Source organism: Sprattus sprattus (genome assembly GCF_963457725.1).
Source record: "Sprattus sprattus genome assembly, chromosome: 5".
Lineage (NCBI taxonomy): Eukaryota > Metazoa > Chordata > Actinopteri > Clupeiformes > Clupeidae > Sprattus > Sprattus sprattus.
The window spans coordinates 15,482,484-15,545,201 of NC_137924.1; the positions used below are offsets into that span (position 1 = coordinate 15,482,484).

The following is a 62,718-nucleotide window of genomic DNA, read 5'->3' on the forward strand; positions in this document are numbered from 1 at the left end:
ACTGCACTTCACACACTACAGCAATCGCATGAGCTTGTGGGAGAGGACTGTCAACCTGCTGAAGTCCTTACTGGAACCTGCAGCCTGCAGTCGCATGTACATTTATGCAGACAAGGTGGCCTCAGATATCCTGCAGAGGAAAACGTCCATTGTGGAGCTGGCGAGCAATGCTGCACTGTGGCTCGTACGCTTTGACTTTTCCTTTGAGTTCCCCATGCCTTTGATGCCTAACATGATCATGATTGGTGGGATCAAAGATGGAAAGCCGAAACCCCTGCCACAGGTGAGTTTGCTGTTATTTAGATATTCTTAAAAGTAAGTTATTAGATTCAGTTGAGTCATTCATTTAAATGAAAATCTAATTAGGTCGCCAATCTTAATCAAATGTCAAGTCTTGTTGTTAATCACGGTTCGGTGGCAGGGATGGATTACAGAACTGGCCTACCAGGCCTAGGCCCAGGGGCCCATGAGCTCAGGGGGCCCCTAAGCCAGAGCCTCTGCTTGAAATCACTGTTATTAACTTTGCTTGCTGGCAATTGTTTTAGAGGTAGCTTAAATGTATCTCTTATTTGTGGTTAGTTATTGTGCTGTTACAAGTCATTACATTTCTTTAAGTATTTGCGGGATGCGTGCACACGAAAGGGGGAGGTGTGGGGGGGGATGCTTTTACACGTCCATTCCCAGGTGCCCATGGTTTCAAAATCCGTCCATGTTCGGTGGATAAGAGAGCCAGGGTCTGCTGCATCTTTAGCTAAGCCTGATATAAGTTTAACAAAATAAAGAACAAGGGCTTAAATCACAGGTTAAAGGTTAATGGGCATGACATGTGTGGTCACTATTAACAGTTCCTCTGCATGCAAATTAAATACAAATAATGTACTAAAGATAAGAATATAATTGAAACGGTTGATGGTGGTGGAATAACTCTCAATAAACTCCAATCACCAAAAATCTGAAATATAGGGAGCCTACCCATACAAGTCCATATGCCATGCACCCATTTGACTAAAACATACCAGAATTTACTCCACAGTGAACATACAGTATATGATATCTTGGTTCTCAGACTGAACACTCTCAGGCACACAAACATTAGTAGTATTTACTTATTATGGCCGCTGCTGCACCAAGCAGAGGGTCATAAAGTGCCTGTCAAAGTTTCTTCATGTTCTTCTTCTTCTTCCTTACTTTTTTTTTTTTACTAATGTTTGGTCAGTGATATCCTAAACTTAGACTTAACCAATCCACATAAAATTTGGTATGGCTGTAGCCAAACATGGTTTATGAGTTATAAAGTTTGTGTACCTAGGTGACCCTGAATTAGGGTGGCCTCGAAGAACTTTTTGGGCAATAGCTCGAAAACCGTTTTGCCAAAAATGATGAAATACCCAAACCCATTACGACTTATTTGTGGAGTGGTGCCAAGGTGTAGCACTTCGAGCAAGCAAATATTTAGTGATGTAAAGGTTCAAACTTCACAAAATGTCAAACTCTGCATCACTAACACATTCCTTGGACGCACACCCCATTTTGTGAAATTTAATCTGTATGGGGCACATCAACTGACACGTTTCAAAATCTCAGGAAGCTAAAATGTTTAAATTTGGCTACATTTACTCACCTCTCCTGAAGTTTTATTTGGCTCGCTCATCAGATCAGAATGTGGCCCCTGCTCAGGGTCAGAGGTCACATGGTCATCAACTACAAAGTGCACGGAGAAGAGAAGTAAAGCAAAAGAGAAAGAGAGCAGGCAGCAGGATTTTTTTGTGCCTCTTGGCACTTGTCATTCCCATCTTGCAATGGCAGAATAATGTCTCAGCCATACAGTGATGGCCTTCTGTATTTGTCATTTTTGGCTTTCATTATTCAATTCAGCTATAATTGATCTATAGGAGCGTAGTCACCAAGTTTCACATGAAGTTCAAATACTGATGGAGTTGCTTACAATGGCAGACACAAATCCTAAAACTCAGCATTAACTATTATCCAGGTAAAAGTTAACTTTATTGATGTGAAACTGAATTTGATACACAATTCCCCTTTGCTTGGACTTGGAATTCCCATCTTGCATCAACAGAATAAGAGTACCAGCCGCATATACTGTGATGTTCAACACAAAAAAAGAGTATCAATATCTTCCACCTACAGGTAAATAACCATTAATTTCAGATAAGATCACATAGAGTCTAGATCTAAAGTCTGCATGTAAAAGGAATATGCTAATATGCAGGGGACAAAATTATATCTCTGAATACGACTTACATTTTTTTTCAAGTGCTGTTTTACAGCCTTTGCTCTGACATTGTCCAGGCAAATCTTTCCTTTTCTTATTGCACCTTTGTTGTCTGATAATTAATCTGAAAAGACACGAAGTCCAGCCTACTGAAAAGTAAACACACCTCACAGTGAGTAAACTCCTGAGTCACTGTGAGTCTCTCAACTGGAATATATTCCTTCTTGCCGAGCTACAGCTGCACATCATTCAGACTTCTCCATGGCTGCTGCACGGATATCTGTGAGGAGTTCTTTCACCGGGCTGCTGATCAGCCTCTTGTGCCTGGGCTCTGCTCAGGGTGGGAAGCTGTTAGTGATCCCAGCAGATGGCAGCCACTGGACGGGCATGAAGCCCTTGGTGGAGGAACTGGGGAGGAGAGGCAACCAGGTGGTGGTCGTGATTCCAGAGGCCAGTCTTAGCATGGGCCCCTCAGAGCACACCACCACCCTCACCTTTCCTGTACCATACACCAAGGAAAGCATGACAAAGGATCTCATAAAAAACCTGGACTTTTTAATGACCATTGATGTCTCCACCACTCTGGCAAGGTTAAAGACTTACTGGACCAGCATGGCCATGCTGAGTAACTATACCATGATAACCTGTGAAAGCCTGCTGTACAACAAGGAGCTGATGCAGACCTTACGGGATTATGACTTTGATGCTCTCCTCACTGACCCATTTTGGCCAGTAGGAATCATCGCCGGGGCTTATCTGGACATTCCCTCTATCTACATGCAAGCTAATCTCCCTTGTCCCCTTGACATTATAGCCACACGATGTCCCAGCCCTGTTTCTTACGTGCCACTGCGCCAAACACACTACAGCAATCGCATGAGCTTGTGGGAGAGGACTGTCAACCTGCTGAGGTCTTTACTGGAGCCGGCAGGCTGCAGTCGTATGTACATGTATGCAGACAAGGTGGCCTCAGACATCTTGCAGAGGGAAACGTCCATTGCGGCGCTAGCAAGCGATGCAGCACTGTGGCTCATGCGCTTCGACTTTGCCTTTGAATTCCCCATGCCTTTGATGCCTAACATGATCATGGTTGGTGGGATGAAAGCTGGAAAGCCGAAACCCCTGCCACAGGTGAGTTGGATTTGGTCAGGTGATGCAAATGTGACCTGATTATCTGCAATCAAGGCAAAGTACATTTGGGATCTACATGTTAGATACAGCTGCATTATTCAAGCAGTTAATCATTAACTTACTGGAGCCTGCAGCCTGCAGTCTTTTGTACATTCATGCAGACAAGGTGGCCTCTGATGTCCCTCAGATGTAAAAAGAACAGCAACAATCTCCAGTTTTGGAATAATTCTTACATAAATTAGAGTATTGTAGCATAATGTGATGTTCAACACAAAAAAAGTAGTATCAGTATACCTTTCACCTAGAGGTAAATCACCATTAATTTCAGATTAGATCACACAGAGTCTAGATCTAAAGGTATGTAGGTATGTGAAAGGAATACGCTAATATGCATGTGAAAATACTTTTTAAATACAACATTTATTTTTCCCAAGTGCAGTTAAAGAGTTAATCAAAACACTCTGTTTTACAACCTTTGTTCTGACTTTGTCCTGGCCAAACTTTTCCTTTCTTCTTACACCTTTGTTGTCTGATAATTAATCTGAAAAGTCACAAAGTCCAGCCAAATAAAAAGTAAACACACCTCACAGTGTGTAAACTCCTGAGTCACTGTGAGCATCTCAACTGGAATATATTCCTTCTTGCCGAGCTACAGCTGCACATCATTCAGACTTCTCCATGGCTGCTGCACGGATATCTGTGAGGAGTGCTTTCACCGGGCTGCTGATCAGCCTCTTGTGCCTGGGCTCTGCTCAGGGTGGGAAGCTGTTAGTGATCCCAGGCGATGGCAGCCCCTGGACGGGCATGAAGCCCTTGGTGGAGGAACTGGGGAGGAGAGGCAACCAGGTGGTGGTCGTGATGCCAGAGGCCAGTCTTAGCATGGGCCCCTCAGAGCACACCACCACCCTCACCTTTCCCGTACCATACACCAAGGAAAGCATGACAAAGGACCTTGGAAAAGAGCTGGACTTTTTAATGACCACTGATGTCTCCACCACTGTGGCAAGGTTAAAGAACTACTGGACCAGCATGGTCGTACTGAGTAACTATACCATGATAACCTGTGAAAGCCTAATGTACAACAAGGAGCTGGTGCAGACCTTACGGGATTATGACTTTGATGCTCTCCTCACTGACCCGTTTTGGCCGACAGGAATCATCGCCGGGGCTTATCTGGACATTCCCTCCATCTACATGCATGGTTCACTCCCTTGTCCTCTTGACATTATAGCCACACAATGTCCCAGCCCTGTTTCATACGTGCCACTGCGCCAAACACACTACAGCAATCGCATGAGCTTGTGGGAGAGGACTGTTAACCTGCTGAGGTCCTTACTGGAGCCCACGGCCTGCAGTCGTATGTACATTTATGCAGACAAGGTGGCCTCAGATATCCTGCAGAGGAAAACGTCCATTGTGGAGCTGGCGAGCAATGCTTCACTGTGGCTCGTACGCTTTGACTTTTCCTTTGAGTTTCCCATGCCTTTGATGCCTAACATGATCATGATTGGTGGGATCAAAGATGGAAAGCCAAAACCCCTGCCACAGGTGAGTTGGATTTGGTCAGGTGATGCAAATCAGGACTGATTATCGGCAATTGAAGAAAAGTTAAGGACCTCCTTCACGATACAACATACGCTGTCTGTAGACCAGTTTTATAGATACATTTTTTTGTATTTGTTTAGATATTGTTTAGTTATGCTGGCTGGCTTGCCCAACAGATGATGCAGGTATTTGGTGACGCAATTACTTGTGGCTATAGGATGCACTAAATAGAAATGGTGTCTGCATCCCGGATGGAGGCAGGGAGATTATTCCTGAGGAGGGGCTGAAGTCGTTTAGGGCTTTGTTTGTTAGAAGTAGTACTTTGAAATCAATTCCACTTTTGACAGCGAGCCAATGCAGAGAGGCAAGTACATGTGTGATATATATTTTTGAGGTCTAGTGAGTGTACGAGCAGCAGCGTGCTGTTTAAACTGGAGGCTCTTTATTGAGTTGTTGCTGCATCCGGACAGGAGAGCATTGAGGTAATCTAGTCCTGACGTAATAAATGCGTGGATTAGGTTTTCTGCATCTTGGAGGGATAGGACTTTTCTAATTTTGGCAATATTGCGTAAATGAAAAAATTATGTCTTTGAGATCCGTTTTATGTGTGAGTGAGTCAAGTAGGAGGTCTTAGTTGATAGTTACATCAAGGTTTTTGATGCTAGTATTGGGTGTTGGGATGCCATCGAGTGTGGGTAGATGGCTAGATAGTGTCATTCACAGCCTTTGATGCCAACATGATGTTCAAGTCTCTGTAATAGGATAATGATAATCTATAGTGTTGAAAGCGGCACTAAGGTCTAAAATATCTATTATTGAGATGCACCCATGATTGGATGTGATTAGTAGGTAACTCAAGACTTTGACTAAGGCAGTTTCAGTGCTGTGATGGGCTCTAAAGCCAGATTTGAAGTTTTCTTTGATTTTGTTTTGGTGCAGAAAGGAAGTAAGTTACTTAGCTACTATTTTTTCAAGTATTTTTTGTTTTACAAAAAAGGAGGTTAGATATGGGTCTAGTTAGCTAGATTATCAGGATCAAGGTTAGGTTTTTTGATTGATGGTTTGATCACTGCTAGTTGGAATTACTGTGGAATGCATCCTGAAATTAGTGAATTATACATTACATTCAGTATATCTCACTTAATAAGGGTAGAGCATGTTTAAGAAGTTTTGTGGGGATAAGGTCTAGTAGGCCCATCGATGATTTAGATGAGAGGAGCAGGGAATTTAGTTCAGGGAGGTCAATGAGTAAGGATTCAGGGAGTGCACCAGGTTGTGGGGATGTTGGCATAGGAGACTGTGCATTTGTTCTCTTATTGTTAGAATTCAATTGAAAAGGGTCATGAAATTGTTACTGCTAAAGATTATAGGAACAGACTGTTCGATTGCATTGTGGTTTTTTGTTAACCTAGAAATGGTGTTAAATAGAAACGTTGGGTTGTTTTTATTATTTGTAATCAATGAAGAATAGTAAGCCGATTTCGACTCAGAAAGTATTCGTTTATAGCTTTTTTTTATATAGACTAGTTTTCGTGTTGTTTAAGTGCACGAGTCTGATCAGTGTACCATTGGGCCAGTCATTTCTGTTTGTTTTCTTATTCTCTTTTTCAATGGTGCAACAGCGTCAAGGGTTGAGTGGAGCGCACATATGACGCCATCTGTTAGTAGGTCGATGAGGTGGAATGTGCATGCAGTGCCAGGGGTAGGAGCTGTGGCAAGAGCAGTTGGTAGTTTTGAAATTAATTCTGCCGTAGTCCTGTTGGATAGACAACAGCTGTAGAAATGGGTTAATTCCGATGTTGCACGGAGTTCTAATTGCATGTTGAACGTGATTAGGTGGTGATCTGAAAGGTCAGTAGCCTATTTTTGGGTAGAACTATAGGGTGGTGAATTTCTAAGGATGCGTTTTTAAAAGGTCAATGGTGTGGTATGTTAGTGAGTTGGTTAGTTTACATGTTGGGAGAACCCGATAGAGTCTAGTTATTGGAATGCAATTGTAAGATTATTATTTTCAGTGTCCATGTGGATATTAAAATCTCCCAGTATGAGGATTTTATCAGAGGATATTATTGTGGTGCCAAAGCTCTGCAAAAGCATCTAACATATCCCGTTCTGCAGTTCACGTTACAACCGAGCTCACGAGGGCCGAGTACAGCGAGGGCTGTCGTCATCTTCTCTCCACTCACACAACGCTGACTCAGCCAGTCTGACTAGTTAGCAGTCCCAGACAGACCGCAGCGCAAGAGCTGTCTGCAAATTAATCGCGATAAGATATGTTTGTAAATAAATACATCGTTTGAAATCCATATTTATTAGGCCACTGCATAAAAAAGAAAATAACAAAAAGCTCACGTTATAGTTATATGGCAACAAAAACATTTTTGTAAATACGTAATAAATAGTTCGTTTGTAAACTACCTGCTCAGCCTTTCCTATTCATTTTACCTCTTTCAGAATGGCATATTATGCAAATTAGATGATTGCGTCTCTAGCTACTTCTAACTTATTTTGGGAGAGCTAACAGCTACTTCCCTTACACAGGAGTTGGCCACACTGATTGTGCCCACACATTAATTTTGTTATTGTTATTACTGGATTAATGCGTTTGAGAATGAGGCCCATTTGACTTGGAGTTTAGGCTGTGGTGCTACCACGGGTGTGTTAGAAGGCGGAGTTGCGTTGATTAATGTTAATGTAAAGTACAAATAGTTTCGCTTCCAGGCTTGCCAGTAGCCTGTAGCCTACACTTATTGCAAGTATTGTGGTCGCTAATGGGGGTTGGGAAGTCGCTAAACATGTTACATGCCAGGGAGCAGACAGAGGTAGCACGAAAAGCCATGGCCGTGGGAGCCAACCAACTAAGAACAGTTAGCCGAGAGTGAAAGATAATAGGGAGGAAGATAATTCGCAGAGTCGATGTAATCATTATATTGTAATGTGAAAGGTAGTTGTAATCGGCGCACTCACTAGGATACTTAAGTACAGAAGCAGATTAGCAGCGCTCTGGGGCAGAGTGCACAGTAGCTAGGTAGTAGCAACACTAGCAAGTGGCTTCCGGAGTTTCTGTGTGATGTTCAACACAAAAAACGAGAATCAGATTATCTTCCACCTGGAGGTAAATCACCATTCATTTCAGATTAGATCATAGATAGATAGATCACATTGTTTTTTATATATTATTATATAATTAATCTGAAAAGACACAGTCCAGCCTACTGAAAAGTAAACACACTTCTTCACAGTGAGTAAATTCCTGAGTCACTGTGAGCCTCTCAACTGGAATATATTTCTTCTTGCCGAGCTACAGCTGCACATTATTCAGACTTGTCCATGGCTGCTGCATGGATATCTGAGTGGAGTGCTTTCGCCGGGCTGCTGATCAGCCTCTTGTGCCTGGGCTCTGCTCATGGTGGGAAGCTGTTAGTGATCCCAGGAGATTGCAGCCACTGGACGGGCATGAAGCCCTTGGTGGAGGAACTGGGGAGGAGAGGCAACCAGGTGGTGGTCGTGATCCCAGAGGCCAGTATTAGCATGGGCCCCTCAGAGCACACCACCACCCTCACCTTTCCTGTATCATTCACCAAGGAAAGCATGACAAAGGATCTCATGAAAAAACTGGACTTTTTAATGACCATTGACGTCTCCTCCACTCTGGCAAGGTTGAAGACTTACTGGACCAGCATGGCCATGCTGAGTAACTATACCATGATAACCTGTGAAAGCCTGCTGTACAACAAGGAGCTGATGCAGACCTTACGGAATTATAACTTTGATGCTCTCCTCACTGACCCATTTTGGCCTGTAGGAATCATCGCTGGAGCTTATCTGGACATTCCTTCGATCTACATGCAAGCAGTTCTCCCTTGTCCCCTTGACATTATAGCCACACGCTGTCCTAGCCCTGTTTCATACGTGCCGCAGCGCAAAACACACTACAGCAATCGCATGAGCTTGTGGGAGAGGACTGTCAACCTGCTGAGGTCTTTACTGGAGCCCGCAGGCTGCAGTCGTCTGTACATTTATGCAGACAAGGTGGCGTCCGACATCTTGCAGAGGGAGACGTCCATTGTGGAGCTGGCAAGCGATGCGGCACTGTGGCTCATGCGCTTCGACTTTGCCTTTGAGTTCCCCATGCCTTTGATGCCTAACATGATCATGGTTGGTGGGATGAAAGCTGGAAAGCCGAAACCTCTACAACAGGTGAGTTGGATTTGGTCAGGTGATGCAAATGAGGACTGATTATCGGCAATCAAGGAAAAGTACATTTGGGACCCGAAATCAGCCCCAATCCATTAGATAACCTACCCTCCTTCTAACTTAGGAGTGATTTCTCTTGATATCTGATGGGTTAATGTCAACCTTGACATGTGAATGGTCCAGAACGCGTGCATATTTTTACCAGCTAAAAAAAATATTCACCCACTGTTCATTCACCTTCATTGACTCCCTGTGACTGCACACATTCAATTCGTTAACGCTGGTTTATGCAGTGGAGGGTCGACATCTATTTTCCGGAACTGTACGATTCAGACTTACACTTCTGTACACCCTTTCAAACCCCCCTCTTACCTTCCTCACCTCTCCCCCCACAAAAAAACCTTCTTCACACTTACAATGCACTTCTACTACACGTTGGTTGATCAATATTTAGACGGTCACGCTTATTGATCAGATTTACCTCACTTATCATTACTTCAATTAACTAACACATTTTCCTTACTAATATCTGGCACTGTATTTTTAAGATATGTATTTCTGCTAGACCGCAGAATAGTGTGCTTCATGTACATTTTAAAAGCAGCATTATGCAGTAACTGTACTTCAGGGTTAGGGTAAGGATAAGCAGTATAACCTTAAAATAACAGCTTGGGGGCGCTACAATTGGGGCGCTACAATGACTTTTAATATGAAGAATCACCTCCGTGCCATTGCCATACCAGGGTCTGTAGGCATACAACTTCGTTCTGTAGTTTTGCCTGAAGCCGCCTGATGTCTACTGTCTGCCTAACTAGTAAGAAGTTAATTTGCCGTCTTGCTTTGTCTTGTGTTGCACTTGCTTGATGTTTGACCGTGTAAGGACAGTTGTTGACTAACTAGTTTGTACAAGTGTCAAAGTAAGAGGTTTTGCTAGTTTCGGCTGCCAGCATCTCGTTAGCAATTAGCTATTAATCCGTTATGCTACTTTAAATATTACTTTGATTTTTTTTTAAATATCTGTTTATGCAGAACAATTAGGTTGTCTGAAACTGTATACCACACTCTGGTGTACATTCCTAAGCACTATTAAATTCATGTTATTCATAGTCTTTAATTATTAAGGCTTTCTACAAATAAGCAGGTTTCTGTTCAATTCATTGACATTTTTTTCAAATTGTTTCAAAATGTGATTTCAACCAAATGGCTTTACATACAATTGGAATTTACCCATGCTTTTATTGTGACATCAGGGGAAATAATACAATCAGTACAATTCAAGATAAGCTGCCTTTTGCCTGAGCATCATGACTTGCAACAGTGCGTTAAAATGTAATTAGTCATTGTTGATGTTGACATTAGTGGGTGAAAGAGCAAGCCTGACAGTTCAGGAGAGTTTGCTGCTTCTGTAGCTTTGGGAAGTCAAACATCATGCCAGACAAAATAAAGAGCAAACGGCTCAAATCCTCTTCACTTTAATGGAGTTTCAAAGGTTACGCTTTTATACATTATCAGTATTATTGGCTCACCCAAATTATGCTACATCATGTTGATATTTTACAGTTTTATATGATTATGAAGGTTCTGTAGGCAGCTAGTTTGTATATTGTCCTCAAATGAATTTCAATGGTATATGGTCAGTTGAAGGAGATACACGCTGTCAATCCCACTCACCACCTATGTCCTAGTCCTGTTTTATACTTCTGCGTTGCACAAACTACAGCAATCGCCTGAGCTTGTGGGAGAGGACTGTAACCTGCTGAGGTCCTTACTGGAGCCCACAGGCTGCAGTCTTTTGTAAGGTGGCATATTCTTAACATGATGAAATATAGGCCTACCTGCTTCATGTTGATGCTTGTTGTAATGTTGTGAAATGGATTCATATAAGTTATTACATTCGACATACTGGTAGATTTGATCCTTTCGTGTACTCAAAAAAGGCATGCTTCTCGGTCATAGAACCATTGTTACCAGGTTTTTTTTTACAATCATGAAGGAATAGAAGAAATACTTCAAATATTTCATACCATAGATTATGTTAGATTGTTACTCAGTTTGATTCTTTCAACTCTTTCAGAATTGATTAAACTCATTGATTGGCACACAGGAGTTGTAGTCTCCAGAGTCGCAAATAATTAACCCGGGCAGTTATCCACTCAAGTTATGAAGTAGACTTTACACCACGGTGAGGGGAGCGCTTTGCACGATACCTTAGGTTATATAATAGCCTGCCGGTGCAAGCAGATTGAGCTCAGTCACAAGCCTGCACTATATGACTGTCCTATACAGGACAAACAAAGGCCACAAGCTACTCCTACTTACAGGCTTTAGCAAAGCCTCACTTCAACTCTCCGCCAGGTCTGAGTAAGTTAGTATGCAGCTCTGCTTACTCCTCTGAGCAGCATGGCTAAAGGGTTTTGTGTGTCTGCTCTGGGGCTACTAGCATGGTTGGGGCTCTGCTCTCTGGAGGCTGCTGTGGGGAGCAAGGTGCTGGTCATGCCTGTGGACGGCAGTCACTGGCTCAGTATGAAGGTGCTGGTGAAGGAGCTCTCGCAAAGAGGACACAAAATGGTGGTGCTTGTGCCTGAGACCAGCATCCTCATTGGAGATTCTGACAGCTACCAGACAATATCCTTCAAGGTGCCTTACACCAAGGCAGAACTGGATGCCAGCATCGACCAAATTAAGGATAAGGTGTTTCTGAAGAAACCAGGCGTCTCCGATGTGTTCGAAGCCGTGGCGGGGCTAATCAATTTCACCAGCACGCAGGTCAAAGGCTGTGAGGCTCTGCTATACCACCAGCCCCTCATGCAGCAGCTCCGGAACGAAGGCTTTGAGCTCCTACTCACTGACCCTTTCCTGCCTTGTGGCTCCATCATTGCTGAAGCCTTCTCGCTGCCTGCGGTCTACTTCCTGCGTGGCATGCCCGCGGGCCTTGATACAAGTGCAGCCCAGAGTCCCTCACCACCATCGTTTGTCCCCCGCTTTATGACCGGATACACTGATGTCATGAATTTCCCTCAGAGAGTGAATAACATGATTAAGACTATATTGGAGTCATACCTTAGTCGTGTACTGTATGCCAGTTTTGACGAGTTGTCTAGTAGGTATCTGGAAAAAGACATCACCTACGGGGAGATTTTGGGCCATGGGGCTATCTGGCTGCTGCGGTATGATTTTATCTTTGAGTTTCCCAGGCCACTAATGCCCAACATGATCCACATAGGGGGAATTAACTGTGCAAAGAAAAATGCCTTACCTGCGGTGAGTTGTTTTTAACTACAGTGTTAAACAAAGGTAATAACGGACTTTGATGTGAGTTTTTTTGTGTGGTGCAGACCAGTGTGTCTAGGTTCATGAAAAACATCTCTAAACAACTCATAAATGCTCATCTGCGCTCCATATTTAGGGGTGTATGCACATGTTAATTTATACAAATATGTTACGTTTTACAAACGACAATCCCTTTCTATCGATCTGTGTGGTCTCAGGCTAATCTGGCAGCATGTTTTGTCTCCTCTCACATGTGTAATGTTTTATAAACCCAGGACAAATATAAATCTTGCTCAGGTTTTTCTGATTTTATTTGCCCTGTGTTTCTATTGTAATACAAGATTGTTCCCTCTTTCCAGTGTGAACTTTCCCAGGTTTGTCTGATTGTAGGCTATGTCTGTAGAAGGGAGGACAATGAACTGTTAAATGAAAATATCACAGTATATTGTTTTTGAGGTGAATCCGTGAAACCACTTGAACCCTTATGCTAACTCTTAAATAGAAAAGTGAAGTTACTTAGCCTTGGTTTAATTACATTTGAATAGTGTATGAGTTCACTTGTCATGTTCATGACATGTTTGGCTTTAATGTAATGAGTTATGCTGAAACAAAGTATATATTTTAAATGTTTGAAGTCAATGAATCCTCCTCTGCCAGTTAATGCACACCAGTGAAGTGCTGCACTCTAGCATAGTAATAATAATATAATCCCTGGGAGGAGCCAGGGGTCTCTGTGAGATTTCAGTAGTAAACATTCAAGTAAGAGAAACATTCATCTGTTCGGTTGGGTTGTTTGAATCTGTTTTACTCCTACACAACTCTCACAACAGATTAATTGCAGTCTGACTGATTGTTTATAAAGTCAGCTTTACAGTATTATATGAGAATGTTTGACTTTCTTAATTGCCAAGGGGGCCTATTTTCATAAATGCACTTTATACTATTGTAATACTACTGTAGATTGTCTATTATATTGTGCTATATTTAGGACACATTGTGCTATATTCAGAAGCCTCTGTTAAGGAACCCATGATCTGGGGTTCTGTAATGTCCTCTTGTATAATATCTGTTTTGTGCTTTCATTTTAGGAGGTGGAGGAGTTTGTGAATGGGTCTGGTGAACATGGCTTCGTCGTCTTCACCCTGGGCTCCATGGTGTCCCAGATGCCGGAGGACAAGGCCCGAGTGTTCTTTGAGGCATTCAGGCAGATTCCACAGAGGGTGAGGGACCATTTTGGGGACTCGCTCATACTCATTGTTTGGGGTTCATCTGACCCTAACCCTTGTTTGGTAGCCTTAAATAATTCTTCCTTCAAGATTGTGCAAGATATCCATTTCCAAGTAATACCAGGAAATGTGTGTTGTTTTCCTTCTGATTTTGTATCTAGACACAGTTTATCAATAAGAGATGTATGACAATGAAACAGTTCAAAACAAACTGTCCTCTAAAGAGTATACTTGTAAACGTAAATAGCTTGAGAGAATGGTCTTCACATACTCAGTGCTACTCTCTTCATCCCAAGGTTCTGTGGAGATACACTGGACCTGTGCCTGAGAATGCCCCGAAGAACGTCAAACTCATGAAGTGGTTGCCTCAAAATGATCTTTTAGGTTTGTTGTTTGCAGTGCAGTTGAGTTTTTGCGTTTTGTTCAGTTTTTGTTTGAAAATGCAACACGTACTGCAACAGTATTGCCACACGTACTCTTCGGTGTCATACTCTATAGCCATTACTAGTTATACCTGTCAAGCAACCATCTACCACATCTGTGATTCCAGGCCACCCTAAGGTGAAGGCTTTCATCACACATGGAGGATCCCATGGCATCTATGAGGGTATATGCAATGGAGTGCCCATGGTGATGCTCCCATTGTTTGGTGACCAGGCTGACAATGTGCAACGCATGACTGCACGTGGTGTTGCTGAGACCTTGAGTATTGTTGACGTGACCACAGTGAAACTGTTGGAAGCCCTCAACAAAGTCATCAACGAGAAGAGGTAGGACGTGTTTCATTTTCAATGATTTGCTCAAGCATCTTATTTCTCTGTTTTGATAGCGTACACAAGCTGATACTCATGCAAAGTACTGTTTCCTTCGTTTCTCTAGTTACAAGGCAAATATGATGAAGCTTTCAGCTGTGCACAATGACCGTCCAATTGAACCTCTCGACCTGGCCGTCTTCTGGACTGAGTTCGTTATGAGGCACAAAGGAGCAGAGCACTTGCGGCCAGCTGCCCACGAGCTGAACTGGATCCAGTACCACAGCCTTGACGTGATAGCATTGCTAACTATCATTGTGCTCAGTGTTGTTCTGGTGACAGTGAAATGTTGTGTGTTCTGTTTTAAGAAGTGCACAGGAAAGACAAAGCAAAACAAAAACAAAAACAAGAAACAATAGTTAGGGATTATTTTGTTTGTGAGTGAGAGTGAATGGCACTGGCATAGGGGAAAAAAGACAAGTGTGTGAGCAGAACAAAAAACAATCTCAGGTTTCCACAGCCTACCTCCTCATTGTAACCTGATGTATTTGATGAACATAGAGACACAATTTGAAACTGTATGGGACGTTTCAGCTAGGCTAATAGTTGTAGCTGTATTTTCCAGTCAATACATGGAGTTCACAACGGGTTGTTTATTTAAGACTACTACAATCCTTTATACCAGTGGTTCTCAAACTGTGGTACGGCTCCATCTTTGTGGTACTCAGGCAGTTTCCCCATTTTTTATGACTTGAAAATTAATCATTAAATATACAGTATATTTAAAAAAAATCATTAAAACAACTAGATCCCAATCACTTAAGTTTGTTATTTATCTGAGCTTTGCTCATTTTTCTGATCAGGCATTACAGTGAGGTAATAACACTATTGTGGTGGTACTTGGAAAGCCAAATATTTTCTGAGGTGGTACTCACGGTGAAACGTTTGAGAACCACTGCCTTATACAATCTACACAACTTGTGTTGTCAAGTAAAGTCATTCATCTTAACATTTCACTTCACAATGAATTGCGTTTACCTTTGCAGCTTCCACTCCAATGTATTACAATAAAACTGACTACATTACACAGAGCTGCAGCGACGATCAAATAATATCCTTGGTGATGAGGAAAAGAAGCTCAACTTTTGTGTACATTTTGAAAATAAATTCTTTTTTGTCATCCCGGTGTTATCAATTCTCTTTTCCGATCAGATGGGATTTCAGATAAACTATCATCTATGAACAAAGAAACGTGTGCTTGTATCTCCCTCAAAGAGTTTATTTTGCTATATTTGGCTAATCTTGATCAATTACATTATGCCATTGTCACTTCTTTCCATACTGATATTAGTAGGCCAGTGGTCACCTAAACATACTCCAATACCTCGGGGGTGTACAAATAATGTTTGAATGCTGGTACCCTAATCACTAGTAGCTCAGAGCATTTCAAATCATTTTGTTGACCAATTTTTATATTATTTCTAGCTTAGTTTTTTTTTAATTGCTCAGTCATTAAGCGACTTCATCTGGATATTTTCCATCTAGCTATTTGCAACTAATATCGTAGAAAGAGGTTTGGGAGTATGCATGCAAGCACATCTTTGTCCTGTTACTGTCACAGAGACTTCATCTGGAGATGTTGTTTGCCAACTGATTTTGTGCCTCTCTGTCTGAGACTGCATTAAACCAATTGAAAACCCAAAACATATCCAAGTTAAACCAATCAGACTATTCTCTAAAACCTATACATTTTATCTAAGCTCACCCAATCAGAATGTTCTGCTCACTTGTTTGCTTCTGTCCCAAGTCAATGGTGACTTGTGAGAGCAGGTATGTGTCCTTGTCTATGTTTTTAAGACTCTGTTAACAACTTTTTGGGAGGTTTCACCTGTCTTTGACTTGTTGCATCTCTTATCCAGAGACCCCTCCATGAATGCTTGGCTGTCTTTAACAGCCTGCACCTGTAGGCCTTTCTGCATGACACCTGTTTTTGCAAAACTGCTTCTTGTTCACCACACCACTGGTTTTTTTTCTACAACTGTCACTAAATTCATTAGAGTTGGAAAAGAGAAACGGCAGCATCAGGTTCGTTTTTTGACTTGTAAACAATATTGTTGTGCAACACCTCCATCTTGTGGACAAACGTATGTATAGCGTTGTATACATTTCCATCAGTTATTTTATCGTAATTACAATGAAACTAAAATTGACATTTTGATGGCTTCAGATAGCACTGTCACCTGTCTGTTTTGTCTCAAAGGTTTATGCAGTGGCAGCAAGCATCATGGCAGAATACACAGAAAAACTGCTCAGAGAACATGGCTGTGAAGGTGTGGGTAGTGTTTTCCAAGGTCGTGTGGAGGAACTTACAGTCCCAAAGAAAAGTGAATGTATTGGTGTCTGAGTGAATGCAAAACTGCCTCCTTGTATCAGTTCAACTACCTCCACATGTTGTCATTCTACTCACAAGCTGATGACTATTTTTCAATCTGAAAAAATACGCTAGTTATGGCCACGCCCCCACCATATACTTATCCCACTGCCCCTCTTTCTGCACAGAGGATTTTGTGCCACCCTGTATGTGCTTGTGTGGGTGTTTGTGGGTATGTGTACAGTGGTCCTGTCTGGGGGCTACACTATTTTGTGGTTTCGTTTCTCAAAATCTCATCATCCGCTGTCATGAAAAATGAAACTCAATAACCATTTTTTAAGCATTCGTGGACTAAGAGTTTCGTTTCGGATATGTCAATCAGTTGTATTTAACTTCAAAAAGTATTTTTCAATCTGAATTTTTTTTGGAGGTCAGGACCTCGGTGACCTCATATGGCAACGCCCCCACCATATGCATCCCATTGCCACTCTTTCTGCAGAGAGGATTTTGTGCCACCCTGAAATACAACGTGTTTGCATTTCAGGGTGGCAGGATATCTACCTATGTCCTCCACTCTTTGAATCAATGTATGGAGAGAAAGATAAGACCATTAGGCCTATCTGAGGGCTACACTATTTAGGAGTGCGGAAATCTGTGGTTTAGTTCCTTAAATGCAACAGCATCCGCTTTCATGTAAAACGAAACTCAATAACCACTTTTTGAGGATACACGAACAATGAGTTTCATTACGGATTTGTCAATTAGTTGTATTTAGATTCAAAATGAATGTTTGTGAATAAATCGGATAATATAATACATAGGGCCGTCAACCCGGAATTATCGAGGCGAAATGTATTTTGTGTTTGTGGTACACGAACTATGAGTTCACAAACTGAGTTTCGCTTCCTATGATGCAGCTTGTTTTCTTAGGAAATGGAAACCTTGCAGCTAAAGACTGCTGGTGTAGGTGGGGCGCAAACCAATGATATAAATCCAGATCGCCAAGTACGTTCATCCCATTTGATTGCGAGGAACGTGCTGAAGTCCAGGGATTGCTGATATGGTATGTTGTATAGTATGTCATCATCTGTGTTCACTATAGTCACTGTAGTGGGATTTAACTAAAGTTTGCATTTGTCGGTCTAATGTACACCTATGTATAATGTATTCATTTCATTTGCAGGGTCCAATCAATTAGCTGCTGAAAAATGGGTGATCCTGTCAGAAAAGGAAGGGGGAAAAAGTAAGTGGAAGTTTACCTTTGGAATATGTCCAGGTGATCATCTCTGGCTTTAGTGATGTAGTTTTAGGACCAGTTTGGATATAATAGTATACAGTATAAAGGATGTTGGGAGTGATGAAAAGTAATATGTTGAGTAGATCATGCCGTATCATGTTATGACATGTCATACTGGAACATGCAACGTAGGCCTACATCTTGTGTGTGGTAGATGTCAATAAAAAGGTTCCTAACACTTATTAGTTAGGATATTCATCTTCTGAAGGTCAGTAATTCAATAAAAATGTTGAACTACTCATTACTAAACTACGTAAAAATAAATGTAATAACTAGTTTCTATACACTGCTAAATTGAGACACTTGTGGAAATTATGTGACCCCTTCCAACTGATATGAACAGTTTTGAGAACATGCAGATGGTAACCTGTGTGTTATGCATTTTTGATATTACAAATATGATACATTTTATGTCTTGTATAAAAAAACATTGAAAATATCTTTACTTTTATCGATACTTTTTCCTCCATTTGCTTGTATTTCCTGCAGTGAAATGTAACAAGTCTGGTTAGAATGTTGTTTTTGTTGTTGCTGATCAGGAAATCCATTTGATAGGATGTGTTTTGGTTAATCTTCAACTACTTATAAAACAAAGTCTCTTCAAGAATATTCTGAGTTCTGAGATTTGTTGAGTAGTAACGCATTTATTTAAGATCAACAAAGGGAGGCTGTCCATGGAAAGTTACTATAGTCTTAACTCTCCCAATAGTTTACCTCCTATTTTCTTATGTCACATTGAGCATTGCCTCCATTCCATCATTAAGGAACAGGGTGCCCTTGGCAACCTGCCACTTCACTTCTGTCGTTAGGTGTTTGTTTGATAAATAAATAGTGGTTGATAAGCAGTAAACCAGTGATGAGTAAATTTACCTGTGATAGCACAGGCCAAAAAAAATATTAGGACAAACAACAAACCGATACTGCCTGGGCACTTCACAAAGATATTTTCAAATCAAACAATGCTAACCTACGGAGCCTCTTAAATCCCATAAGGTGATATTTTTGTATCTTGTGTGCATCTTGTGTGCCCTGCAGCGTGTGCATGAGTGCGGAGCTAGGTGATGCCTGAGGAGCCTGTTTATATTCAGAGATTATCTGTCTCGTGTACTTTCAGGACATAATAACAGTTTTAACAAATATGACAAAAAGTTACTTTATATGGGTTCCCTACCACACCTTTAAATGTAAAACATTACTCAACAGACTTCATCAACTTTACTATTTGCATCCTATCACAAAAAATCCTTATCACCAACAAAAAGTAATTCTAACTAGACCTGTTACATCTGACAGCAGGAAACACAATCAAATTAAGTCTGGTGAATTCCTGAGACCGCAGGAATTTTCATGTGACTGGATGTTCTGCACAGTCACAAAGAGATATGAAATGTAAGATTAGAGATTCATCCCTGCAGGAAAATGTGATTGTGCCGCAACAGCACTCAGCCATTGTTCAAAAGGAGTCGATGGTCTCCCTTCATTGTGTGCATTTGCACCTTATTGAGATCTAGGAAGAACTCGACCACTATACATGTATGTAACTCTGAGGAACATCTGTTATCTTTGCCTTTTCGCCACAGCAATCAATTTAATGTAACAGTACATTTAATAAGCGGTTCAGACATTTTTTCAACTAGAAATACAAAAATAAGATATGTAGTTGATGTTTTTCATTATTAAGTATGGTATGTCTTCTTCTGTTGATATGCAGAGCTCTTATTCACTCATAATTTGTTTTGTTTTCAGAAACACATTTGGTGCAACATCTCCACCTTTTATAGACTACTTGAAAGATATCCTCAGGAGATATCCAGATGGAGGACAAATATTAAAGGTATGGTCTGAATTGTTTTGCATAAGGCAGTATTGATGATGAATGGCAGTATTGATGATGAATGGCAGTGTAATCTGTAAAGCCGTTCTCTGACTGGTCTGCCTGGTCTTTGAACAGGAGCTGATACAGAATGCAGATGATGCTGGAGCTTCAGAGGTGGTGTTCATTCATGATGAGAGGGCCTATGAGAAAGACAGCCTGTGGAGTGAAGACCTTGGAAAGTACCAAGGTAACCAAACTCAATTCTGTGTGGTGTGTTACTGAGTTACTTATTATACTGTGTGTCTGTCAGATGCTACTTTTCCCTAAAACCTTTCCAAATCTTTATCAACTCAGACAAGACTTATTTGAAAAAAAATGTCTCTTAAAAATCCAACTCAAATGTATAACCTACTCCCATTGGCTTCTACAAACATCACCTCTAACCATAATGTATCCAAGTTGCCCCTTATTCACACGATCCTCTGTGTCCCTCTGTGGTCTATCTGTGCTATAGTTTGGGCTTCTGCGAGAGGAAGCACCTCACCAACTATTTGAATACTGGGGATATACTTTCACTTGTTTACTGTACCCTTCATTAAAGGCACTCTAGACTGAAGACTTGGTTGTCATGGCCTTTCCATATTCTGCCCATGTAGTCATCATTTATGCAAACTCCCCTTCACTGAACATGACATTTTTCCGCTTCCTGATGCCTACATCAGATGTAAATAGTGAATCACCAAAGGCAGGTGGCAAAAGGCAAAAGAATATACTGCGTCCTTCCTTTGTGAATATTCTAGCCCTTTGTTGTTGTTGTACCATATACACGTATGTCCCCCCTGGAGAGTCCTGGGAAGAACTAGGTGTTGCTGCTTTGGGCTCTCTGCCTTTGAGGTAAAGTGTCCTGTAATGATGGGCCAGGCGTCAGTTGTAGATTTTTAAGGGCTTATCGTTGCAAAGACATTAGAATGACTGGAACATGTCAGTTGGGGGGGCCAGTGGGGTGACCAGTAATTTTAGCATGATGGCCCCTTTGTCAGGCCGAGCAAACCCTTTAAGTCTAGTTTTGAGAAATGTTTAAGCTTAGCTATAGAATCTTCCATTTTCGCAGTCAAGGTCCAATATAAGTGTAGAAGTAGAGCAACAGCAGAACAAGCATAAACCCGACTGTTGGGCTCTCGGTGGGCTTCATTGAGGCAGAGGAACTGTTTGCCTTCCCTCTGTGTTTTTTCACTGTGGTTTTATGTCAGATTAGCAAGAGTAAATAGGTTCTACTCATGTACTCAACCCAGTTTGTGAGGGATTGTGCAATCTGAGACAAGGCACAGCTCGTCGCTGCCTCACCGTCTCCCTGTCTCATGTCTGTTTAAACAGGAAATGCGCAAATTCAATGATTTTGATTATAAAAATGCTCAAAATGATAATGTTCAAATAATAATTAAAATATTGATTTAAATCTTTTGCTGCAATCTATTATCAACATTAATAGCAACCAGCATTCCTGGGCAGTGGTTCGAGTTGGTAGCTCTCCACAGAAAACCATGTCCTCTTGTAGAATTGCTCCAACAATAATGCACAAAAACCAGCAGTAATGCAGCGTTATTGACGTTTGTTGACTTGGCTAACTGTATTGAAAAGAACTGGCTACCTTCCATCCTTTCCAGGACCTGGTTCTGTATGTCTGAGGCCATCTTCGAAATCCGCCGACTTACAGTGTGGTTTGAAAGTGGTACTGTCAAGAGTTTTTTGCAGCATCTTCCCCAATCATCTCGCGGCACATATCCAGGCAGCTGGCAACAACAGTTCCTCTGCAATCGTAAAGGCCTTGTTAGTCTGTGCCATACGTCTAGCTACCAAGTAACTTGTCTTCAAAGTACTCTTCAATTGTCAAGCAATGTCGAAATGGTCTTCTTTTGTATTTGAAGTCCGTTTTCTTTTCTTTTGAAAAATTCCACCGGCTTTTTAGCGAGTGCTGGATGTTGCGTCTCCAAATGTCGCTTCAAATTGAAAGGTTTGAGCGCCTCATTATACAGCATTAAAGCGCACTCGACGCACTACACACTTGGCTCAACGTTGTCACCTCCATTTTATATTGTGTTTAAAACATTGAATTTCATTCATAAATTGTATTAATATTGGGCCTCATTCTCGATCAATTTCTGAAATTCCTCTGAAATGTTACTTACACGACTTCGTAAAAACAACGTAAGGGAATCACTTCCGCCACATTTCTGCACGCTTGAAAATGCGTTAATAAGCAGACAAAGTCTTCTCAGCTGTGTTCCCCGAGGTCAGTTAGTCCCCCGGATCGGTCAGTCACTTAGAGTAAGGCCAGACTAAGCGGATCATCATACTTTCCGGAACGTATTCGGGTTTAGTCAATCGCTGCCAGACAAAGCTGTGCTGCGCTGTTCTACGGCCACACACACCCATTGAAACTGGTGAATATGCTGTAGTACATATGCAAGGCCTGTTGGTGGCGCTGTGAAGGGTGCTACCGGAAATGGAGAAGAAGACTCGTAAAAGAAGACGACAAGTTACAACTAGTTAAGTTGGTGACAGACAGTTCAGTTTGTCGCCAAGTGTAAGATAAAATCAATATATCATATAAAAGAACAGTGAGTAAGGTTCACACAGGAAAAGTATAACCACAGATGACCAGAGTCATAAGTCATTATGGATACCATCCTACGCATGTTTCTCAATAGCAACTTATGCCATGGTAGATAAGACCAAGCCTGAGAATATTTCACCATAATACCATATGGCACACTAGATAAAACTAGAAGTGCTGATGTGGAAGCTTGTGATCTACTGTGTACAGAGGGGACAGACGGTATGTCACCATCCCATGATCATGGGGGGTGTCTTGTGGGCCCAGAGTGACATCACTGGGCTGGGGCTTTAAATGTTTGAACATTGTCTGTATCTAATCAGAATCCGGGTTCTCCAGCCGTTGGTGTGGTGCCTGATGTAACATTATTGACTGCACTGCACTGGCGGCTGAATTGTTTCATCAAACTACCAAGTAAACTTATCTTGCTACAAAGAAGTTTCGTCCGGTGACTCCTCTCTTAAACCAGCACGCACTTAGATTGAGAATACCTAACTACTAGTCAAGTAAGAGATAAATTTAATATAACACAAGTAGTTGACCATACTGTGCCAATACATTTCCTATGCTTAAATCATCATTGTTCGACCTGTATGTGATGCATTATGTGCATACCTAATGAAAGTAAGGGTTTTCATGAAGTTGCTACTGTGATAGATCGTGTGTATTAAATACCACATTTTGGGCTACCTTCTAGTGCTATTAGTAGTGATTAGCACGCTAAGCGGAGATTTAGCTATGTTCTGTTCTTATGTTGATACGCTGTAATAAAGATGTGTTCAATCCTGCTAAGATTTCGACTGGATGAGATATGAATGAGATCCATGTTGCCTAGTGTAATGTCCACTATTATATGTATCTGGTAATATTAGTTGTGTAATTCAGTGCAGTGTAAATTAGTCCCCATAAAGAAGACTGCTTTGGTAACTCAGTGAATAAAACGTGCCCTTCTTAGATCGTTGTTTGCCAGCCATAAACAGAACAGAAGACTTACATTTTTTTGTTTATATTGCGATTGGGAAGATGTACGTGACTACTTGACAGCTTCCAGCGTTCACGTGGGATAATTACGTCATCAGATTCGCGGATTCAAACCCGATTTGCGGCCAGACAGGCCCTGATAGCAGGGTAGATTGCAACCTTCCCACTCTGGAGAGGGGATTCTAACCTTGACGGAAAGTAACGCCCCAAATGGCAGATTTATCTGGCCGGGAGGCCAGTTTGTCAAGTTATTTTCCGCAAAAGTATGAAAATCGGCTTAGTCTGGCCTGCCCTTTAAATTGATGCGCTCTCTCGTGAAATTGGATTTGCAAACAAACACGCCCCGCCAGCTCCTTATTCGGGCACGCAACCGTAGAAACGTGTGCTGTCGGAATCTCCCGAATCCACACAAAAGTAGTGATGTGTCGTTCGTGAACGATTCGTTCATTTTGAACGAATCCTTACAACGACTCGAGAGTAACGAGTCCTCTCAAAAAAAGATTCGTTCTTTTTCTCGTTCATGACCGCGCATCGGGACAACTGGGACTGTTGCATTGGCTAAGCCAAGGAAACAGAAATGATTTGTTGAATGCAGGTCACGTAAAAATGATCCAAAGACCCGTATCCAAGAGACCCAGTCGGAAAAAGAACGAATCATTTCTGTTTCCTCTAGCTGACTGTACTGAGCCTATGCAGGTCACGTGGAAAAGGATCCAACGACCCATATCCGGCAGATGAACGAATCATAGATCCAAAGACACGGTTGTCAAAAGAACGAATCATTGAACGAAACAGACACGTTTGGCAAAAGAACGAAACATTGAACGATCCGGCAAAAGAACGAATCATTGAACGAAATACCCATATCCGGCAGATGAACGAATCATAGATCCAAAGACACGGTTGGCGAAAGAACGAATCATTGAACGAAAGACTGATATCCGGCAAAAGAACGAATCATTGAACGATATCCGGCAGATGAACGAAACGTTGATCCAAAGACGGTCGGGAGGTGAACGATTAGGTCATCTGCCGGATACAAGTATTTGGATCATTTTTCACGTGATCTGCATAGGCTCAGCATGGGAAGCTAGAGAAAACCGAAATGTTTCGTTCATTTTGACTGGGCTCTGGATATTTTTTCACGTAACCTGCATAGGCTCAGAAGAGGAAACAGAAAGGACTTATTAACCTAGGACACTTCCGAGTGTCTATGTTTAGTAAGACGTGAATGATATTCGTTCACAAGAAATAATTACAGGTTTAGTTATTTTAACTTTTTAAAACTTTACTTACAGTTCAGTGCAGCGTAATTGTTTGCCGTGATCATTAAATGCTTATGTGATACTAAATGACCATTTCATCCAAACTTTCATATAATATTATTTGAATGCAGGAATTAGTATCTGCTGGTTTACATGTAGTAACCTCCATGAAAATATGATACGTATTTGTAGTGGACGTATTTACGCCAGTGAATTGGCTATAAAATTTAAAAATGTTGAGTAGCAACCACCCCCCCCCCCCCCCCCCCCCCCCCGTTAAAATGAACGAGTGACTCGAAAAAAGATTCGTTCATTTTACTGAACGAGATTCAAAGATTCGAGTCGGTAAAATGATCCGAACTTCCCATCACTACACAAAAGCACCTCGTAAGGCAAGTCATGTCTAAGCGGAAAGCGAGCAAAAAACACCGATTTAACTTAACCGATGCAGACATGGAGGTACTGCAGGATGAATATGTGTCCATTATATTCCACTATGGCTATTTAAACGCAATTGGGTTTAGTGTTTATTCATTTATCCACTTACATTTGCCGTGTTCGTGTTCATTTACATTCACATTCAGTCATTCAGCAGACGCCTTTGTCCAAAGCGACGTACAAGGGAGAGAACAGTCAAGCTACGAGCAATAGAGCACCTAGTGTAACAATAAATTCTACTTTACATAAGAAATAGAAAAACGAGGTGAAAAAGAAAAAAAGAAGTGCAACTGCTTCAAATGCAAGTCAAGCACTTATCACAGTGTCAGTTAGGAAGGGAGGTGCTCTCTGAAGAGTTGGGTCTTCAAAAGCTTCTTAAAGGTAGAGAGGAACGCGCCTGCTCTTGTAGTGCTAGCTAGGCAGTTCATTCCACCAAGGTGGATCTACAAATGAAAATAGTCTGGATTAGCATTCTGGTGTAGTCCTTTTCTGGATGCCTCGTAGAATCATGACTATAAATGTGAAACTTAATTGTTAATGATACAAATATTCTCGTATTTATAATTATTATAATTATTTTAATCCTAGGATGTCTGTAGAGTTGACTTGAATGCAATAACCAACGTTTTCTCACAAATTCAGCCATTAACCCCGTCGGCCATCTTGTGGTTATTTGAGGAATCGCATTTGAGAAGATTCCGGAAGAGTTGCGACTGCTATTTCACCCTTGAAAGTCTTCTGAAGTTCAGAAGAAATCCCAGATGAGAAAACTATCGAGAATGGCAAATGTTTTTCTAAATCCACCGAAGTGGAGTTCAGAAGAAAGTCCTTCTTAAAGTCTTCTCAACTGCTGTCGAGAATGAGGCCCATTGTTCTCAACTAAAAATCAGTTCTAAGTGATAAATTAGCTTCAACTTACAGTAAAACATTTCCGTGTCCCACTAGAAAGCCGCGGCCCAGTGTTTGAGAAACACTGATTTAGAGGGCCATTTCTCAATGGTTTTGTTCTTTAATGAATGTTTGTTTATTAATTTTTTATTTTTCAACAAATTCTTAACTGTTTAGCGCAACTTTCATTTGCTCCCGCAATTTCATCGCAGCAAACACCTCAAAAACACAGCAACTTTCTTAGCAACTTTTCGGAAAAGCTCCCACTTAATCAGGAATATTGGGCCAAAACTATCTAAAAAAAGAACTGCGAAATCTTGGGGGGAAAGGAATGTGTCATTTTAAGTCATCAGCATAGCTATGATAGTTCATGTTGGGTTCTCTGATGCTATTACCCAGTGGTAGCATATAATGAAAAAAGACAGCTTCCCTGTATGGAAAGCCAAAAATGACATAATTAAAAATAAATACATATGTAAAAATGTGAGTCATAAATAAATAAAATGACTAAAAATGCACCAAAGAAAAGCATTAGAAAAAATATATCATGCAGTTATGTGAATGGAAATGGAAAATGAGTCCTTTTTATTTACTGTTACATTTATTTACGCTTACATTAATTCCCAAATACATTTCTTCCTCCTTTTATTTTTCTATTTATTTACACATTTTTTACCGTACTATTTCCCGTACCGTATTTATTTCTTCTCACGCCTTTTTACATTTCTTTCTCCTACATTTACATTTCTGGCTGTATTTATTTCTGGCTGCATTTATTTCTGTATTCATTCTTGTCTCGGTATGCAAATGAGGTGGGCTATCATTGGCCAGCGCACCGTCTCTCTCATTGGTCGAGCTGCTTACCCCACTCTCCCCTAGCTCTGTATTCTTACAACCAAAGCTATGCAAGCTAACCAGCTAACTCACGTTAGTCACCTTCACACACACATATCACCTTCACACACACTGATCATACCCAAGCTGTCAACCTTAACGTATGAGGTTTATCGTTTTGCTTGCCATGGTTCAGTTAGTTTAGCTAACAGAAGCTAAGCAGTGCACAGTTAGTTTAGCTAACGGAAGCTAACCAAGTTAAACAGTGCACCGTTAGTTTAGCTAACAGAAGCTAAGCAAGTTAACCACAACCAGTGCACATCAGCAGTTGAGATCCTTGTCCGCTCTCGTCAGCTCGGTTGTAACGTGAACTGCAGGACGTGATACATAGCTTTTGCAGAGCTTTGTCAACACAATATCCCCCCTAATGACAAGTGAGAAAAAAAATCGCTGGATTTGTCACCCAAACCCATGAAATCAGGCCACACATAACGTGAGGATTGTAATAACTCTAAGGCAATGTGTGCAGCTCTTTAACTTTCTCAAAAAGTTGATAGATAGTCTCTTTATTGATCCCTCGTGGAAATGAACTGTCGTGCATCTACAATGAAAGTACTATACACCAAAGCTATAAAATGAGACGTTTGCGTCCCCTATTTTGTTGCTACATCCCACTGCACAACAGGTAGCGGGGATCTTCGTTTGAGTATGGCGTATTGTAGCGAGCGAGCAGGGTAAGAAATCTGGAGTCAAGGTCTCAGCCACATAGACATCCTATTACGCTCAGCCATCTCTGCGAAGCCTCGAAGCTCCCTCGCCACCATACTCCAAGTGATCGGTGGATTCATTACAAAAAAATTGTGATTCAAATTGCATCAAAATAGCTTTCAATCTCTTCCGATCTCTCCATACAGCTTCTCAGTTCTCACCAACACTTAGGCCAGAGGCCTAGCGAGACCAATGAGCGAAACGGTGCGCTGGCCAATGATAGCCCACCTCATTTGCATACTGAGACAAGAATGAATACGGAAATAAATGCATCCAGAAATAAATGCAGCCAGAAATGTAAATGTAGGAGAAAGAAATGTAAAAAGGCGCGAGAAGAAATAAATACGGTACGGGAAATAGTACGGTAAAAAATGTGTAAATAAATAGAAAAATAAAAGGAGGAAGAAATGTATTTGGGAATAAATGTAAGCGTAAATAAATGTAACAGTAAATAAAAAGGACTAATTTTCCATTCACATAACTGCATGATATATTTTTTCTAATGCTTTTCTTTGGTGCATTTTTAGTCATTTTGTTTATTTATGACTCACATTTTTACATATGTATTTATTTTTAATTATGTCATTTTTGGCTTTCCATATCCCTGTGCAACACCAAAAGAAATTATCGTGATCACTAACATAGGATATACACGTGAAGGCTAACATAGAATTGTCTCCCTGTAATATATGTTCTAAACCAGTTAAGGACACGTTCAGATAGGTCAACCCTCTTTCAAAGCTGATTGATTCAAATGCTGTGGTCGATTGTGTCAAAGGGGGAGCTCAAATCTAAGCACTGAAGAACCAAAACCTTCTTTCCAACAGCACTAGTCAGAGTCTCAGTACTGTAAATACATTTAAAACTTGACTGAAAATTCTCTAAAATATTGTGGTTATTTTAAAAGATGTTCAGTTGATTAAATACTACTTTTAAAAATAATTTGCTGATAAAGGGCAAGTTCGATATCGGCCTGTAATTACTCATCCCAATAATTAGGTTTCTGAAAAAGCAGTTTTACAACAGCTATACATTTGGGAATATTCCAGCTTCAAGGGGATATGTTTATCATTTTTTTTAAGAAAACTTTATTTTAGGGACAGGGTCAAGACAGCAAGTTGATGATTTGCACTGTCTTACAGTCTTACAGAGTTTTGTCTCAGTGATGGTATTGAAGTTCCTTGTGGTTCTTGGCCTATTAAAAGGCAAATCTGTTCGTTACTCGTGTTCCTGACGATACAAGCTCCAACAGTTGTGGTTTGCTGGTGAAGAATTGTGCAAAGTCTTCACATTTGAGGCAGAATCTAGGCTGAAAATGTCAGAGGCTATAGCGGGATAGTCGGTCTGTGGTTGAGAACAGTACCCTAAAGTTGCCACAATATTTGAAAAGTAAGCTTTTGTATGGTATCCAATTAAAATTCTAAGGGGTCCAGTTTCAAAAATTGTCCTCAAGCTTGGGTCCGGAGGTCTATCACACATTTTTTATGACCGTTGATTTCACTGATATAGGACTGCATGTGTTTTTTGTACCAACAGTCAAGGTGTGTATTATGATTCAGGGGGATATTTAGCCAATATAAGTACTTTGTCGCTAGTAGTATCAGTGTCTGTTTGGTCAACAACTGACTATCAGATCAAATGAAGGTCTACATTTCAATAATATTTCAACAGTGTTTATTGTGTTTTTCCATATTAGCATTAACCAGTGTCCAGCATATTCCCTAGCAAAGTTTCAGCTACAGCAATCATGCACTCGTTTGCTCGTTGTTGGGCAGTGAATTAATTAGTCAGGATGATGGTAGATCGGGCATACTGGGCTTTTAGATCATGTATTTTCTGTGCTTGCAGTTCGGATTTGAGACGGTTATTTTTATCAAATTCTTTGTGCTTCATATCGTAGTGGCGTTTCACGTTGCTGCTTTTGACGGGTGCCACCGTATCAGAGCATATCAGGCACACAGGCTTACAGCTGCACGCAGGCAGAATGAACATGTACACGTCTGTCCACTCCTCTTTGAAAGCTCGGTTCTCGCTGTCTACCTTTCTCTTCTTAGAGCATGCCATCTTTCTTTTCAGCCGCGAACTGCAATGAATCTTGCTTTGCTTTTCCTCTCAACTCACACGCACTCTTTTCGTCAGTCAATTTGTCTGCAGCTCGTGCACCAGTCCCACAGCTCGCAGCTTTAACAGCGAGCCCGTGCTGCGTAGAGTAGGCTATCATCTGATTGGCTACTGGCATTATAAAGTTACAACAAAAACATAGCCTACTATAAAGTTATGGTTAATCTAATGTATAACGCGTTTATAAAGGTCACCCAAACATCAGTTGTTAAAACCGCTTGGTCAAAATTATTTAAAAAAAATATATATATATTATTATTTTATTTTTTTTGCAATTGCAATTTTTTCGGTCCGGAGACAACGTCATTTGTCCAGTCATAGTCCAGTCACAATGCCAAAAATACCCTCATACATTTTAGTGTTCAGCAAAATAACGACACTGTCAAAAGTAGCTAAAGGTAGGCTAGTCAAAACATAGGCACAGTGGCGCAAAAAGTGGGTATGCGCTGTATGCGGCGCATAGAGGCGCCGCACCATGGGAGCGCCAAAGCGATGGTAAAAAAAAAAAAAAAACATGTTTGGGGTATTTTCTATATGTAGCTGCTGTTGTGCGTTTCTAAATCATTTCTGCATTTCCTTAATTTTATAACATTTTAAAGGACTAAACAGGCTAGTAGGCGCCTTATCTCTTAAGATTCCATAATAGAATTTTGACATAGAAGAGGGTGCGTGAGGCCGTGACCGCTAAACACACAAGCAGTTCGAACTAAGCTACGAGTAGTGAGTTGGTTGGATGGAAGATGGATAAAGCAAAAAAGCTGTTGGGAGCTTTGGGAACAGAAAAAGAAAGAGGGAAAAGGAGAAGACATGTCAGGGGATGCGACAGCAATTAAATAAGTGGATGGTGAAAGGCAACAGGTAGGTTTTAAGGTGACTTTACGTTTGTGCTTGGAGGCTTGCAATTAATGTTAACAGCAGGCTAGCTAGCGTTTGCTAACATAGAAATGTAGCAGCCAAATGGGGGGTTATGGCTAGCTTAAGCCTCATCAGTTAGGCTGATGATAGCTACATTTAGATTTTGGTTAAACCCCTACTGTACCAATCCCATGTATGACACATCTCAATTTTATTAAGGCAAAAATAACAACTGGTAAATATAAGGTGGCAGAAGGGCTCTGGTAGCATTCACAGTAACTAACAGGAAGCTGGAAACGTAACTTGGTTACCATGGTTACCATTAGCTGTTCATGTCACTGATCTCAAAATAAAATTTTCGTTTCTTTTTGAGATCAGTGGTTCATGTTAGCTGTGCTGTCAAACATACAGGCTATCTGTTGGCATGATGCAATACTAGATGAATGGGCAAGTGCAAAGGCACGGCATGTTATTATTTAGTAGCAACTAAAGAGCACTCTAGAATATTTTGGTAGCAGCATTGTTACACATCATCACCTTTAAAGATCTTTATTTGCAGGCTTACTCTTGCGTTTTAAGGCATTATGTTGCAATGGTAATCATTATAATGTTAATGTTTGCAACTGTTTATTATTTACTAATATATTTGTGTGTGTGTGTGTGTACTGTATGCACCATAGCGTACCATTACCATTATGGTAGGCATGCAGTGACTGATATACTTTAAAATAAACCTTTATTATTTAAAGCCCATACATGATGATGTCTGGCACACTTATTTATGTATTTGTATAAGAAAAGAAAAGAAACGTGTGTGCGTGTGTGTACTAGGAAGGGGGGGGGGGGGGGGGGGCGCCAAAATTGTTGCTGCATACCCCCCTGACACTGGGCAGTTGCACCCCTGCATAGGCACAATTGTTAGCTCCCTGGTCAGAATTCCATTCGCTGATGCTGGAGCTGGAGCTCATTCCGGTTGCTGCACGGAAAGGGATAAATGGTTAAAAACACTTTCCAGAGAGAAACCAATAGCTACTATTAGTAGAGGGCCTAGAATCAAGGATGCACCTGCCGACCAAAGCAAGTTAGGATGCTCTTCCAAGTCTACCTCGGATCAGGATGTTAGCAGCAGTACAGATGTTGCTAGCCAAGCTACTGGCTTTTTTGTGTTAAAATCAACTGAGACTTTGTCAAACGTGACATAACAACGCACCTCGGTGAAAAGACTTTGATGCCCTTTGCCCAACGTACTTACATATGTGAGAGTGTGTTCTCAGCTCTGATGAGCATGAAAACAATAAAAAACTAAATAAAGGCACAGACTAGGGGCATTACGTAGCTGGAGATTGAATGTCTGAAGGGGTATGGGACTGTAAAAAGTTTGGGAAACACTGCCCTACACAATCTTTTAGGCTCACAGATAGTCATTTATTCATTGTGGCCTTTTGTCATGTGACCCCTTTTTTTATCTTAATTGTCGCAATGCTGTCAAATGCATTTTTTAAGTTGCTATTTCAACAATTGAATTCATAGAAGAGTGTGCATTAGATAGATCAACTAAGTTTGCAGGTTCAGAACATTTTTGTTCTGCTCATAGGTTCATCCTCATTTTGAAATGTGCGATATTTATTTACCCAATTAAGACACTTGCATACATTTTGACAGTCAGGTATTTTTTTCACCTTTTTGTAACCAAACTAACCCCTTAACCAAAATACCTTTCATTTTTAGTAGATGAAACTGAACATTGTTCTCTTGAGCAGGTCCTGCCCTCTATGCTTTCAACAACGCTGTCTTCACTGAAGAAGACTGGCAAGGCATTCAGGCCACAGGAAGAAGTGTCAAGCGCGATGATCCAAACAGAGTGGGGAGGTTTGGGATTGGATTCAATTCTGTCTATCATATCACAGGTGAAAATGATATAGCTTACCACTTACTACATACATACATAATCATGTTCTGTTTAAAAAAGCTGTTAAATCTAATGCAATTGAATCATCATTCCCCATAGATGTGCCATGCATATTCAGTTCCAAATACCTGGGGCTGCTGGACCCACAGGAGAAGATATTTGGAGAAGGAAAGGGTTTCAGATGGTCTCTGGATGATGATGAAGAGAGAAAAGAGCTTTTGACCTTGAGAGATCAATTTCAACCACTCAGAGACATTGTTAAACAAGTCAGTAACAGTACCTGGGAGAAAACCATAGAAGAGGATCAGTATTTTAATGGGACTCTTTTTAGGTTTCCTTTGCGCTGTGATTCCTCAGAGATTTCTGACAACTTATATGACTCTGACAAAGTTGTTCAGCTTTTTAACAGTTTCATTGCCGATGCAGACATTAGCCTACTTTTCTTGAGGCATGTGTCTAATGTGTCCCTGATGCACATTGATCCCTGTGGCTCTGTAGTCGTGAGACTTAAAGTGTCCCTGTCAAGCTCCCGAACATGTTCAGATTCAGGTGACACAGACACAGACCCCTCAGAGGGGTCAACCGTGTTTAAAAACATTTCTTCTGCTTCACTCAGTGATGGAGAGAGAAATACCCAGTGGCTTGTAACATCATACTGCTTGGAGAAGGGGCAAATGACAAAGATTGATTCACTTGCTGAGAAGCTGTGCTACCAGCCTAAAGTTGACTTGGCTTTCCCTTGTGATCCAGACAACTTCATTTCTAATGGACGACTGAGTTGTTTCCTTCCACTTCCAAATAATGAGTCAAACATGACTGGGCTCCCAGTTCAAATTAATGCATCTTTTGGCTTGACTGACAACCGGCGGCATATTAAATGGCAAGATGAGGACCAGAAGAATGACGAAGCGGCACAATGGAATGAGCTTCTGATTACTGAAGTTCTCCCTCACACATACTTGAAGATGATTCTTGATTCCATTCAGTGTTGCAAGAACTCCATCCTTCCTGCAACATCAGTGTACCGCTTGTGGCCAGACATTGTCCAAATGGAACATAAGGAGAAATGGCACGGAATAGCAATGGATGTTCTGAAACGTCTACTGGACCAAAAAGCCGTGTTCTCTCTTGCTAAAGATGAAAAAATCTGGGTGACCCCATTAGATGCTGTATTTCCAGCCAATGACATAGAGGAGCCAGTCTTAACATCTGCTGTGGCCAGAGTTTTGATGGCAGAGAATGAAAATCTCATCAACATTCCGGAGCATGTAGTGAATGATGTGAAATGTGTCTTTCCTGAGTCAGACACTCTACAGTGGATCACACCACGTTTGGTCAGGGATGTTCTCCACAGAGGTGGATTAGAGCAGGTCTCACACAGTGACAAGCTTTCCCTTCTGGAGTATGTGCTCAGTGATGGGGATTACCAGGAGCTTGAGGGTCTGCAGCTCCTACCACTGAACAATGGGATCTTCAAAGAGTTCACAGAAAGTGATGAATGCACTGCTTTGATTGACAACGAAGAATTTCCAAGGTAAGTAAGGAGCATTGACTTTACAATTATTTTTCTGTAGAGAAACTTCATATTCTTTTGTAAAGATACAAGAAAATTCAGTTTTGTTTGCTTATACTTTACAGAGAATTGCTGCCATTTTGCCAAGAGGCGTTTATATCTCAGGAATTGAGCCCCAAGAGCCTTTGTCACCTGAGGAGTCTGGCCACAAAAGGTTTGTTTATTTCTCACTTTAAATAAGCAAACATAAACACATATAACAGAAGTATAGTTCACCAGCATACTGACAGCGTATGCAGTGCATTTATGAGAATAAAATCATAAGGAGGCTGTAATACATCATTGTAAATTATTTCATTGTGTGTAGAATTTAAGGAGTAAAACCTTTTTTTTAAATCATCTAAATCTTTTCTTTTGTAATATTGTAGACACATTCAAAATCATCAACCTGGATGCACACAATGTGGCTGATTTGACCAAGAAACATTTTCCACATGAATGGAAGAATGGACATGACCATGTGATATGGGACGTCGGTAATCCAGAGCATCCTCCAAGGGGTTGGTTGATAGAGTTCTGGAAATATCTGAGTTCACACTGGGAAGAGTTAGGCCACTTTATTAACATGCCGTTGATACCTGTGAAATCACCTGAAAGTGATTCCAAATCTGTGTTGTTGGCAAGGCTACGGGATAAGCCCACCCTGGTGTTTCAGCAAAGCAAACATAGCAGCCTGTCTGAACACATTCAGAATGTGGTGAAGAAGGTTGGGGGAACTGTCATAAAAAGAGATGAGTGTCTCAAACACCATGACATAGAAACCTTTGTACTTCCACCATCCCCAAAAAGCCTGCTGAAGATCTTCTTAAACCTGAGCATGGATCAGGTCATCAGGGGAATCCACTCAGCATCTTGCACTGAAAAAGAGGAAATTAAGTTATTCCTCTCTTCCTTGGATTCTCTTTCCAATGAAGAACAAAGCATAGTCTCTAGGATGCCTCTATTCCAGTTGATGACTGGCGACTATGTATGTGCTGAATCAAGACGTGCAGTGGTTTTGAACTCCTCACCAACCATTCCCTCTGACCTACCCATTCCTAATTCCGTGGTCAAGTGTGCTACTGAAGCAGATCGCAGACTTTTGTCCATGATGAAGATTGAACTTTTGGACACAGCACAGTTGGCTCTTCATCTGGTGGATTGCATTGAAACAGGATCTTTCAATCGAGAGAATGAAAAGAAAACAATGATCTGGATATTACAACACGGCTTCACTCTCTTCCCTCAAAATGTGATGTTACACAAGAAATGTAAAGCTCTGACCTTCATTGAAACAGAAGGAGAGTGCCAAAAAACCAAAGCTTCGAATGTTTTCGATCCCAGCAATGGCACCTTCAAGAACCTCTTTGAGCCAAATTTCTTTCCCTCTGCTGACTACGTAATGACTCCACAAATGCTCCAGAGCTTAAAGCAACTTGATCTGCAGTCAAAAGAGGAGGACATATCACCTAACAATGTGCTAGATGTGGTCAGAAATCTTGAAGAGCTTCACACATATTCTCAGGAAGAAGCCTGTAAGAAAGCAGACGTCCTTTTCAAAGTGCTGAATGATAATGATATAATTTCTAAATTCTCTCCTAGCCAGCTGGAGCAACTGCAGAAGATACAATGGTTTCCTTGTCAGAATCCACACACTGTCAACAAAGACCTCAACGAAAGACCTGAAAAAAAAGGTTTCTATAAGCCGTGTGAGATCAGACATTCAAAATACCGTACTGTTGTTGGGCATGTTATGCCACTTGTTGCTGAGCTAAATGAGAAAGTTTGCAAACAGCTTGGACTACTGAACCCACCACCAGCTGAGAAAGTCATGGAGAATCTATCTGTACTAAACTCAATGGCCCAAACCACACCTAACCTGGACAAAGATATCCAATTTAAAACCAAGTTGCAAGACACGTACAGATTTATGCAGATCCATATTGGGCTTTTTAGGGAAGTAATGAGGAAGAACTCTTTGCCTTGGCTCTGGATTGACAACCACTTTGTTTCACCTTGTGATGTGGTTTTAGCCTATCCCCCTGAATTAGATCTGAGTTCTTACATTAAGAAGGTTCCTGAAGAATACTCACCATTTGAAGACTTACTGACAGAGTTTGGAGTGAAATTAAAACTTTCAGACGATGAGATTGAGGAAATACTTCATGATGTCAAAGAAAGAATTGACAAAAGAAGTCCACCCTTTGGAGAGCCCTCTGAGTTGAGATTGTCCTTAAATATTCTGAACTGGATGCGCAAGGAGCAGAAACCTGCTAAGGATGATACTCCAGTACCAGTCATGGCAGAGAACCAAAACTTTGCTTTGCAGCCTGCCTCTAAGTCTGTGGTCTGCGATATTAGCAAAGAAGGTTTGGCAGACTTGAAGGAAGACCATGAAGATTTTCATGTCATACATGAAGAGGTACCTCCTGTGACGACAGAGTGGCTGAGAGTTCCGCTGCTCAGCACTCGCATTCTAAACCCAGAGTTCATTGGAATAGAGCAGTGTGGGCAGACAGAACCCATGACTCTGAGAATTAAAAACATTCTGAAGGAGTACGACGAGGATAGTGACATTTTTAAAGAGCTCCTACAAAATGCTGAAGATGCTGGTGCAAGAACTTGCAGATTTATGGTGGATTTCAGGAAACACAGAGACCCTCCTGAAAGTCTCATTGACAGTGGTATGTCCCTGTGTAGCGGCCCTTGCCTTTGGACATTCAATGATAAACTTTTTTCAGATGAAGACTGGAAGAACATCACCAGAGTGGGATCTGCTTCAAAAGAAAATAAAGTGGAGAAAATTGGAAAATTCGGAATAGGATTTAATGCAGTATACCATGTGACTGATGTTCCCTCTGTGTTGAGTGGGAAGAGCCTCCTAATTTTCGATCCAAATGTGACACATCTCAAGAAGTTCATTCAAAACAAGGGAAATCCAGGAATCAAACTTAATTTATTCCAAGAGCGAATTTTCCGAAGGTTTCCAGGACAATTCAGGTCATATGAAGGCATTTTTGATTGCAATCTCTCTGAGATAAACACTGGGAAATTCTACAAGGGGACATTGATAAAGTTGCCCTTTCGCAGTCCAGAGGAATCAACAATGTCAGAAATCAGCACAAAGGTGTATAACACAGATCGTATTACGGCTTTTCAACAACACCTGACTCATGAAGCTCAAACTCATCTGCTTTTTCTGAAAAATATAGAGGATCTCTCACTTCAGACTTTGCCAGAGAATGCCTGTACACCTCCAACAGAAGAACAAATGAAGACTCTTGTTCAAATCACAAGAAAAGTTGTGGACACAGTTGAAATATCTGATGGAATTCGTAAAGACACTCAAAAAAACTCTCTCACATATTTGATGAAACATTATACCAATTGTGCGAATGTAATGGATAGTTCTACAGCAAGCATAACTGAAATAATTCAGAACAATGTTGATGGATGTGATGTTCAGTACTGGCTTCTTTACTCTTGTTTCGGCACCCACAGTTCACTGAGAATGGTCCAAGAGGACAATGAGCTGAACGTCTCTCTGCCAATTGGGGGAATAGCTGTGCCTTTGCTAAAGGAATCTCAGACAGGAAAATGGGCTGCGGATAAAAGCAGCTTAACTGGACAAGCATTTAGTTTCCTGCCTCTGTCAATTCAAACTGGCCTCCCTGTGAACATCAATGGTTCATTTGCTGTGATGTCAAATCGAAAATGTCTATGGGAGACTGGGATGAAGGCAAAATGGAACAAAGTACTACTGGAGGATGCTGTAGCAAATGCCTACATTACCACACTACTCGTCTTGAAGAAATTGTCAGAAAATGGAAGCCTTTCAGATTATCCCTATTACACATTCTGGCCAGATAAAGAGAAAGTAGGCAAAGCATTTCAACCACTGGTTGATGCCTTCTACTCAGAAATTGTGCATGGATTTTGTAACGAAGATCTGAAGCTTTTCAGCGATGGTAAGAAGTGGTGCTCACTTAACTATGTGAGGTTTCTGGACCCAAACATAACAGAGCACAAGAATGTTGGAGAACTTGCAGAGAAGATTTTTCTGAGCCAGCAGAACCCAGCATTCTGTGCTGTTCTACTTCCTTCGTGGGTGAGGGAAAGCATGATGAAGAGTGGCTTCAAAGACATTCTTAAGGAGAGAACACTCAATTGGACAGATTTTTTCCAGGAAGTGGTGTTTAAAAATTTAGATTCCCTGGAATCCAAAGACAGAAATGCAATGATTCTCAGTGCAATTGACCTCAATGTTGATGAAATTGATGAACTACTGAAAGGGCATCGCTGCATTCCTTCACAGAGGAGTGGGGAACTGCAGTACATCAGAACAGTTGTAAATCCTTCTGGCAAAGTGGCCTGTCTGTATGATCAAGAGGAAGGCAGGTTTCTTGATGGTACCAGAGATGACTTCTTCTCCCCAAAAAGGATCCAAAGGCTCACAGCATTGGGAATGCTAAATGATCATCTGCCCTTAGAGGACATAACTGAGAGAGCAGGCACAATATCAAAGGTTTGGGAAACAGACAAAATTGAAGCAACAAAGCGTCTTGAATGCTTGTTTGATTTGATGCAGGAGCCGTCAGTTGACAAAAAATCTCATCACTGGCGCTCACTTCAAAACACACCCCTCATCCCTGCCTGTTCGCCAGTGAACACACTACCAGACAATCAAGTGATTCCTACATTGAAAAAGCCCTATGAGGTTTACAACTTCAGTTGCCGCTATTTGGTTAACATGACAGAATTCACAGTAGACCATAGAACCCTTAGGGTACACGCTGATAACTCAGTTCTTGAGAAACTTGGTGTGCGTCAAACACCACCACTTGAGATGGTCCTAAGACAATTGGAGGAAGCATCCAAATTTGATGTTCGTGATCAGTCTCTATTAGCCAGAATAGCAAATGAGAGCTATGAATACTTGAATAAGTGGCTCAGTGATCAACAAGACCAAACTCTCATTGATGAATTTGTGAAGTCATTTCCCTTTGTCTTGGTAGAAGACAAATTTGTACATGTGAAATCAGTGGCAAAATGTCAAGAGTTTGAAGTCAAACCATATCTCTATGTGCTTCCAAGTGTCCTCTTCAAGTTCAGCACACTTTGGGAATGTGTTGGCATACAGAATCAATTTACACCTCAGCAGTTTGCTGCTGTCCTGCATGAGATGAAAAGAAAGTATGGATCCAATCCTCTCTCCAACACTGATCTTAATATCTGTCTGGACATACTTACAAAAGGACTTCTTAAGACTAAAGACGCTATTTCACAGAAGTATCTTGTTCCTGATGAAAACTCTGTGTTGAGACCCAGCTCAGATCTTCATTACAACGACAGCCCATGGATGCCAGCGTCAGCTGATGTCACTTTGTGTCACAAACTTGTAGCAAGGGAAGCTGCATGCCGTTTTGGTGTAAGAACAACAAGACACCACACACTACAAAACCATTTAGTTGGAGGCTTTTCACCTTATGCACAAGAATTTGGACAACATGAGAAGCTAACAGTCCGAATCAAAAACATTATAGAAGCATATCCTTCCAAGAAGGACATCATAAAGGAGCTAATTCAGAATGCAGATGATGCAGAAGCAACTGAAATCCACTTCATTTGGGATCAAAGGAAACATGGCACTGAAAAAACGTTTGGGAAGAACTGGAATTCCCTTCAAGGTCCAGCTCTATGTGTGTACAACAACAAGGTGTTTACTGATGCAGACTTGCAAGGCATTCAAAAGTTGGGGGAAGGTGGAAAACAAGGACAGTGTGGAAAGACAGGAAAATATGGTCTCGGATTCAATTCTGTTTATCATCTCACAGATTGCCCTGCGATTTTAACAGGAGACGAGTGGCTTTGCATATCTGACCCACACGTGAAATATTCAGAGATGGCGACAAGACAGGTACCAGGATGCAAGTACTCATTGGGAGATCAATTTAAGGATTCATTCATGGATGTCTATCAGACCTTTCTGCCATCAGATTTTAGCCTCAAGTCTGGAACTATGTTTAGGCTTCCCCTCAGAACAGAGAACATGGCAGCTAAATCTGAGATTTGCAAAGCAGATGTCAGAGACTATCATATGCATGAACTGTTGCAAGTGCTTGCTGAAGACCCAGATGGCTTGATCCTCTTTCTGAAACATATCAAGAAAATAAAGTTCCATACAATCAGCCCTGACTCAGACAAACTGCATACTGTGCATTTGATTGAAAAAAAACTATCTGAGAAAAGCAGCATTAAGAGAGCACACTTTCAAAATCAAGTCCAAGTTTCTCAGATTCCATGCCAGGTCATCTATGATATGCATGTCTCTTCATCACATTCAAATCACAAAAGGCAAAGTCAATGGGTTGTTGCAGAACAGGTTGGCTCTCTTGCACCAACACCTGACAGAGGTAAAGGGCAGTCAGATGTTTCAAAGACCCCACAGGCAGCTGTGGCAGCATGTATGGGAGCAAAGCCTGAAGAGCCTGACTTCATTGGTAGGTTGTTCTGCTCCCTCCCTTTGCCTGGGGTAACTGGACTGCCTGTTCATGTCAATGGAAATTTTGAGGTCGACTCCTCTAGAAGGGACTTATGGAAAGAGGACGGGGAAAGTCTTAAGACTACGTGGAATGAGTCACTCAAACTGGATGTTATTTCACCCCTGTATGCTGATCTCTTAAAGCACATACAAACGAACATTAAAACAGGAAACCATCCTTATGTATCCGATTTAGCATCTCAGTTAGATTCCTCATTTCTGAAATTTTTCCCTTCTGTCTCAAAAGATGTTAAGCAAGAATGGCACACAGTGATCAATCAAGTGTACAAATCAATCAGTGAAAGAGCCCTCTCTGTAATACCTGTTTTACAACGGAAGCTGGAAGACAAAAAATATGCAAGAACAAAATACACAGTCAGCTGGTCAAATGTTTGCAAACATAATCCAATGAATTCTCCTCATTTTAGTGAAGAGCTAACAGAAAGCCTTTTTGCTATTTTAGAGGACATTGGAATGAGTGTGGTTCCTTGGTCTTGCCAGATGGATAAGATATCTACAGGTTTTAAGACTGCAGGTGTGGAAGTGATGATGCTATGTCCCAAAACAGTAAGAGAGTATCTGAGGGAAAAACCTCTGAATGATCCTATGAAAACTTCAGCAACCTTGCCCTTACCAGTGGATCACACCCTAATTAAAGACAAAAAACGATTTTCCTCACTGCTGGACTTCTGTATGTGGAATGTTGGTGAGAAAAATGTTAACTCTGTCAATGGACTTCCTCTTCTCCTTACTCAAGATCAGATGCTAAGGGTTTTTGACAGGGACTCTCCAAGGCAGTATTCCAGATTTTGGGAACTATTTCAGGAACAGAAAGCACTCTTTGCAGATTTTTCCATGAACTTGCTTCACCATGAAAAACTTGAAAAGGGTGGTTATCTTCAGAAATTGTCAATTCCAGTTGCATCAAAACACTTGATACCTGTGCTGAAAGACCTTGCTCAAAGTGAAGGCAACCCACCCGCGTGGCTGAGGCAACTTTGGGAATTTTTTGATGAACAAATCCAACGAGATGTCATAAAAGATGGAGAAACAAAAAATACTTTCAATGAAATCAAGAAAGCATTTTTCGACTGTCCTGTTTTGCCCGTCATCAGCCCAAGCCAAAATGACAAACGATATCTGAAAACAATGAGAGATCTTTCCAGTGTTGTTTGGAAATCAACCGAGAAAATTTCATCTATCTTAGTCAAATTAGGTCTCATGACATTGAACTCTTCATTTTTTGTAGGTTTACGAGAAGTGCTTTTTAATCATTTGATGCCTGAGCTACTCAAGACTGATAACAGCAATGCTGTTTTGGACCAAGTTTTCCAGATTCCCCTTTCTAAATTCAAGCTCCTGTCCAATGAAGACTTGGATAAGCTTCAGGAGTTTCTTCAAAGTGGAATTGGCATTGCCGAAAACCCCCAGAAATATCAGGAAAAGCTCAAGTCATTACCTCTGTTTCAAACAGTTCAGGGTGAGCGACAGTGCATCCAAGGACACAACAGTGTGTTCATCCTGAACTCAGAGTGCTCTGGAAAATTCCCTAATTTGTTTGGCATTAATGCAGACAGGCATCTTTTTCTTAAGTACAACCTGGTCAATAAACACCTGTCAGAGAACATGGACATAAGCATTTTGACTGATCTAGACTTCTATGTGAAGTTCCTGTTGCCCTCATTGCGCACACTCACAGAAGCACAAGTTCTTGACTCTATTCGGCTGCTGTTGGTCTTACAGCGACACCAAACATATGAGAAATACCGTGATCAGATTGTAGCTGAACTAAGAACTGTAAGGTTCGTTAGGGACATCCATGGTACTCTTCAGTTGACCTCCTACTTTTTTGATGAGGAAAAAACTCTTTACAAGATCATGCTTCCTCAGGAGAAATTTGTACCACCAAAGTTTTGGAAACTATTTGAAGATGAAATGTCAATGAGAGGCCTACTGAAGGACCTTGGAATGAAACACACTGTGTCGGATGAAGAGATTATTGACTTTGCACATACAATTGAGTTAGAAGCACGAGGCAAGACCTCAGTTAAGGAGCTCAGGAAGAAGTCTTCAGCATTATTCAAGAAGGCTTTGACGTACAATGCCACCAAAAAGAACTCCAACTTGTTGAATAAGATTGCAACCATCAAGTTTGTTTTTCCAGTGCAAATTCAGAAAGATTTGTGTGATTACTACCAACCCCTTGCTGGAGAACGAGATCTGGTTGGGATCAAAGGGTCGTTGATTGAAGAGAACTCGGATCACCAATATCTTATTTGGTCTTCCATGCCAATACTTCCCGCAGACAGCCTTCCTCAATCTCATCGCGAACATTTGATTAAAGCAGGAGCCTTTCGTCAGCCACCCTGTGATTCAGTGGCCCAGAATCTGAAAAACATCTGTCAGTCAGGATGCGCAAACAAGTCTTTGTTAGACATTAGGAAAAAAGCATTTTGCAAATCGTATGCATACTTACAATCACAGGATTACAGTGCCTCTCTGCTTCAAGACCTGCCCGTGGTTCTTGTCGAAAATGATGCTGTTCTTGTGCCAGCCAGTCAAGCAGTGCTTACTCTTAATGATCACATTACGTTTAGGCCCTATCTGTACAGAATCAGTCCGGAGCATGTCCTATATGCTGAGTTCTTCAAAAGGATAGGTGTGGAGGAGAGACCCACAATAAGGCAGTACAGCGTAGTCCTCAAGGATATTTTCATGGACTCCAAAGGGAAAAAAACTCTGAATGCAAATCAGCAGTTAACTATGAAACGCACTGTACAGCACCTGTTCCAGCTGATGAAAGACCAACCACAACAGATACAATTTCAGGAGACCTTGTATTTACCATCAGCAGATGGCAAACTGTACAAGTCTAATGACCTCTACTTCAATGACACTGGCTTCCAGAAAGAAAGACTGGAAAACTCTCTGAAAGACAAAGTCAGTCTCCTTTTGAACCTAGGTCTTTGTCATCTGGAGAGGGATATGTATGCACATCAGAGCATGCTAAAATTATTGCCTGAAAATATTCGTCCTACAATGTTGTCCTGTGTGACCTCTGAACGTCTTGCTAGTTCTCGTTTGAAATCTTGTGAATATGGAGAAAACTGTGAGTTCAGTGGCTCTTTCAGGGAAAAATTGTCGTCTGGTCCATTTTTGCATGGTCTTACATGTTTGATCCGACAACAAAGTGAAGGCAGGATGTCTCACGATCATGCTATTGAATTATGCCAAAACACCTTTGGAAGACTCAAGATCACTTGCTGTGAAAGCCTTGAGACAGAACTCTTCTTTGGTGATGAGCCACTGGCCAACACCACTTCTGAAACACAAGTGTATTCGACAAAAGAGACACAGGGCTGCACTCTCTACCTGAAACACAGTGATGATATGGCCTCAAAGGTAATGTTGTGTAGAGTGAACACATTATTAACCAAAGAAATTAATTTACTGCTGGAGAAAATTCTCTGCCAAAATTATCTTTTCGCTCTGGGAGAGCTTCTGTTGTGTGATACTGTGGTAGAAATTGAGAAGACATTGGAAGCATATAAAATCCACTACGATGCCTACAATGAGGAAGGGCATCATCATCCAGACCCAGGCAGCCCCATACCTGAGGAATGGTATGATGCCCTTGACATGAGCTTTATGAACAATTATGAAAGAGGCGAATATGTTGGCTTCAAAAAGACATCAGAGGATGAAATGTATTACTATGCAGTGATCGTTGAACGTTTAGATGTATCAAGTGAAGTCCAGTATTGTTGTAAATACAAAATTCAGATCGGCACAAATGAGTATGATGAGGTCAGCTCCCTTGATCTTTACCAGTTTAAACGTGAAAAAACATCTGCTTCAAAGCAAAATCATTGTAGAGAGATCCAGCTGGTGGATGGACCTGTGCCACAACCTAAGAAAGACTTCCCCAAGACTTTTAAAGAAATCAAAAGGGAAATTGATGATTGCCTAAAAGAAATCTGGACCCTGTCCAAAGATGAACAAAAAAAAGCCCTCCGGCGCCTGTATCTCAGGTGGCACCCAGACAAAAACCCAAACCAAGAGGAGCTGGCTAATGAGGCCTTCAAGTACTTAAAAAACACATTTAAAGAATTTGAACAAAATGGAGGACCTGGTCAATCATCATCTTCAAAGAACTACAGGGGGCAGAATAAGAGTGGACAGTCCAGTTGGTCATGGAATTTTAAAGACTTCTATGGTGAGTGGGACTCTGAGGCGACACGTCACCGCCAAGGGCGAGAAAGGTTCTTTAGACACAACAGCGGACCCCACTATAATTTTTCGTCATTTCACCAGGACATGCCAAGACCAGACAGAGCGGAAGCTAAGCGCTGGTATTCACAAGCCCAGTGTGACCTTAATGCTGCTCACAATGACACAGGAGGAGAGAGCCCTGAGTGGTGTTTGTTCAAGGTTCACCAAGCTGTGGAGAAGGCTCTGATGGCAGCGGAGTACAGAAGGTGTGGGAAGAGCTCTCCCAACTGCTCCATCTCTAGTCTTGCTCAGAAAGTGTCAGGCTACAGCCCAGAGCTGAGTGCTTTGCCAAGCCTTGTGAGTCGACTGAAACATTTGGGTGTGAACGCCAAAACTACTCAGTACCCCAGTTACCATACTCCCCCTAAAATTCCTAACAATACATTCCAACCTGAAAACGAAAAAGAAGTTCTAGATATTGCATCGGAACTTCTGCAGAAAGTTGACACATTTATAACAAACTGATTAAAAAGTAGCGTTCTGTTTGTAGCTCTTGTATGTTTGCATTATTCATTCTTGATGTTTTTTCTTCATCTTTGAAATACCTTAATGGTGATATTATTTTGATGTTCATTTATTTCTTTCGACTCTCTGTATCAATTATTATGGATAATCGATTTTTCTGAAAATATGGTTGCACAGAAGGTCTGAGTCAGTAAATAGTTGATCTTAAGGAAAAGTTAAGGGAATGGGGATATGAATCAAATTTTTGTATGATGTTCTTATCATTTTTTATATGATTTACGTATGTTTGTATGCATATTCTGAAGTTAAACTACTTAATAAAGATTGCTATATTGAAGATATTTGTGCGTTAGTCAATATATTCAACTGAGTTAATTTAAAAGTGGGTGATATTAAAGCCATTTAGACAAATGCAAATCTTTACTAGACAAAAACTTGGACATGTGTTTTCAGTTACTCTTGATATTGTAATGTTAAAACACAGCCAGATGCAACCAGAATAAAGCATTGTATTTATTAAGAGATTATTTTACTTAAAGACAGAGAAGGTTAAAGATTAAATTAAATGGTAGGGCCAGATCCAATTATAGTTTTAAAAATATCCACAAATTCTGTACACAATTGCATCAGGCTCCACTCCTTAAATAGTTTTTATATTCCTGAAATAATGAAACCAGTATCTACTGTATGTCCATTAATATGGAGAGAAGAAAGGAGAGTTTTGATGAAGGAAAAACAGTTGTAACACATCAAGGGAATATGATTTGGTGACTTTGGTCTATTTTCTATGCAGTCTGAGAAGACTTGACTTAGCGACGCCAGTCACCATCACTCTCATACAGGAATGCAACAGACTTATCTTTGCTGTTCAAAACACAAGACACAAATGTTTTAATTCTTCTTTGTATTTCATCGATGAACCATATATCTAATGTTTCAAAAATGTAAAAATTAATACCTTTACAGTTTTAGTTATCAAAATTGTTGGATTTCTACAAAGCAGTGAAACATGTAATGTACCTTGTGTAACATGCCTTAGATATGATTTATGTATGTGTAGTGTGTGTGTGGGCATACCAGTACATACCAACAAATGTACGCCTGCCTCTTCCCAGTATATTTGAGACAGTTGTTTTCAGGAGGTGGTCATGTGTGTATGGCTCCCTCTAGTGGGCACTGACACTACATGACTGTCTAGATAGGTGAATATGGATAGCGAATGATAGATGTTTCACAGCGCCCAATGGTGGCACGGAGTAAAACTACTCAATCACAATAACAAGAGCATCACAAATACCTATTTGTCTGTAAACCCATGCAGGACTATACGATAAGTAGGTGTGCAAACAAGAGCATGTAATATTAAAAGGTCCAGATCTGAAGTTGTTTATTCGTGTGTACTTTGTTATTTTTTATATCGTATATGGTTATTGGGGTAAATTGCCCTATTGTTTAACACATTAAGCAGACTGCTATGCAGTATGGTTACCTTGAAGACAGACGTATCAACTCCTCAAATGTTTGACATGATATCTGAACGTATCTTATGGAAACTGCCAGCAAGTCCAGTCTTCTGACAATAGTGGAACCTTGAGTTTTGCTTCATTAGAATCCTCATACCATAACAGGTGAAAAAGAGCTAAGCAATTAACTTATGGTGTGATTAGTGACACTGTAGCATCCAAACTGTCCTGCTCAACATGCATCATAATTGCATAATCTGGATGTATGGCCATATAATTTCACTACTAATTATGGCACACATCATTGAGAAGATATTGTGCTATCCGATTTAACCTCTGCTCGAATTTACCGTTAATGTTAATAACTATAACATGTTAACATTTTGACATTTTGTGCACATTGTCTTCACCGCCTCATTGGCTTAATGATGATGAATGTGCTGCGATGGGCAGAGCAGTCCAGGGTCAAACATAATCAAAGCCATGCTTTAGATGTAGCTTGAAACAGTTTTTCATGTCCTCTGCATGCATGTCATCTTGTTTCAGCGGCGGTTATAAGGGCAGCGACTAACCCTGATACAGCCTGTAATAGAGTCAGCGCACATCTCTGAGGCCTCTTGGGACCATGAAAGACATGAGTGGTAGCTGGGAGATGTTGGAGGAGGAGAAGGAGGAGGAAGGGGCCTGTGTGCACATGTCCAGACACACTTTTTCCTCCTTTAGGATCATGCTCTGAAAATCTGCTGTTACAGATTTGAACCTTAACCTAATTCACTGGTATCATTACTGGTAGTATGATAATAATTTCAAAACAGTAACTGATGGTACAGTAATCGTTAGTTAGAGTGAAATCAAAAACACTCTGCAGAGTCTGGTATTAAAATGAAACAAGCATCTGAAATACATACAGGCGACCCTAATGAAACAGTCAACCATATTTTCTGGGTTTGTAAATGTTCACTTCTTTGGAAATATTCGTGGAATGTATTAATATTTCAAAAGCCACATAATTTACTGACCAGTAGATTGCAGTAGATTCTTCACTGACTCACTGCCTTCTGACTGTTTACACTTTAGATTATATTAGATTAGATTTAACTTTATTGTTATTGCACAGAGTACAGGTACAGAGACAACAAAAAAACTTCCTACGGAGGCTGTTCATTTCAAGTGGAGGCAATACTGTGAATTGAATAGGAAATGTAGCAAGACAGTGACCAAATATGAACAAGGCAGCACTTCACCATGGATTAAACATTAAACCAGTGTTCAGGTGTATAAATCCAATACCCATACCGAATTGTCAGGGAAGGCTATTTGAAGGAGGTTCAGGGGTCAAACCTGGGGCATAGGGGGATGAATGTTTCAGACAGTGGAGTGTGGGCAGTCACATCACCACTTGTTCACCTTTGCTTGGCTCCTGTCCATCTCACACATTTCCCCATCTGTTAACTTCTCCAGTTGTCTTACGATCTGACTGACGCTGCTCTTGGGCCATCTGGTGCCCTTTAGAGTCAGAACTGGCCGGTGTCCAAGTCCTATGCAATGCAGCACCTCGTTATTTGCCTCCCTGTCACTGGCACAAAGCCACCTGCTACAGATTTTTTAAAGAATATATAACAAATAAAAGAACAAAAACAAATGAAAGTAGCTTGAAACATGTACTGTGTTTTGCCTTACTGATTTGAGGTTGTATGGAGAGGTAACCTATGTGGCCTGTTATCACTGCACTATGGTGTCTCATCTCTTCATGTGATACTGTTGTCTTTAAAAAAAGGTTGTAGATGGATATTCATCTGTCAAATTCATCCAACCAGTTGGTTTATTATTGCTTCATACTTATTGAATGTTTAACCATAATGTTTATTATAGCATTTCTGAAGTTGACTTTATATTCCTAATATAAGTAAATGCTGTTTGAATGACAAGCCCTTCCTGAGTGCCCTTGCCCTTCAGTCCCTTAAATTGTGAAAGTGGTGTTATGGGTCACTGGTAATGTGAACTAATGTAGCCCTAAAAATGAATCTGTCAAACATCCTTCCTGCTCAGTAAGAAATTACCATGACGTCCTTTGTGACCCATTCAGGAGTGCACTGAAAGATCTTAAGAGCATCCCACCCAAGCCCTCGGGCAGAGAATTCCATTACTGAGATACTTTCCATCAATTCAATCAATCCCACAAGACAAATCTGTACAGTTGTAGTGTTGGGACTGTTTGCCAGGGGGCAGCCACTTAGTATGGACAAAGAGAGAGATGCAGCTGAAATTGGCCAAAGAAATGGCCCGATGCTCTTTTTGCCTCAGTGTGTTTGGTGTCAAAGTAGAAGACCTCAGATAAAATCCTCATTTTAAAACCATGAGGTGAAGTAGGGGAGACATAGTGTGCCATATATTGTGACAGCTCAACATGTTGAATAGCACAATTAAATATATCAGATTAATATTTTAAATGTATTTGTGAGACATTTGTAACATTGTAAAACAGTCTTTTGTTTCTGAAAAATGATTGAAGTCTTTATGAATTACTTTGGCTAAAATATATGACATAATAATATTTATTCTATGTGCATTGAAAGCTTCTGCTGTGAATCACTGGCCATGCTGGTCTGAAGATATATACAAAACAGTGGTACCTTACCCTTCAAATCCCCCTAAACCGTAATTTCTGATCTAAATAATTTCCTTCACATGCATTGGTACTGTTTACTCTAGGGTGAGATAAACGCCACTAAAATGAGGCCAAGGTGTAAATAAAGGACTTTATGAAGCAAAAAAACTCACAACGTCCACTATTTGGATAATAACTGTGAAGACATGAAAAAGCTACCATGGCTAGATGAGCTGATTTGAATAAGAGGTATATGCTAATGGACTAACTTACTTACTTCCTACACAAGCACATCTCATATAGATATCTGTTATAACGTCAACAGCAAATTAAACTTCTATCAGCACTGGTGAGGTCAATTGAGCATTCTCTGCACACCTAGAAATAATATCACTCCTCAAATCCACATCCATCCTACTCTGTGTAGTTGATGGTAGTAAATGCCCAGTCACTGGAATTCTGCAGGTTTCTGCTTTAAATCTCTTAGTATGTCGTAACCAGCTATCAAATCTAGGTCACATTGTATTGAAGGCAAGAAGAATAAAGCTTGCGTCCAAATGGCCCATGGCTGAGGGTGTATTTTATTGTCCATGATTTAAAGTCTTCATTCCCACTCTACACTGAGAATTGACCCTCCTCCTCAAGTAACTCTTGAGGCTAGAAGAGAATATAAGAGGCCATCTTGATCCCCTTTTTGACCCGCATGGCCTCCATAGTTTTGAAGCTCACACCCAAGCTCAGTTTGCCAAGATTGAAGACACTGACTGTTACACTGCAGTATAATATAATCAGCACCCAGCTGGGCACCATAGCGTAGCTCTCTTCTCTTCAAAAAAAGGAAAAACCTTGAATGACATTGTAGCATCCACGTTACAAATCCTGTCTATCCAATTTAAGCAAACCCAATGAAACTTGAATGAGGACTGATTCCGCAGCAGAGGCTTGCATGGGATTTAGAGTGCTAGAGTCCTGTTCCTGCTGAAATCCTTCCTCAGGTTATTTTGTTGCGCTGATGTTATACTGCAGATGGTTAGCCTGGCTCCTACAGCATCAGTGCACTCTACTGCCTGTCAAAATCCTCGCAGATAGTACGTACAGAAAGAGGCTTTCTGAAAGTGGCAGAAAATGGTGTATTTAAAGTCTTTGCTCCAGAGTCAAGTCAAATGTAAAATAAAGAGGATGGTTCCCTGTGAGCCACTGGCTGCACAAGACTTGTGAGGGGGTGTTCTACAGCCTCTCTGGTTTTGGCCTTGAGGAAATCTTATTAGGTACATACACAAACTCACTGGAATGAGGAGGGATGGAGAATAGAGGTCCTGGGTGCATTACTGATCATTATTATCACAGTGTCTTTGGAATCACCACATTAACACTTGAAGTAAATTGTGTAAACTCAATTGAGTTTATGTCTCAATTTCTGATACATACTGTGAACACACTTGTATCTGTGTATGTCAGTTGTCCTTGGTGTATATGTCTATGGTTTATTTGTTTAGATAAATTCTATCAAAATGAAAGAAATCATTTTTATGAGAACGCTCTGGTACATTCAGACAAAAATAATCATACCCACATTTCGATTGAGCCTATGCACTTGCTGTTAAACAAGAAAGAACTGCTCCTCATTATGTAAATGGTCCTGCATTCAAATTATGTAGCCATTTTATGCAGATAATGTACCCTTCATAATTTGACACAACTAGCATCTGGATCAAGGAAACTGTCCTGCTGTGTTTGTGTACAGTTCCAATCCCCGTAGGAGATGGCTTGACTTACTTATCATTGACCTGGTTTAGATTCAAAGCACCTGAAGCCACAGCAAGCCTTTCATTCCTGGGCACAGCACACTGAAGCAGAAATCAACGTTTTATTTCAAAAGAAAGGCTTTTACATGGCCCTGAGCTCAGGTAGATAAATTCACACACTGTCTTGATATCTAAGTTTTGATATGTGCTCTGTTTTTTAAATTATTATAATGTGAGGTTACATGGCTGCTTTAGTTTTGGATGTCTGGACCATTAGAGGACCTAAGGCCCATAAGAGAGCTGGGGAAGTATAGGAAAATGATACCCCGATAACAGTTTATTATGGAAAACTTGTAGACTGTGTACATTGTGTGATTTGTGCTCAACTATTCTGTAGATTATGAGATGATGCTCTGTATTCACTGTGGTTCATTTACCTTATGTTTGGAGAGAGCTGGGAGACAATCTGGACAGAATGTCGTTCTATGTAGCGGCATTCTTGAAATTCCACAAGAACCCATAATTTAGTTGGCAAATGGCAAGAAATTAGCTGTGAAATGAAAAGAGTGGTGGTTACCTTTGGCAGCATGGCTGCGTGATAATGTCTTCTCATCTGGAGCAAATCCAGAGGTAATTGAGAAAATATGTTAGATTCATCTCTCAGATATGATCCCTGGATGCTTGATAAGATGTAGAATACCTTTATATGGTTGGAACCAAAGACATGTCTGCAATCACAGACTTCAGAATATTTACCTACAATTTGCATCTTATTTCTCCTTGTGACAGGTCTGACAGGACTTGTGCTAGAAGTAAGGATTAAGGAATGTTTCCTTTCCATTCCCTGATTTTTCCTCTTCATTCCCACTTGCATTACATCAACGCACAATGTTATGGAATGACAGTAAAACCTTACAGGTTACTGAAATGTTTATCAGATTAATAAACATTTACAACTAATATTTCTTAGTGATTTCTTGGTTTTTGTGAATGTCCACCTAAAGTGATATAAAATACTGGGGGAAAATAAGGGGTCAAGGGTAGTCAGTGATGGGGGAGTGGGACTAAAATTGAGTAAAAAAATACAGCTGTTACCTATGTTTAGCCTGTGCAAGGGAAAGGCAGAGTTTGTCTGTGTTTATCTTCTCAACAATGCCCCCAGGAGAAAGCTAGACATGACACACGCCGCGCTGAAGATCATGATTAGATTTAATTGAGGGTGTGAAGACGGCAGAGCTCGCAGCAATTTCCACTCAAACACCAGCAAGTCTTTTCTCCCTCCCTCCTCTCGCTCTCTCTCTCTCTCTCATCTATCACTTTCACTCTATTCCTCTCTCGCCCTCTCAGCTGTCGTTCGTGCATCCGCTCACAGATTTAGAAAACTTGCTATTCAGCATCTCATGGCCCCAAGCATGCATCTCAGCTGGGCCCCTATGGTGTAGGCTGAGCTCCGAATCAAACACTGAAAACAAAGACCTGCATAAGCGCTGCACACACACAAACACACATACACACATACACACACGCATACACACACACACACTCACACACTCACACACACATAGCCACACACTCTCACACACACACACACACACACACACACACACACACACACACACACACACACACACACACACACACACACACACACACACATACACACAAACACACACACACTCACACACACATGCCCCACCCCAGTCCTGATCTTCTGGGAATTCAACTATGCTGCTATTCTGTGGTCTTGCTAACCTGCAAAATCCAACCTGGCAGCCCCCTTTTTTTCTTCCCCCTTCATGAGAACCAAGCTCGAGCAACAAAGGACACCCAAGCCCTTATTTACTTTGCACATTCCACAGTTACTGAGGTTTATTATTGCATATTTTGGTTGCCTGATGGAGGATGGGAATGGCTCTCCGATAAATAGCGGTGCCAGTATGTTATCAAACCCATATGTTTCCATGGCGCGGCGAGTGGCCGCCCCTGCTGTCACGTTTTAGATTTAGGCTAGCGAGCTGTGAGCCTCTCCTTTCGTCTGAAACTCACACCAGCTGTGACCTCAGCCTCTCAAGATGTTGAAAAAAACACAAACTTACATTCAAACAAACACTCGTCAAAAAAGAGAAACACACATACACACACACACACTGAAGACTGGACATATAGACCTCAGAGAGATCCAAGTCCAGCATTTTCAACAGAACTGTGTTTTAACCTGGCATGTTTCCACCCATGGCCATTAATGCACCTACAAACTGCATGGCCACAGCCATGGATCTTTCTTAAATGATGCTTAGCAGTGTGTGTTCTTAGTGGACGGGCGCATAAGTGAGCTATTGGCTTATGAAGCATAAATAAAGGGAGGCTGCCAGTTCTGGCTGGCCTCCAGCCCGCTAACATTCCCAGTCAGGGTTGTGCCTTTGGACTCTTTTGTTGAGTTTCGAGAGAGAAAGATGAGAACATTTCAGCAAGAGCATACAGCATTACACTATGGAGGGATTTTATTCTAAAATATGTTGTGGGACTTTTGTTTCAGGAACTGCCTGTTCACTCTCTCTCTCTTTCTCTCTGTCTTTCTCTCTCTCTCTCTGTCAATTGTCAGTTTACGAAATAGTAAACTACAAGAAATCCATGATGCAGCAATGTACAGAATTCTAGAGAATTTGGCAAGAAGATGCATTGCTAGACATCTTTTAAAGACTCGAGTTACTAAAATGGCGATCTACACTAAGACTTAATGCCCGCACATCTTGAGCAAGATCAACCAGCTGTGAAAGCAATATGAAACTGGAGCAGATGTCCGAAACCACTCCTGAAATATTTGGCCAGCCAGCTGAGCCCCAGAGGACAAATGTAGAGGTGTAAAACACAATGACAAACTGATGTCTTAATGTTTTTGTCACAGGAAAATGTACAGGACAGTTTGGACATCCTGCAAATAAAACAATATTTGATGGCCTGGTGGTGAAATGGCAGCTGTTCTTAGACATGTTTATATGATGTAAGATCATACTGTGGTAAAACTCAAAACTAAGTTTGCTCTTTTTGGACCGATTTGAAGCACGGACCATTTGAAATGTTCAATGTCGGCAGGAAATAGTCCTGAGGCCCCTTCAACCAAATGTGGTAAGTGTTTTACCTGGAAGACATGTCAGGAGAAGACTGTAACAATCTGAATGTTTAAAATCAGAACTTTCATCCCAAAAAAACTCAGTTCTTCCATGACAGAGCTTATTATCTCTATGACAATAAATCTCATCCAGAAGAAGATTGCAGGGTTTACGGGAAATCTTACTCCTACTGACCTCCACAGCCTTTCCCTGCCTGCTCATGTAAGTTAGGTTTCCAATAACATGACATCTGTATCACTGTAGCATAGCCATCGTGTTTTTTTAATACAATTTATTATAAGAAATGATACATTACCATCATAATTGTCTTTTTTTTTTTTTTTTTTTTTTTTATCTTCAGCTGGTTCTTAAGATAGTCTAAAAACAACAACCAGACAGACAAACACCCAACAGAAGACGTCTGTTTTGTCTGTGTAAAGTTTGGTTGGTATTTGAGACAGCATGCCTGGGGTGACGCAGCGTCACAAAATACTGTTCGTTTTAAGGAGAGAGAGAGAGAGAGAGAGAGAGAGAGAGAGAAAGAGTTTGTCTACAAAGCTATCATTCTTGAAACACTAGACTGGTCATTTCAAGGGAAGGGTCTTACTATTCCACATCATTGGTAATTCCCTGAAAATATTGTGCAAGCTATTCCCACACGGCCAGCCCATCGGCCCCGTCAAACTCGTTCCAACCGACGATAGGCGTGTGTGCTCTGAAGTTCCGCAGCGACCGCCCCCCTCCCATGTCTCCAGCAGTGTTCAGCACAACGGATTCGAAACTGAAGCAAGGAGTCACATATAGGTAGCCTTTTCTTGGTCAGTACTTTCTTATCCTCTTTTCTCAATGCCAATCACATTTTTCATCGGTGGACGCCCAGCCAGACCCATTCGCATCTGTCCTTCTTTAACGCTTGAAAATTGTTTCTGCAACTTTAACTGCATGAATTTTTAAGTGCTTTTCTTGGGGAGTTGGCCCGCACTACAGCATTGCCCCAGTGTGTCAGCAAGGCTCCAACTTTGTGGTACAGGGTGAATGTCAAAATGTGTGAAGGTTGATGGCTCCATTGAAGAGTAACAGAGCGGGTGCGAGTGAGTTATAGAGGAGTCCCTCTTACGTACGAAGTCTATCTTTGGATAAATGAAGGTGTCGAGGTACAGGCTTTTTTGAAGGATGGAGCACATTCACGACATGAAATGCAAAATAGTGGTCGTTGGGGATAGCCAGTGTGGAAAAACATCCCTGCTGAGCGTATTCGCGAAAGACTGCTTTCCAGAGGTAGGTTCACTTAATCCTTAGCCGATAAATGATCATTAAACCATAGCCAAGGTAGCGCCGCTGACAGTAGCGTGATTGTAAGGCTTTGATTATTGGAACCATTCGCATCATTTAACTTATGCCATGCCCTATTTCTTTTCTTCAGGGATACGCTCCTACGGTGTTTGAAAACTACACTGCTAGTTTTGAAATCGAGACTCAGCGGGTTGAATTGAGGCTGTGGGACACATCTGGTAAGACTATCAGTATTTTAAACGTGACTAACACATGAAAGAAAATGTTTTGCCGATTGCAGGCTTACTGGGCCACTGGCTAGCCTACAGAAATACACAAATATGTCAATGAAGTAGGAAAAACACACGATGATAGCCTTCAACTCCTGTGGATATCAAAGTGTTGTCCGAGCAACATTCGCTGTGGTAGGTTTACGCTCATCCCTCTGTATCCAGTGGTAAGAAGCCCTGAGGAATGACGCTCCAGTTCTGGAATGCTGGAAGCGCTAGCCAGGATGGGAAGTCAGATAAGGTTATAGAAACCGCATGTCCATTCAGTTCCAGCCATCGGAACGCCCAAGTCAGAATGAGAGCATTGTTAAACGATCACCGAACGGTGACTATTTTAGTTTTGGTAATTGCTTAATTAAAATGGCAATATCAAATAAGAATCAGTAACTAGGCAGGGAAATGACAAAACATTGTCACTGAATAAGAACTGAGATGATATAAGAGTGATATATTTATCAAACAAACTGTTCTCCATACCATTTGTATTCACACTGTGTGTGTGTGTGTGTGTGTGTGTGTGTGTGTGTGTGTGTGTGTGTGTGTGTGTGTGTGTGTGTGTGTGTGTGTGTGTGTGTGTGTGCGTGCAATGCAAAGGGTAGTATGGGTCCCTAACCTTAACCTAGTTCCTACAAAATCTTATACAAATCTGAAACTGTCTGCTCATATGACATGCTTCATTAAACCAGAACTAGTACATCATGAGGGCATTTGTCAGTAACCACTCGCTCATAGCGCAGATCACATCAGGCTCTCCGGACCAGCGTCTGGAGGTAATTACTCTCTGTGTCAGCATTCAGACCTCACATCTGTTGGCTGATCTGCCCCTGGGTTTTGCCTGAATGTTCAAGAATGGGGGGAGTGGGACCACTAGTACCACAGTTCACAGTGTGACCTCGAGTTGATTATAATCCCCTCCAGAGACCTCACCAAAACACACACACCAGGATCGTGTTCATATAGCTAACATCACTGAAATAACCCACTGATAGTATGGACATATGGGGAGTTACAGAATTTAACAAAGCATGTTGCTATAGTTATTAGCTATTGAACGCCAACTCCATGTCCTCATGCTTGAGAGTACTTTACCTCGCTTCAAAACATAAAACATTTTTAGATGTAACTATACTTACACGTAACCAAACTTACATATAGGTAGATGTACATATAGACTACACTAACATGTTGCCATACTACCATATAGATGAAAATGATCTTGCCATGAATGAGATATACTGAATATCTGGAGCTTTAACTCGGTGGGCCAACAGTAAATTCTTGCCACCAGAGTGAGTTAAGTTAAGCAAGGGCACAAGAATCTTAATATCAAAACAGTAGATTCTGCTTTCACATTCTAGTCAGGAGCCGACCCAAGAGCAAGATCACACTTAAACAAATACAATATTTGTTTTACATTGGTCTACATCTCTATTTTAGATACATCCAGATAATAGTAAAAGATGTTGCAGCTTACACTCAAAAACACAAACTGTCTGTGCTAGTGGCCACACAATTGCTAGCGTGATGACCAAGCCTCAAAGCGGCACCTTCGTTTGGTTATGGGTGCACCACTCTGAAGCTGTGTGAGCTTCTTCACAGAATTCTCCAGGTCACATGCAGCTTTCTTCTCCCAGAATAGCACTGTAACCTAATTTGCTGATAACTCATTTGGCTTGCATGTGGCCTTTCTGTCTACTTTTAGTGTGTGCAGCTTTCAGAGGGGATTCCATGGTGTAATGTGGGTCTCCGAGATAGCTGGAGACACCCTGAGAAAAGATCTCAAGGAATTCCCTCATTATAAAGAGCAGTAGTGGCTGGAGCATGCTTGTGCTTTGTCAACAGAATTTACAGCCACAGCCAGGCTGAGTCTCTGAGTTGAAAGGTGGCTTGTCATGTTACCTTCATTTCCAGTATTGCAGACAGACTTCACAAGCGGGTATTTCATTTTGTATCCAACATGTGCTTAAGATATCAGTTTGTTACTTCTGTCCTCTTGGTAACATATTTAGCTCTACATATGATTGTTAGGTGCAGTTGATTTGTTTGGTCACTGTGGGGATCTTTGGTTAGTTTTAGCTGCTGCATTCTTTTAAGGTATGGTAGTTTTTTGTTGCCACCCAGCGCCGTTTTTTCAAAATATAGAACTGCACTCTCAGTTCAAAGTACATATCTGAAATTTCCCAGAATGTAATTAAGATTTTGGAATCACTTTTGACATGGCGGATATGAAGCGTGTGCTCTTGTGGGAACACAAATATGTGCTTGGGAAGACGACTCGTGATTCAGTTACTGTGATGTAATCCTGTGTAAGAAATGTTTTTGGTTAGAGCCTTATGTAAGGTTAAAGTGGTTATGGGTTTTGGTCAAATTGTAAAATCCTCATACAACCACCATTTTGTAAACAGGAGTTAACCTGTTCTTTATGTAAAGAACACATAGTGTATGTGGTGAAGAAATATGTTGGCTTATGTATGTACAGAAAATCCCTTACACAACAAAGAAAAACAAAAGTAGTCGTTTTTGCTTGTTTCATTTTTAAGTATTTTGGGGGTTAACGTGCAGAAGAAGTTTTCATGCACCCATAAGCACATTCCTCGAGTTCTCAAGTTTCACACCAGATACATATTAAAGACTTTAACAGCCCGCACTTAAAAAAGTGGTCTCAGTTCTGTTTATTTTATAAGGATTGACTCACCAGACAGCAGAATATTTCATTTTTGTTTGTGTCTGTCTTTGTGGTATTACTGAGTGGAAAAAAACTGTGGGAGAGGCAACAGACCAAAGTCCAATGCCAAAATCTTTACAGACTACAGTCACTCCTCTGTAAGAACAAATTGCCATTATTTGTGACGTGCTAATATTTGGGTGAGGTAGGTTTTCCCATGACAATTTAGATTCATCACTGTTTTCACAGTGTTGATTTTATTTGGTATAAAGATTGTTAGTACGTTTGTTTCACCTCCTAGTGTGCAAAGGCATACATTCTCGCTTAATCCATCTTCACTGAAAATCTATGCCTTGCCATCCAAGAATTCTGATTATTTATTTTCAACAGTCCACTGGCAAGTAACTTAAGCATAGAATTTGCACATTTGCCAATCCAGCCTAAAATGGTGCAGTTACATTTTAGATGGGAAATTTTGTCTTTCTCATCATTAATTACTGCATGGTGTTATGCATTGTAAGGACAAAGTATTTCAAAATGAAAATGGTAGAAATGTCTGTTATGTACCAGTCACCTTACCATTTGACCAAAGGAAGGGATCTCCTTAATAAATATACATCACAGACACATTGCTCTATAACATAGTAACATACATGAACAGTGATATGAATACAATTTGTAAGGATAAAACATCAAGACTTTGATCTTTAACAAATACTCTCTTGTATTTGGAAAAGTATCAAGCATTTAAATAGACAGATACTTCCATCTGCTGCACTGGGGGCTGCTTGACTTGTTGCACTGTTAAAGAAGAACCCTTGTGTTTGCCTGCATTCCATCTAGTGGTGTAGTTGAATCCCTTTGTTTGTGTTGTTTGTCATCTGTGTTTAGAGTTTCAGGGATTAAGCCTCTCAAATGCTACCCCTTTGTTAGCCCACATTCTCCCCTTCATTTTGTGAGAGCTTCTGGTCTTAAGTTTGACACTAGAGTTGCACAGTATGACAGCCAAGCTCTTTCATTTCACACACTTGCTCAGTATCAGATGAGTGCTTTACAAAGTACCCAGGTGTACACTTGTCATGGGTTGAAATTACAAGTCGGCTGTGTTGTTGCATTAGGCCGCAGTGTGCAAGACAATTTATGGCAAGGTGAAATATTTGAGTTTACCCACTCTATGATTTACCAAGGACGGCATATTTATATGTCATAGTCATAACATATATGTGCATAAACAAAACCTTGACCTCTTGCTTATGTTTTACAGGGTCACCTTATTATGACAACGTACGTCCACTGTCCTATCCTGATGCAGACGCAGTCCTCATCTGTTTCGACATCAGCCGCCCCGAAACCTTGGACAGCGTGCCAAAGAAGGTGGGTGCTTCAGGGCTGACCTGTTACTAAACTAAAATCCATTCCACAGATCCAGCTCTTTGCCTTCTGTCTTATCGCTGTCGCAGGAAGTGGAAAGGCTGAACGGCATTCATGCAGAGCTGCATTTCACTCCATAAAGGCTTGTCTTTGTGTAACAGGGTCAAGTGTGCCAGGCTGCAAAGAAGAAGAAAAAGCTTTTCACCAGCTCGAGAGCAGAGAGCAGTGTGTTTGTCTGCATGTGTGTGTCTGTGTGTGTGTGTGTGTGTGTGTTGCACTCACGTAAGGGTGAAGAATGATAATTGTCCCAGTGAATGCCTTGTTTGCAGTTGCTCATACACACAGGATGCTATTGTTTGTGTGTGTGTGTGTGTGTGTGTGTGTGTGTGTGTGTGTGTGTGTGTGTGTGTGCGGATGCCTCTTGACAACTGATGTCATAAAAACTCATTGTGCTGCTAATGGAGAACTGTGGAGATGTGTTAAAATCAGAGGCAGGAGACAGGATGGCACAATAGGGCGGCAATTTGCTATTTTAAACATCAGTGAAAAGTCCTTTTGCGAGGGTTAGGGAAGGAAATAGGGAGAAATCTGGAACAAACTTCATTGCAACAGTTTACCATGAGGAAACCCACTCCTTTCATGTAGTTCAGGATTCATGTTTATGTCTGGCTGTGCACACATGGAGTTTTATTTCAGTTAACACGATCATTTCTGTGAAAATTAAATATGCTGTTGCTGTGGTCACACTGTGAATGCCATCTCTGCTCTTTTTTTTGTTTGCAGTGGAAAAGTGAGGTTCAGGAGTTCTGCCCCAACACAAAGACACTGCTGGTGGGATGCAAGTCGGACCTGCGCACAGACCTGTGTAATTTTGTGGGATTCTCTAATCATGTTCCGCCACCCGTGTCATATGACCAGGTGAGTTTGTGCGTCCAGATGTAGATGAGATGTAGAGTCTGCTGGTCTCCAGTAGCAGCTCGGACCCTTCTTACTTTGACACACCTGTGCAGCTTGAACACTCTAGAGCCTTTCTCTGACATAAGTTTTAGTTTGATCTATTTGTGCAACAGCAACAGCATCTGCTTTCTTTGGCTGATGTGGTCTATAATGACCAAGCCTGCATCATCACAAACACCACACCAAGAAATAAACCATGTCCAGGCCCAAACACATAAGCGTACATGTTCAAGACCGACCCTGTTTTATTTATTCTTCCAGGGTCTGAACATGGCCAAGCAGATCTCGGCCCCGTACCTGGAGTGCTCGGCCCTGCAGTCTGAGAACAGCGTGAGGGACATTTTTCACGTGGCCACTCTGGCCTGCGTCAACAAGGGCCACAAGAATGTGAAACGCCACAAGTCCTCGAGGACCACCAAGAGATGGCCCAGCCGGCCAGAACTGGGGACAGTAGGATCCGATCTTAACAAAGCCAAAGCTAAAAGCTGTACGGTCATGTGACATGGAAAAGAATGTATGTGGCGAACTCATGACTTACTTGGGATTATTGTTCCTAAGATGTGTGATTTTTTTCCTTCGGATTTTGTATGATAAGCCATCCATCCTTAGGATACAAAGGAAGTTAAGGGACGATATTTTGCACTTTAAAATTGACACGGAATCTTAGAAGGAGTTATTATTGAGAGAGCTTTTGAAGGACTTCACCCAGAGCATAATGAAGACCAAGGCCCTGGATGACATGTCTGGACTTGTTCCCTTTTGTATCATTCTCAAAATGTATCTGGTACTCTGTGTCCCCAGATATGCTTCATTTAGGATTGAAACTCAAAGTGTGTCTTTCTGGTACTGAGCGTGACTTCACAGTCACAGGGTGACCTAAAGGAAGATACTAATGTAGGTACATATGATGTGCTCTATATGTGGTCAAAGTGGATGTGTGTGTGTGTGTGTGTCTGTTTGTTTGTGTGTTTTCTCTTTGGAGTACACTGTGCTTTAAGAATGAAGCATATGAGTTCCCATAAAATGATTTTCAAAACTGCATTCCTTTGTTCTTAGGTGTGGTCACAGATCCTCGTTGTTTGCCAGTAAATCACAACTAAGGCGTTCGAAAGCCACAGTTGTCAGTGATCATTTCTCTGTGTCATTTTATAGAATAAACAAGAACAGCAACTTAATACTTACAAAAGACTTCATGTCAGAATTATTTCTCTTTTTCTTGTGTCATGGTGACCCTTAATTTATGTTAAGAACTTTGTCTTATGTACAACTTTTGGTGTGAGAATCATCAATTCAGTGCATAACAAGTCATCTTAGTGATAAGGATCCCTGAGTCAGTGTAGGTAAATTGCAAGAATGTACAGATATTTATGTACACAGGGGAAACAGAAGTGAAAGCAAGCCTTGGGGATCACCAATATTTCACAGCTTAATGATGGCATAGCGTCATGGAATGGAGCCTCATCAATGTCTTAAACCAGCTGTTTGCATGTACAATTGTGTTCTTATACAGGATCTTGCCTGTTATGGCATTCTGCCTTAGTTGCATAGCTACACCAAGGGGTTATGACAGCCTCCATATTAAAGTGATAACATCATTAAATAAAACGTTAATAACCTATATAACATTAAGGAAAATAATCTGTGAAAATTGTTTCATTTTTAGAATTTAGCATCAAACTATTGTTGACCTCTTAAAATAAATGAAAATGTCCAAATGTAGTTGGTATATTTTATAGAGGAAGACTCTGCCTGACCGTCATATTAAACAAAAAAAGTAGCCTGATGTGGTTACAGTGGAGCCCATTTTCAGTAATTTTGGAGGGTGAGTTTCTGTGTAACATCCTTTGAAAACACTGGTCAAATGGGGACAAGTGCCACAGGAAGCATTTCCTCAAA

General features: G+C 41.0%; 3 protein-coding genes across 3 annotated transcripts; all 3 read left to right on the forward strand.

Moving 5' to 3' along the window:
* Positions 1-2,494: 2,494 nt before the first annotated feature.
* Positions 2,495-14,773, forward strand: LOC308366047 (uncharacterized protein; the record flags this gene model as incomplete). Its single annotated transcript, XM_080839682.1, has 9 exons — positions 2,495-3,364; positions 4,121-4,912; positions 8,327-9,109; positions 10,827-10,900; positions 11,506-12,367; positions 13,465-13,596; positions 13,899-13,986; positions 14,153-14,372; positions 14,482-14,773. The coding sequence occupies 9 exons, from the start codon at positions 2,495-2,497 to the stop codon at positions 14,771-14,773; spliced, it is 4,113 nt and encodes a 1,370-aa protein (XP_080695808.1).
* Positions 14,774-16,672: 1,899 nt separating this feature from the next.
* Positions 16,673-45,470, forward strand: sacs2 (sacsin molecular chaperone 2; the record flags this gene model as incomplete). Its single annotated transcript, XM_080839683.1, has 8 exons — positions 16,673-16,684; positions 19,058-19,080; positions 19,769-19,856; positions 19,974-20,085; positions 32,363-32,509; positions 32,611-34,045; positions 34,150-34,238; positions 34,453-45,470. 8 exons carry the CDS (start codon positions 16,673-16,675, stop codon positions 45,339-45,341), a joined length of 12,795 nt encoding a protein of 4,264 aa, XP_080695809.1. The 3' UTR covers positions 45,342-45,470.
* A 9,567-nt stretch (positions 45,471-55,037) lies between these two features.
* Positions 55,038-62,102, forward strand: LOC308365107 (rho-related GTP-binding protein RhoE-like). The gene is made up of 5 exons (XM_080838438.1): positions 55,038-55,545; positions 55,691-55,778; positions 59,759-59,868; positions 60,649-60,783; positions 61,084-62,102. The coding sequence occupies exons 1-5, from the start codon at positions 55,441-55,443 to the stop codon at positions 61,321-61,323; spliced, it is 678 nt and encodes a 225-aa protein (XP_080694564.1). The 5' UTR covers positions 55,038-55,440; the 3' UTR covers positions 61,324-62,102.
* The last annotated feature ends 616 nt before the right edge of the window (positions 62,103-62,718 follow it).

What these genes read in the sequence shown, in the direction of transcription:
- LOC308365107 (XM_080838438.1), top strand. Translation starts at nt 55,441, where the DNA reads ATGGAGCACATTCACGACATGAAATGCAAAATAGTGGTCGTTGGGGAT. An exon ending in GAGGCTGTGGGACACATCTG is followed by an intron (nt 55,779 to 59,758) that starts GTAAGACTATCA and finishes TATGTTTTACAG; the next exon opens with GGTCACCTTATTATGACAAC. An exon ending in CACCCGTGTCATATGACCAG is followed by an intron (nt 60,784 to 61,083) that starts GTGAGTTTGTGC and finishes TTATTCTTCCAG; the next exon opens with GGTCTGAACATGGCCAAGCA.